The 72,089-nt window shown below is 43.7% G+C and overlaps 1 protein-coding gene, 2 long non-coding RNA genes and 1 other non-coding gene across 5 annotated transcripts; all 4 read right to left on the bottom strand.

Moving 5' to 3' along the window:
• Window positions 1–15,461: 15,461 nt before the first annotated feature.
• On the bottom strand, window positions 15,462–17,447 carry LOC124652654. Its single transcript, XR_006987733.1, has 3 exons — window positions 17,426–17,447; window positions 17,130–17,324; window positions 15,462–15,507 (listed from the first exon to the last, which is right to left on the bottom strand). It is a non-coding gene; the product is annotated as an uncharacterized LOC124652654 (long non-coding RNA).
• Window positions 17,448–20,948: 3,501 nt separating this feature from the next.
• LOC124652699 lies at window positions 20,949–21,996 on the bottom strand. Its single transcript, XR_006987735.1, has 3 exons — window positions 21,975–21,996; window positions 21,679–21,873; window positions 20,949–20,994 (listed from the first exon to the last, which is right to left on the bottom strand). It is a non-coding gene; the product is annotated as an uncharacterized LOC124652699 (long non-coding RNA).
• Window positions 21,997–43,305: 21,309 nt separating this feature from the next.
• On the bottom strand, window positions 43,306–57,102 carry LOC124653120 (alpha-L-arabinofuranosidase 1-like). Of its 2 annotated transcripts, none has more exons than XM_047192179.1 (18): window positions 56,944–57,102; window positions 56,320–56,540; window positions 56,142–56,196; window positions 55,384–55,580; window positions 55,069–55,190; window positions 54,840–54,987; window positions 54,586–54,655; window positions 54,336–54,481; window positions 54,210–54,255; window positions 54,081–54,133; window positions 53,559–53,703; window positions 52,459–52,577; window positions 52,017–52,088; window positions 44,487–44,590; window positions 44,268–44,324; window positions 43,979–44,171; window positions 43,754–43,897; window positions 43,306–43,593 (listed from the first exon to the last, which is right to left on the bottom strand). In XM_047192179.1, the coding sequence occupies exons 2-18, from the start codon at window positions 56,500–56,502 to the stop codon at window positions 43,471–43,473; spliced, it is 1,977 nt and encodes a 658-aa protein (XP_047048135.1). In that variant the 5' UTR covers window positions 56,503–56,540; window positions 56,944–57,102; the 3' UTR covers window positions 43,306–43,470. The 2 variants fall into 2 exon arrangements, with proteins under 2 accessions (XP_047048135.1, XP_047048136.1); XM_047192180.1 differs by having other exon boundaries at window positions 56,320–56,537.
• A 3,892-nt stretch (window positions 57,103–60,994) lies between these two features.
• On the bottom strand, window positions 60,995–61,068 carry TRNAV-CAC. Its single transcript has one exon. It is a non-coding gene; the product is annotated as a tRNA-Val (tRNA).
• Between the last annotated feature and the right edge of the window lie 11,021 nt (window positions 61,069–72,089).

Below are 72,089 nucleotides of genomic sequence, written 5' to 3'. Positions count from 1 at the left end.
TAATGGGGCAAGATGCATTGCATTCAATATCCAAGACAACAAAATCAACGGGGACAAGGTTATTGTTAACCATAATATGAACATTATCAACTCTCCCCAAAGGTTTCTTTTTAGCATTATCAACGAGATTAACATCCGAGATAACAATTTTTCAATGGTGGCAAGTCAAGCATATCATAGACTTTTTTAGGCATAACAGAAATACTTGCACCAAGATCACATAAAGCATTACAATCAAAATCTTTGACCCTCATTTTAATGATGGGCTCCCAACCATCCTCTAGCTTTCTAGGAATAGAAGTTTCAAGTTTTAGTTTCTCTTCTCTAGTTTTATCACAGGCAGTTTCAGCAGTTTTAGCAGTTTCAGGTAATTTTGCGCGCTTTGCACTAGGAGTAGAAACATTGCCAACACCAATTATTTTATCATTGATAGTGGGAGGTGCAGCAACATGTGAATCATTAGCATTACTTGTGGTGGTAATAGTCCAAACTTTAGCTACATTTTTCTCCTTAGCTAGTTTTTCATTTTCTTCTCTATCCCACCTAGCACGCAGTTCAGCCATTAATCTTATATTCTCATTAATTCTAACTTGGATGGCATTTGCTATAGTAACAATTTTATTTTCAATATCCCTATTAGGCATAACTTTCGATTTCAAAAGATCAACATCAGAGGCAAGACTATCAACCTTAGAAGCGAGAATATCAATTTTATTGAGCTTTTCCTCAACAGCATTTGTTAAAGGCAGCTTTGTGTACTAATAAATTCTTTAAGCATAGCTTCAAGTCCAGGGGGTGTATTCCTATTATTGTTGTAAGAATTCCCATAAGAATTAGCATAACCGTTACCATTATTATAAGGATATGGCCTATAGTTATTACTAGAATTGTTCCGATAAGCATTGTTGTTGAAATTATTATTTTTAATGAAGTTTACATCAACATGTTCTTCTTGGGCAACCAATGAAGCTAACGGAACATTATTAGGATCAACATTAGTCCTATCATTCACAAGCATAGACATAATAGCATCAACCTTATCATTCAAGGAAGAGGATTCTTCAACAGAATTTACCTTCTTACCTTGTGGAGCTCTTTCCGTGTGCCATTCAGAGTAATTAATTATCATATTACCAAGGAGCTTTGTTGCTTCACCAAGAGTGATGGACATAAAGGTACCTCCAGCAGCTGAATCCAATAAATTCCGCGAAGAAAAATTTAGTCCTGCATAGAAGGTTTGGATGATCATCCAAGTAGTCGATCCATGGGTTGGGCAATTTTTAACCAAAGATTTCATTCTTTCCCAAGCTTGAGCAACATGTTCATTATCCAATTTTTTAAAATTCATTATGCTACTCCTCAAAGATATAATTTTAGCATGGGGATAATATCTACCAATAAAAGCATCCTTGCATTTAGTCCAGGAATCAATGCTATTCTTAGGCGTAGATAGCAACTAATCTTTAGCTCTTCCTCTTAATGAGAAAGGAAACAATTTTAATTTTATAATGTCACCATCTACATCTTTATACTTTTGCATTTCACACAATTCAACAAAATTATTGAGATGGGTAGCAAGATCATCGAACTAACACCGGAAAATTGCTCTCGCATAACAAGATTCAATAAAGCAGGTTTAATTTCAAAGAATTCTCGCCGTAGTAGCAGGTGTGGAGCAATAGGTGTGCATAGGAAATCATTATTATTTGTGCTAGTGAAGTCACACAACTTAGTATTTTTAGGGGTAGCCATTTTAGCAGTAGTAAATAAAGCAAACTTGATAAAGTAAATGCAAGTAACTAATTTTTTTGTGTTTTTGATATAGCAAACAAGATAGTAAATAATGTAAAGCTAGCAACTAATTTTTTTGTGTTTTGATATAATACAGCAAACAAAGTAGTAAATAAAATAAAGCAAGACAAAAACAAAGTAAAGAGATTGGGCAGTGGAGACTCCCCTTGCAGCGTGTCTTAATCTCCCCGGCAACGGCGCCAGAAAAAGAGCTTGATGGCGTGTAACTCACACGTTCGTTGGGAACCCCAAGAGGAAGGTATGATGCGCACAGCAGCAAGTTTTCCCTCGGAAAGAAACCAAGGTTTATCGAACCAGGAGGAGCCAAGAAGCACGTTGAAGGTTGATGGCGGCGGGATGTAGTGCGGCGCAACACCGGAGATTCCGGCGCCAACGTGGAACCCGCACAACACAACCAAAGTACTTTGCCCCAACAAAACAAGTGAGGTTGTCAATCTCACCGGCTTGCCGTAACAAAGGGTTAACCGTATTGTGTGGAAGATGATTGTTTGCAGAAAACAGTAAAGAACAAGTATTGCAGCAGATTTGTATTTCAGTATAAAAGAATGGACCGGGGTCCACAGTTCACTAGAGGTGTCTCTCCCATAAGATAAAAGCATGTTGGGAACAAATTACAGTCGGTCAATTGACAAATAGAGAGGGCATAACAATGCACATAGATGTCATGATAAATATAGTGAGATTTAATTGGGCATTACGACAAAGTACATAGACCGCCATCCAGCATGCATCTATGCCTAAAAAGTCCACCTTCAGGTTATCATCCGAACCCCTTCCAGTATTAAGTTGCAAAACAACGGACAATTGCATTAAGTATGGTGCGTAATGTAATCAACAACTACATCCTTAGACATAGCATCAATGTTTTATCCCTAGTGGCAACAAGACATCCACAACCTTAGAACTTTCCGTCACGTCCCGGATATCAATGGAGGCATGAACCCACTATCGAGCATAAATACTCCCTCTTGGAGTTAAGAGCAAAAACTTGGCCGAGCCTCTACTAATAACGGAGAGCATGCAAGATCATAAACAACACATAGGTAATAACTTGATAATTAACATAACATAGTATTCTCTATCCATCGGATCCCGACAAACACAACATATAGCATTACAGATAGATGATCTTGATCATGTTAGGTGATACGTCTCCGACGTATCGATAATTTCTTATGTTCTATGCCATATTATTGATGATACCTACATGTTTTATGCACACTTTATGTCATATTCGTGCATTTTCTGGAACTAACCTATTAACAAGATGCCGAAGTGCCAGTTCCTCGTTTTCTTCGTTTTTGGTTTCGTAAATCCTAGTAACGAAATATTCTCGAATTGGACGAAACTAAGACCCGAGGGCCTATTTCGCCACGAACCTTCCGGAAGACCGAAGAGCATACGAAGTGGGCCACGAGGTGGCCGGACCACATGGCGGCGCGGCCAAGGGGGCCCGCGCCGCCCGTGGTGTGGGCCCCTCGTCAGCCCCCGACTCTGCCCTTCCGCCTACTTAAAGCCTCCGTCGCGAAACCCCGATACGAAGAACGAAACCCACGAAACCTTCCGAGCCGCCGCCATCGTGAAGCCAAGATCCGGGGGACAGGAGTCTCTCGTTCCGGCACCCCGCCGGAGCGGGGAAGTGCCCCGGAAGGCTTCTCCATCGACACCGCTGCCATCTCCACCGCCATCTTCATCACCGCTGCTGCTCCCATGAGGAGGGAGTAGTTCTCCATCGAGGCTCGGGGCTGTACCGGTAGCTATGTGGTTCATCTCTCTCCTATGTACTTCAATACAATAATCTCATGAGCTGCCTTACATGATTGAGATTCATATGATGATGCTTGTAATCTAGATGTCACTATGCTAGTCAAGTGAGTTTTACTTATGTGATCTCCGGAGACTCCTTGTCCCACGTGTGTAAAGGTGACAAGTGTGTGCACCGTGTGGGTCTCTTAGGCTATATTTCACGGAATACTTACTCACCGTTATGAATGGCGTAGTGAAGTGCTTATTTATATCTCTTTATGATTGCAATGTGTTTTGTATCACAATTTATCTATGTGCTACTCTAGTGATGTTATTAAAGTAGTTTATTCCTCCCGCACGGTGTAATGGTGACAGTGTGTGCATCCGTGTTAGTACTTGGCATATGCTATGATCATGATCTCTTGTAGATTGTGGAGTTAATTATCATTATGATAGTATTGATGTGATCTATTCCTCCTACATAGCGTGAAGGTGACGAGTGTGCATGCTTGTGTTAGTACTTGGTTTAGTCGTGTTGATCTTTCTTGCACTCTAAGGTTATTTAAATATGAACATTGAATTGTGGAGCTTGTTAACTCCGGCATTGAGGGTTCGTGTAATCCTACGCAATGTGTTCATCATCCAACAAAAGAGTGTAGAGTATGCATTTATCTATTCTGTTATGTGATCAAAGTTGAGAGTGTCCACTAGTGAAAGTCTATTCCCTAGGCCTTGTTCCTAAATATCGCTATCGCTGCTTGTTTACTCGTTTCTATCGCGTTACTACTGCTGCGTTACTACCGCTGCGTTACTACTGCTTGTTTACTCGTCCCGGGCAAAGCACTTTTTCTCGGTGCCGTTGCTACTACTTATTCATACCACCCGTATTTCACTATCTCTTCGCCGAACTAGTGCACCTATTAGGTGTGTTGGGGACACAAGAGACTTCTTGCTTTGTGGTTGCAGGGTTGCATGAGAGGGATATCTTTGACCTCTTCCTCCCCGAGATCGATAAACCTTGGGTGATCCACTTAAGGGAAACTTTCTCGCTGTTCTACAAACCTCTGCTCTTGGAGGCCCAACACTGTCTACAAGAATAGAAGCTCCCGTAGACATCAAGCACTTTTCCGGCGCCGTTGCTCGGGAGGAAAGGTAAAAGGCACTCATACTCCGGTCCCAGTGTAACGATGCTTTTCTCGGCGCCGTCGTGTGTGTGCTCGAAGCTATTTCCTTTAGATCCTGCAATTGCATCTTTTTGTTTCTTGTTTACACTAGTTTGGCATAATGGACAACAATGAGCTTCTTATACTATTTCCTGATTTAAGACATGGATGGTTTGATGTGAAAATTAAAAAACCTATGAAATCTTATTTGCATGCTGGTAGTAATATTAGTATGAACGCTTTGAACACCATTGTTGATAATAATATAGAAAGTTCTAAGCTTGGGGAAGCTGGTTTTCATGATCTTTTTAGTCCCCCAAGCATTGAGGAGAAAATTTTCTTTGATGATACTTTGCCTCCTATTTATGATGATTATAATAGTGGTCTTTTGGTACAACCTACTATGGAGAGTGAATTTTGTTGTGATTATACTATGCCTCCTACACTTGATAAGAATAATAATGATAGCTACTTTGTTGAATTTGCTCCCACTACAACTAATAAAATTGATTATGCCTATGTGGAGAGTAATAATTTTATGCATGAGACTCATGATAAGAATGCTTTATGTGATTGTTATATTGTTGAGTTTGCTCATGTTGCTACTGAAAGTTATTATGAGAGAGGAAAATATGGTTGTAGAATTTTTCATGTTACTAAAATGCCTCTCTATGTGCTGAAATTTTTGAAGCTACACTTGTTTTATCTTCCTATGCTTGTCACTTTGCTCTTCATGAACTTGTTTACTTACAAGATTCCTATGCATAGGAAGCATGTTATACTTAAATGTGTTTTGAATTTGCTTCTTGATGCTCTTTTTTGCTTCAAATACTATCTCTTGCGAGTGCATCATTAAAACTGCTGAGCCCATCTTAATGGCTATAAAGAAAGAACTTCTTGGGAGATAACCCATGTGTTATTTTGCTACAGTATTTTTGTTTTATATTTGAGTCTTGGAAGTTGTTTACTACTGTAGCAACCTCTCCTTATCTTAGTTTTGAGTTTTGTTGTGCCAAGTAAAGTCTTTGATAGTAAAGTAAGTACTAGATTTGGATTACTGCGCAGTTCCAGATTTCTTTGCTGTCACGAATCTGGGTCTACCTCCCTGTAGGTAGCTCAGAAAATTAAGCCAATTTACGTGCATGATCCTCAGATATGTACGCAACTTTCATTAAATTTGAGCATTTTCATTTGAGCAAGTCTGGTGGCCTAATAAAATCCATCTTTACGGACTGTTCTGTTTTGACAGATTCTGTCTTTTATTTCGCATTGCCTCTCTTGCTATGTTGGATTAATTTCTTTGATCCATTAATGTCCAGTAGCTTTATGCAATGTCCAGAAGTGTTAAGAATGATTGTGTCACCTCTGAACATGTGAATTTTTATTGTGCACTAACCCTCTAATGAGTTGTTTCGAGTTTGGTGTGGAGGAAGTTTTCAAGGATCAAGAGAGGAGTATGATGCAATATGATCAAGGAGAGTGAAAGCTCTAAGCTTGGGGATGCCCCGGTGGTTCACCCCTGCATATTCTAAGAAGACTCAAGCGTTTAAGCTTGGGGATGCCCAAGGCATCCCCTTCTTCATCGACAACATTATCAGGTTCCTCCCCGAAACTATATTTTTATTCCGTCACATCTTATGTACTTTGCTTGGAGCGTCGGTTTGTTTTTGTTTTTGTTTTGTTTGAATAAAATGGATCCTAGCATTCACTTTATGGGACAGTAGACACGCTCCGCTGTAGCATATGGACAAGTATGTCCTTAGGCTCTACTCATAGTATTCATGGCGAAGTTTCTTCTTCGTTAAATTGTTATATGGTTGGAATTGGAAAATACTACATGTAGTAATTCTAAAAATGTCTTGGATAATTTGATACTTGGCAATTTTTGTGCTCATGTTTAAGCTCTTGCATCATATACTTTTCACCCATTAATGAAGAAACACTTGGAGCTTGCTAATTTGGTTTGCATATTTGGTTTCTCTAGAGTCTAGATAATATCTAGTATTGAGTTTTGAACAACAAGGAAGACGGTGTAGAGTCTTATAATGTTTACAATATGTATTTTATGTGAGTTTTGTTGCACCGTTCATCCTTGTGTTTGTTTCAAATAACCTTGCTAGCCTAAACCTTGTATCGAGAGGGAATACTTCTCAAGCATCCAAAATACTTGAGCCAACCACTATGCCATTTGTGTCCACCATATCTACCTACTACATGGTAGTTATCCACCATTCCAAAGTAAATTGCTTGAGTGCTACCTTTAAAATTCCATCATTCACCTTTGCAGTATATAGCTCATGGGACAAATAGCTTAAAAACTATTGTGGTATTGAATATGTACTTATGCACTTTATCTCTTATTAAGTTGCTTGTTGTGCGATAACCATGCTTCTGGGGACGCCATCAACTATTCTTTGTTGAATATCATGTGAGATGCATGCTATGCATGTCCGTCTTGTCTGAAGTAAGAGAGATCTACCACCTTCATGGTTGGAGCATGCATATTGTTAAAGAAGAACATTGGGCCGCTAACTAAAGCCATGATCCATGGTGGAAGTTTCAGTTTTGGACATATATCCTCAATCTCATATGAGAATAATAATTGTTGCCACATGATTATGCATTAAAGAGGAGTCCATTATCTGTTGTCCATGTTGTCCCGGTATGGATGTCTAAGTTGAGAATAATCAAAAGCGAGAAATCCAAAATGCGAGCTTTCTCCTTAGACCTTTGTACAGGCGGCATGGAGGTACCCCATTGTGACACTTGGTTAAAACATGTGCATTGCAAAGATCCGGTAGTCCAAGCTAATTAGGACAAGGTGCGGGCACTATTAGTATACTATGCATGAGGCTTGCAACTTGTAAGATATAATTTACATAACTCATATGCTTTATTACTACCGTTGACAAAATTTCATGTTTTCAAAATAAAAGCTCTAGCACAAATATAGCAATCGATGCTTTCCTCTTTGTAGGACCATTCTTTTTACTTTTATGTTGAGTCAGTTCACCTATCTCTCTCCACCTCAAGAAGCAAACACTTGTGTGAACTGTGCATTGATTCCTACATACTTGCATATTGTACTTGTTATATTACTCTATGTTAACAATTATCCATGAGATATACATGTTACAAGTTGAAAGCAACCGCTGAAACTTAATCTTCCTTTGTGTTGTTTCAATACCTTTACTTTGATTTATTGCTTTATGAGTTAACTCTTATGCAAGACTTATTGATGCTTGTCTTGAAGTACTATTCATGAAAAGTCTTTGCTTTATGATTCACTTGTTTACTCATGTCATTACCATTGTTTTGATCGCTGCATCCACTACATATGTTTACAAATAGTATGATCAAGGTTATGATGGCATATCACTTCAGAAATTATCTTTGTTTACTAAGCTTGGGGATGCTTGATACGTCTCCGACGTATCGATAATTTCTTATGTTCTATGCCATATTATTGATGATACCTACATGTTTTATGCACACTTTATGTCATATTCGTGCATTTTCTGGAACTAACCTATTAACAAGATGCCGAAGTGCCAGTTCCTGTTTTCTGCTGTTTTTGGTTTCAGAAATCCTAGTAACGAAATATTCTCGGAATTGGACGAAACTAAGACCCAGGGGCCTATTTCGCCACGAACCTTCCAGAAGACCGAAGAGCATACGAAGTGGGGCCACGAGGTGGCCAGACCACATGGCGGCGCGGCCAAGGGGGGCCCGCGCCGCCCTGTGGTGTGGGCCCCTCGTCAGCCCCCGACTCTGCCCTTCCGCCTACTTAAAGCCTCCGTCGCGAAACCCCTGATACGAAGAACGAAACCCACAGAAACCTTCCAGAGCCGCCGCCATCGTGAAGCCAAGATCTGGGGGACAGGAGTCTCTGTTCCGGCACCCTGCCGGAGCGGGGAAGTGCCCCCGGAAGGCTTCTCCATCGACACCGCTGCCATCTCCACCGCCATCTTCATCACCGCTGCTGCTCCCATGAGGAGGGAGTAGTTCTCCATCGAGGCTCGGGGCTGTACCGGTAGCTATGTGGTTCATCTCTCTCCTATGTACTTCAATACAATAATCTCATGAGCTGCCTTACATGATTGAGATTCATATGATGATGCTTGTAATCTAGATGTCACTATGCTAGTCAAGTGAGTTTTACTTATGTGATCTCCGGAGACTCCTTGTCCCACGTGTGTAAAGGTGACGAGTGTGTGCACCGTGTGGGTCTCTTAGGCTATATTTCACAGAATACTTACTCACTGTTATGAATGGCGTAGTGAAGTGATTATTTATATCTCTTTATGATTGCAATGTGTTTTGTATCACAATTTATCTATGTGCTACTCTAGTGATGTTATTAAAGTATTTTATTCCTCCTGCACGGTGTAATGGTGACAGTGTGTGCATCCGTGTTAGTACTTGGCATATGCTATGATCATGATCTCTTGTAGATTGTGGAGTTAATTATCATTATGATAGTATTGATGTGATCTATTCCTCCTACATAGCGTGAAGGTGACAGTGTGCATGCTGTGTTAGTACTTGGTTCAGTCGTGTTGATCTTTCTTGCACTCTAAGGTTATTTAAATATGAACATTGAATATTGTGGAGCTTGTTAACTCCGGCATTGAGGGTTCGTGTAATCCTACGCAATTAGTGGTGTTCATCATCCAACAAGAGAGTGTAGAGTATGCATTTATCTATTCTCGTTATGTGATCAAAGTTGAGAGTGTCCACTAGTGAAAGTCTAATCCCTAGGCCTTGTTCCTAAATATCGCTATCGCTGCTTGTTTATTGTTTTACTGCGTTACTACTCGCTGCGTTACTACTGCTGCGTTACTACTGCTTGTTTACTGTCCTGGGCAAAGCACTTTTTCTGGTGCCGTTGCTACAACTTATTCATACCACCTGTATTTCACTATCTCTTCGCCGAACTAGTGCACCTATTAGGTGTGTTGGGGACACAAGAGACTTCTTGCTTTGTGGTTGCAGGGTTGCATGAGAGGGATATCTTTGACCTCTTCCTCCCCGAGATCAATAAACCTTGGGTGATCCACTTAAGGGAAACTTGCTGCTGTTCTACAAACCTCTGCTCTTGGAGGCCCAACACTGTCTACAAGAATAGAAGCTCCCGTAGACATCATTAGGCAGCTCACAAGATCCAACAATGAAGCACAATGAGGAGAAGACAACCATCTAGCTACTGCTATGGACCCATAGTCCAGGGGTGAACTACTCACTCATCACTCCGGAGGCGACCATGGCGGTGAAGAGTCCTCCGGGAGATGAATCCCCTCTCCGGCAGGGTGCCGGAGGAGATCTCCGGAATCCCCCGAGATGGGATTGGCGGCGGCGGCGTCTCCGTAAGGTTTTCCGTATCGTGGCTCTCGGTACCGGGAGTTTCGCGACGGAGGCTTTAAGTAGGCGGAAGGGCAACGTGGGGGCCACACGAGGGCCCCACACCACGAGTCGGCGCGGCCGGGGCCTGGGCCGCGCCGCCCTAGTGTGGCGGCGCCTCGTGGCCCCACTTCGACTCCTCTTCGGTCTTCCGGAAGCTTCGTGGCAAAATAGGACCCCGGGCGTTGATTTCGTCCAATTCCGAGAATATTTCGTTACTAGGATTTCGAAACCAAAAACAAGCAGAAAACAAGAATCGGCTCTTCGGCATATTGTTAATAGGTTAGTTCGAGAAAATGCACGAATATGACATAAAGTGTGCATAAAACATGTAGATATCATCAATAATGTAGCATGGAACATAAGAAATTATCGATACGTCGGAGACGTATCACTCGTTCAACCTCGTCTCCTGACAAGTACTCTTTACTCGTACCGTGGTATGTGGCCTCTTATGAACCATTCATATGCTTGCAAGCTAATTAGACGATATTCCACCGAGAGGACCCAGAGTATATCTATCCGTCATCAGGATGGACAAATCCCACTATTGATCCATATGCCTCAACTCATACTTTTCGAATACCTAATCCCACCTTTATAACCACCCATTTACGCAGTGGCGTTTGATGTAATCAAAGTACCCTTCCGTCATAAGTGATTTACATGATCTCATGGTCGAAAGGACTAGGTAACTATGTATCGAAAGCTTATAGCAAATGAACTTAATGACGTGGTCTTATGCTACGTTTAATTTGGTGTGTCCATTACATCATTCACATAATGATATAACATTGTTATTAATAACATCCAATGTTCATGATCATGAAACTATGATCATCTATTAATCAACAAGCTAGTATACAAGAGGCTTACTAGGGACTCCTTGTTGTTTACATAACACACATGTATCAATGTTTCGGTTAATACAATTATAGCATGGTATATAAAAATTTATCATAAACACAAAGATATATAATAACCACTTTATTATTGCCTCTTGGGCATATCTCCAACAGTCTCCCACTTGCACTAGAGTCAATAATCTAGATTACATTGTAAGGTACCTAACACCCATGGCATTCTGGTGTTGGTCATGCTTTTCCCTAGGGAGAGCTTTAGTCAACGGATCTGCCACATTCAGATCAGTGTATACTTTGCAAATCTTTACTTCTCCATCTTCGATGTACTCGCGAATCGAATGAAAGCGCAGCTTGATATGCTTCAGCTTCTTGTGTGACCTTGGTTCTTGTGCATTGGCGATGGCACCCATGTTGTCACAATAGATGACTAGTGGGTCCAATGCACTAGGAACCACACCAAGCTCAACAATGAACCTCTTCATCCATACCGCTTCGATGAAGCCTCCGAAGTCGTTATGTATTCCGATTCTCGTTGAAGACTTCGCCACCGTGCACCGCTTGGAGCTGCACCAGCTCATCGCGAAGCACCATTCAATATAAACACGTACCCAGACTGAGACTTAGAGTCATCAGGATCAGTGTTCCAACTTGCATCGGTGTAACTGGTTACAACAAGCTCTTGGTCACCGCCATAACAAAGAAACATATCCTTAGTTCTTTTCAAGTACTTGAGGATATTCTTGACCGCTGTCCAGTGTTCCATTCCTGGATCACTTTGATATCTGCTAGTCAAACTAACAGCATGTGCTATATCCGGTCTAGTACACAGCAGGGCATACATGATAGAGCCTACTGTCGAGGCATAGGGGATCTGATTCATCCTCTCTCTTTCTTCTGCCGTAGCCGGACCTTGAGTCTTACTCAAGACCTTACCTGGCAACATCGGTAAGAACCCTTTCTTACTTTCATACATTCTAAACTTCTTTAGAATCTTGTCCAGGTATGTACTCTGTGAAAGCCCTATTAGGCGTCTTGATCTATCTCTATAAATCTTGATGCCTAAAATGTACGCTCGCTTCACCAAGGTCCTTCATTGAAAAACACTTATTCAAATAACCTTTTACACTGCTTAATAGTTCTATATCATTCCAAATCAATAGTATGTCATCTACATATAATATCAGGAATGCTACAGAGCTCCCACTCACTTTCTTCTAAATACAGGCCTCTCCATGACACTGTATAAACCCGAAGTCTTTGATCACCTTATCAAAGCGTCGGTTCCAACTCCTGGATGCTTGCTTCAGTCCATAAATGGAACGCTGAAGTTTGCATACCTTTTCAGCATTTTTAGGATCGACAAAACCTTTGGGTTGTACCATATACAACTCTTCCTCAATGTCACCATTAAGGAACGCCGTTTTGACATCCATCTACCAAATCTCATAATCGAAATATGCAGCTATTGCTAACAAAATCCTCACAGACTTTAGCTTCGCTACAGGTGAGAAAGTCTCATCGTAGTCAACACCTTGAATTTGTCGGAAACCCTTTGCGACAAGTCGAGCTTTATAGACAGTAACATTACCATCGGCATCTGTTTTTCTCTTGAAGATCCATTTATTCTCGACAGCCTTTCGGCTATCAGGTAAGTCTACCAAAGTCCATACTTTGTTATCATACATGGATCCCATTTCAGATTTCATGGCTTCTTGCCATTTGTTGGAATCTGGGCTCATCATCGCTTCTTCATAGCAGGGTCCTCATCATTGTTGTCCACAATCATGACATTTAGACAAGGATCATACCAATCAGGAGTGGTACGTTCCCTTGTCGATTTGCGAGGTTCAGTAGCTACCTCGCTCGAAGTTTCATGATCATTATCATTAGCTTCCTCTGTTATTAATGCAGGCGGCACAGGAACATATTCCGGTACTGCGCTACTCTGATCAACGAGAGAAGGTTCAGTAACCTCGTCGAGTTTTTCTTTTCTTCCAGTCACTTCTTTAGTGAGAAACTCTTTCTCAAGAAAGGTTCCGTTCTTAGCAACAAAGATTTTGCCTTCGGATCTGTGATAGAAAGTATACCCAATAGTTTCCTTAGGGTATCCTATGAAGACGCATTTCTCCGCTTTGGGTTCTAGCTTGTCCGGTTGTAACTTTTTTACATAGGCTTCGCAACCCCAAACTTTAAGGACGGTGTCGTTGCAACGGATTTAGATGGTGCCCTATTTAAAGTGAATGCAGCTGTCTCTAATGCATAACCCCAAAACGATAACGACAAATCAGTAAGAGACATCATAGAACGAACCATATCTAAGAGAGTTCGATTACAACATTCGGACACACCATTGCGCTGTGGTGTTCCCGGCGGTGTCAACTGTGAAAGTATTCCGCATTTCTTTAAATGCATTGCATGCCAAACTCATAACTCGGATATTCGCCTCCGCGATCAGAACGTAGAAACTTGATCTTCTTGTTACGTTGATTTTCTACTTCACTTTGGAATTCCTTAAACTTATGGAAAATTTCGGATTTATGTTTCATGTAATAGATATACCCATAAGATCATCTGTGAAGGTTAGAACATAACGATAACCACCGCGCGAGGCTACACTCATTGGTCCGCACACATCGGTATGTATGATTTCCAATAAGTCTGTAGCTCGCTCCACAATACCAGAGAATGGAGTCTTAGTCATTTTTCCCATTAGACATGCTTCACATCTATCAAGTGACTCAAAGTCAAGTGACTCAAGTAGTCCATCGGAATGGAGTTTCTTCATGCGTTTCACTCCAATATGACCAAGACGATAGTGCCACATATAAGTAGAATTATCATTCAACTTAATTCACTTAGCATCAATGTTATGAACATGTGTATCACTACTATCGAGACTTAATAGAAATAAACCATTCTTCTCAGGCGCATGACCATAAAAGATATTATGCATAAAAATAGAACAACCATTATTCCCAGACTTGAATGAATAACCGTCTTGCATTAAACAAGATCCAGATATAATGTTCATGCTCAACGCAGGCACTAAATAACAATTATTGAGGTTTAAAACTAATCCCGCAGGTAGATGTAGAGGGAGCGTGCCGACAGCGATCACATCGACCTTGGATCCATTTGCAATGCGCATCGTCACTTCATCCCTCGCTAGGCTTCGTTTATTCAGTAGTTCCTATTTCGAGTTACAAATGTGAGCAACCGAACCAGTATCAAATACCCAGGCACTAGTACGAGAACCAGTAAGATAGACATCTATAACATGTACATCAAATATACCTTTCTTCTTCTTGACAAGGTGTAGTGACCTCACCCGGTAGGGTGCCGATCCCTGTGCTTTATTGTGCTAGTCCCTGGATCAATCGCTAGCACACACAGTTTAAGATGTAATACCAAGAAACAAAGGTCTTTATTACATCGCATGATCCATATATACATAATGACTTACAATTTGCATAGCACAAGGCTAGCATTACATCGTAGTTTTACAACGAACAAACATATGGCATGGAGTCCTTCATTCTTCATGTGCCACGAAGTGAGCATGTTGAGGATAGACCTGTAACCCTAATCATCGTAACTCACTCGTCTATCAAAATATCTGCAACAGGTAAAGTTACAGCCAAAAACATTTGGTCAATACTTTGAATGTATTGGCAAGATGTCACTATTGGGTGGGATAGAAGACACCTATCAATTATATGCATATTGCAGCATGGTCTTCTTTCGGCTTAACTTTGTATGTATCAAAATGAATTCTGGTTATAGAATCCCTATACATAATACTAGCACACCAAGGGGTACCAATGTAAGGAGGATCTCCTATACATAATGCTAGTCCACCAATGGAGGTACCAATGTAAGGGTAAATTGCCCGTACATAATACTAGTCCACCTACGGCGAGTACCAATGTAAGGGTAAGCTCCCTATACATAATGCTAGTCCGCCTACGGTAGTACCAATGTAAGGGTAAGTTGCCTATACATAATTCTAGTCCACCTACGGCAGCATTACCAATGTAAGGGTAAACTCCCTATACATAATGCTAGCCCGCCTATGGCAGTACCAATGTAAGGAACTCTAGCTCTCTACGATTCCTTAACGAGAAACATGTCCATTCTGTTTGATTTCTAGGCGGCGATCCCCACCATTATTCACCATGCAAACGCTCCCATCATATCAATATGTCTAGGTTTTTTTGTGAACCAAGTTGTTTTCATTATGGAAAACATATCTTTTTACCTCATCTAAAATTGACATGATATCTCAGCCACGTATCTATCCACATAACTAGGAAACTCTACTTACGGTGAAAAAGGGAAATCAAATCATAGCAAGACACATAGCGTATATAATAAAATAATCCTACACATGCACTACTAGTGAAATTCTACAATATATTTAGCAAACAGCAGGACAGTTAAAAAAAAATGACACTTGCCTTGGTGAGAGGACTAGTTGGTACACTCTTCGCGGAAACACTCGTTGCAATCAACACAACCACAATCTACAAACAAATGTTTTCACTCCATAAACACATAGCAACACATATACAATCACAAATAATAATATGAATGCAATATGTGGTTTAAACATGAACAACAAACTTAATATGTTCTCTGGTTTCAACTATATGCACGATGCCATGGTACAATTTTAATGTTGTTTAAACTATTAAAAACATTTTCTATCACTAGAAAAGGTATATACAACTAAACAAATACTACAAATAAAATAAGCAGGGCCACGTTTTTCTTGTTATAATGTTACTGTACAGAGGGTTCTATTTTCTGCTAATCTCAAAAGAAAACACTTAAAAATAATTTGTGAAACTATTTATATAGCGAAAATACTCTATTTGAGTTTCTGCAAAAACTGTGTAAAAATATGATGCAAAAGTGCAATATTATGTGTCTACTGTATTCTACACGTTTTTATGAATCCAGGGACACGAAGTTTGCTAAATTTGGATAAACGAAACTAAAGATATGATTTTTACGAGTTTCTATGTTTCTCTGTCTACTAATAATTCGAAAATACAAACAGATATGACAAGTGGCACCTTCCTATTCGAGGATACCCCTTCGTTTAAGTGATCTACTTATAGCCGTAGGATCAGAATCGTGTGGTTTTTTTTTTAGATTCACAGGGAGACATTCTCCCCGGTTCCATTTCATAACGAAAAGAAACCAATGTCATCAGTCTTACAGAAAATAAAACGCACCCAAAGAAACCCTCGCTACACCGTGTAACCTAAACAAGCAACTTAGTTTAGAACAGGACGACAACACCTCCTCCAGGAGCGACCGAACTGACCACGACCCAGCTCAGCGCATACAAAAGCGCACCCACAAAAGCTACCAACCAGGTCTCTTACACAGCATTAAACAGCTAAACCAGCAAGGAGAACACTAACTGCTGCAACACAAACAGCAAACTCCTGCTCTTTTTTCCTTGGTGTCTTGCTCACAGCACCACATGCACCGAGGCATCCTCTTCTGGATGTTCTTTCAGGAAGTCAAGCGACGCTCTCCCGCCATGTGCCATCTTGGAAGCAGGAGCCCGGAAGTGATCCGGTCGAAAGAGGAGCACTTCGGGGTGGTGCCGACCTCGGTGGAGCTTTGATTCTTCTCATCGGTAACTCCATGAACAAGTCCACCTCCTTCCACACCTGGTCCTTGAAAGGAACTTTCCAATTCCTTAGGTATGACAAGATCACACTCCACACCTGTTTTAGATTCAACCAAGTAAGTCTATTAAACACTAAACTATTCCTAGAATTCCAAATTCCCCAAAGAACAGCAGAGGAAATGAAATTAAACTGCAAAAACTTCTTATTACAAAGCCACCTACTAGCTATATCCAAGTATTTATCAACCCTATATCTAAACACCTCCTCCACCAGACTCCATACTTGTTTTGCCACAAGACAATCAAAAAAGAGATGATGAACACTTTCAAACTCTTTACAGAAAGAACATTCCATAGGTTTTGGAATACCTCTCCTCCTCAGATTATCCCTAGTCATTATTTTATTTTGTGACAACAGCCACAGAAGAATCGTGTGGTTCAAGGAAATGAAGAAGGAAAAACAAAAAAAAAAAAACAAAGGAGCAGCTTCTCACGTACAGGAGATGGGGATTGCTGGAATACAACCGCGCCTCTTCGAGGATGATTCCCCGGCGATGTTGAAGCAGGCAACGGCGCTTGATTTGACAAATATAAATCGGCGAAGACGGGAACGTGGAGATCGACGGGTTCGTCCGGAATCGCTCGCCGGAAACTGCCTCGCGGACGTGCTCACAGACGAAGATGGCACCGTCGCTGTGATGCACCAAAATTCACGAAACAAAGCCTGAGATGTGCGCAAGAAAGAAATAGGAAGTTTGGAAGAAACTAGAGATCAAACCGTGGACTGAGCTCACCGAATTCGACGATATACTGCGGCCGTACCGCGGAGTTGCGAGGCCAAATTCGAGCAGCCTGGAAGCTCTCGGTCTGTGTGGTTTGAGGGGAAATGAAGAGGAGGATGTGGAGCTTAAATAGGAAGAAACGGTGCATCAAATGGTGGCTTAAATCACCGGAAATCAATTTGGGATGGGAAACTGAAAAGGTACACAGTCCTGCGGTGTGTCCGTTCGTTGCTCAAGCTTGATGACGATGATGTGGCAGTGGGGCCCGCACGTTAGAAATAAGAAGAAAAAGAAACCTGCACGAACACCACATAGTGCTGTGCTGCTACTTTGGTGCGCGCCGTACGCGCGTGTGTGTGTGGCCACTTTGTTGATTTGACTTTGGCTGGCCATTTGCCCCGCTTGATTCCTTTCATCTTTTTTTTTTCTTTACCGATTTTCTTATCTTTTTCTGTTTTAGTATTTGGGAAAATATTTTGAAAACCGAATTTGATCAAAAGTGAGTTAAACTAAGTCAGTAAAATACAAATAAAATATCAGCGGATTCCTTATTCAATGTAGAATATTTTGGAACCACTTTTAAATCATTTTGAAAACAAAGAATTCGGCACATAGGCCTATATGGCTTTATTTGCATTACTTCGGGTTTTAGGTTTCTTTAACAAAATTTAAAATTTCATTCAAGTTTTTCCTAGGCAATGCAACGATGCCATGATGCTTATGAATGCAATGCATGCATTTTGATATTTAAAATTTTGGAAAAAGTTTTAAATAACTTTAAAAAGTTTTAATTTCTTGGAAATTTTCAATCAAGTTCAAGCAATCAAGCATTTAATTTATTTTTATTTTACATTCCAAAATTTAGAAAATTTTGGGATGTGACAGACTACCACCCTTAAAAGGAATCTCGTCCCGAGATTCGAGAAGGCTAGAAAGAAAGATGGGTTTAGGATATGTTGGGGTGGCTACCACCCTTAAAAGAAACCTTTTGTAGCTAGACTAGGTCTTGGGTTCATGCTGGGTTCATCCTAGGTATGACTTGGCATTGGGTCGTCTCTTCAAATATCTATAGCTTCTGTCCTCCAATAGGGATTGTTTACATGTAGTGAACAACATAGCTATTCAAGGTGACCTGAGTAGGTTTCCTAATAGTTGGGATTCTAATCTATGTGGGCAGGTGGTTGAACTACTTTTGACAGAAGGGATCACTCTTTGGGTCAATCAGGAAACCAAGGTGAGGGGACTTCACGACATTCCTCATCCCTTGCTTGTTGGGGCCATCGACAATCTCCCCATACTCTTCAACTAGTGGTTGGACCTGCAAACTCACCGTAGCCCTACGATTGGCAACACTTGCCTACTATAAGGGTATAATATTTATCCACCCTAGGGTTTAGACTTATTCGCCGAAATCTTTTTTGTAGGTATGTCTCTCTAGATTCGCAAAGTCAACATTACGAAAGCGAATAATAAGAGTAGTAGGAATGGTGATCAATCCATCCTGCACCCCGATCATTACTTCGCATTTGATTTATTGAATCGCGTATCCTAACACTTGGTCAACCTCACAAGTTTGAAAAAAATATTACATGGAGAATTGAATCAATGTTTCAATCCCCATTATTGAATTATTTTGAAAAAATATTTCTATCGATCCTTAACTATGGTTTTGCGTATCTCACACTATATCCTTCTTCACCTTGATGGGAACCATCATGGTTGGTTTCACTAATGATGTCTTCATGGCGATTTGCCGAGAAAACATTTTCTAGGTTGGGTATAGATGAGAATAGATAGAAAGATTCTAAAGAAGTTTCCTACCCAAACATGCAAACCATGCAATTCATCAAACAACAAACATCTAACAAGCATCAAGCAACATAGCTCAAACACAACCAAACTAGTATGGTCATACCACAATTTGGTATGATCAATACTTATTAGGATATCGCCGGTTCAATAAAAGAAAAGAATGGTGGTCTGGTCTATTTATATTTTGGAAGTTCAAGTATCTATTCTACTCCATCAGTGTATCTTCGTGTGTTGTGCAATGTGCATCGAAGTATTTTTTTCAAGTTGTTCATTGGTCTTCCATGAAACCCTTCTTATGGAGTCGAAGAAAGTCACCTGAAGCAGCAGTCCCTCACTTCAGGCACAAGGTCATCATCTCTACTTCCTTGATGGTCTCATAAGGTATGTCATCTAATGCAAGAGGAAAACATTTTTGAAGATGGAATAGATAGGAGTACTAGAAGTTTACAAAGCACACTTTTTTTTTGAAATTGGATTAGACAAAATTTTCATCCTAGGGTTTTCCTATTTCTAATCCAAACCTAGGGTCACGAACCTACGGTCAACACAATGCTCTGATACCATCTGTAGTGACCTCACCCGCTAGGGTGTCGATCCCTGTGTAACAGTGCTAGTCCCTGGATCAATCGCTAGCACACACAGTTTAAGATGTAATACCAAGAAACAAAGGTCTTTATTACATCGCATGATCCATATATACATAATGACTTACAATTTGCATAGCACAAGGCTAGCATTACATCAGAGTTTTACAACGAACAAACATATGGCATGGAGTCCTTCATTCTTCATGTGCCACGGCAGAGCATGTTGAGGATAGACCCGTAACCCTAATCATCGTAACTCACTCGTCTATCAAAATATCTGCAACAGGTAAAGTTACAGCCAAAAACATTTGGTCAATACTTTGAATGTATTGGCAAGATGTCACTATTGGGTGGGATAGAAGACACCTATCAATTATATGCATATTGCAGCATGGTCTTCTTTCGGCTTAACTTTGTATGTATCAAAATGAATTCTGGTTATAGAATCCCTATACATAATACTAGCACACCAAGGGGTACCAATGTAAGGAGGATCTCCTATACATAATGCTAGTCCACCAATGGAGGTACCAATGTAAGGGTAAATTGCCTGTACATAATACTAGTCCACCTACGGCAAGTACCAATGTAAGGGTAAGCTCCCTATACATAATGCTAGTCCGCCTACGGTAGTACCAATGTAAGGGTAAGTTGCCTATACATAATTCTAGTCCACCTACGGCAGTACCAATGTAAGGGTAAACTCCCTATACATAATGCTAGCCCGCCTATGGCAGTACTCAATGTAAGGAACTCTAGCTCTCTACGATTCCTTAACGAGAAACATGTCCATTCTCGTTTGATTTCTAGGCGGCGATCCCCACCATTATTCACCATGCAAACGCTCCCATCATATCAATATGTCTAGGTTTTTTTAGAACCAAGTTGTTTTCATTATGGAAAACATATCTTTTTACCTCATCTAAAATTGACATGATATCTCAGCCACGTATCTATCCACATAACTAGGAAACTCTACTTACGGTGAAAAAGGGAAATCAAATCATAGCAAGACACATAGCGTATATAATAAAATAATCCTACACATGCACTACTAGTGAAATTCTAGAATATATTTAGCAAACAGCAGGACAGTTAAAAAAAAATGACACTTGCCTTGGTGAGAGGACTAGTTGGTACACTCTTCGCGGAAACACTCGTTGCAATCAACACAACCACAATCTACAAACAAATGTTTTCACTCCATAAACACATAGCAACACATATACAATCACAAATAATAATATGAATGCAATATGTGGTTTAAACATGAACAACAAACTTAATATGTTCTCTGGTTTCAACTATATGCACGATGCCATGGTACAATTTTAATGTTGTTTAAACTATTAAAAACATTTTCTATCACTAGAAAAGGTATATACAACTAAACAAATACTACAAATAAAATAAGCAGGGCCACGTTTTTCTTGTTATAATGTTACTGTACAGAGGGTTCTATTTTCTGCTAATCTCAAAAGAAAACACTTAAAAATAATTTGTGAAACTATTTATATAGCTGAAAATACTCTATTTGAGTTTCTGCAAAAACTGTGTAAAAATATGATGCAAAAGTGCAATATTATGTGTCTACTGTATTCTACACGTTTTTATGAATCCAGGGACACGAAGTTTGCTAAATTTGGATAAACGAAACTAAAGATATGATTTTTACGAGTTTCTATGTTTCTCTGTCTACTAATAATTCGAAAATACAAACAGATATGACAAGTGGCACCTTCCTATTCGAGGATACCCCTTCGTTTAAGTGATCTACTTATAGCCGTAGGATCAGAATCGTGTGGTTCAAGGAAATGAAGAAGGAAAAACAAAAAAAAAAAAACAAAGGAGCAGCTTCTCACGTACAGGAGATGGGGATTGCTGGAATACAACCGCGCCTCTTCGAGGATGATTCCCCGGCGATGTTGAAGCAGGCAACGGCGCTTGATTTGACAAATATAAATCGGCGAAGACGGGAACGTGGAGATCGACGGGTTCGTCCGGAATCGCTCGCCGGAAACTGCCTCGCGGACGTGCTCACAGACGAAGATGGCACCGTCGCTGTGATGCACCAAAATTCACGAAACAAAGCCTGAGATGTGCGCAAGAAAGAAATAGGAAGTTTGGAAGAAACTAGAGATCAAACCGTGGACTGAGCTCACCGAATTCGACGATATACTGCGGCCGTACCGCGGAGTTGCGAGGCCAAATTCGAGCAGCCTGGAAGCTCTCGGTCTGTGTGGTTTGAGGGGAAATGAAGAGGAGGATGTGGAGCTTAAATAGGAAGAAACGGTGCATCAAATGGTGGCTTAAATCACCGGAAATCAATTTGGGATGGGAAACTGAAAAGGTACACAGTCCTGCGGTGTGTCCGTTCGTTGCTCAAGCTTGATGACGATGATGTGGCAGTGGGGCCCGCACGTTAGAAATAAGAAGAAAAAGAAACCTGCACGAACACCACATAGTGCTGTGCTGCTACTTTGGTGCGCGCCGTACGCGCGTGTGTGTGGCCACTTTGTTGATTTGACTTTGGCTGGCCATTTGCCCCGCTTGATTCCTTTCATCTTTTTTTTTTCTTTACCGATTTTCTTATCTTTTTCTGTTTTAGTATTTGGGAAAATATTTTGAAAACCGAATTTGATCAAAAGTGAGTTAAACTAAGTCAGTAAAATACAAATAAAATATCAGCGGATTCCTTATTCAATGTAGAATATTTTGGAACCACTTTTAAATCATTTTGAAAACAAAGAATTCGGCACATAGGCCTATATGGCTTTATTTGCATTACTTCGGGTTTTAGGTTTCTTTAACAAAATTTAAAATTTCATTCAAGTTTTTCCTAGGCAATGCAACGATGCCATGATGCTTATGAATGCAATGCATGCATTTTGATATTTAAAATTTTGGAAAAAGTTTTAAATAACTTTAAAAAGTTTTAATTTCTTGGAAATTTTCAATCAAGTTCAAGCAATCAAGCATTTAATTTATTTTTATTTTACATTCCAAAATTTAGAAAATTTTGGGATGTGACACAAGGCCGCTCTTCAGATCAGCCAAGTACTTGGGGCAATTACGCTTCCAGTGCCCCTTCCCATTGCAGTAATAGCACTCAGTATCAGGTTTAGGGCCACCCTTAGGCTTCTCAAGAGGCGCGGCAGCTTTCTTGCCGCCCTTCTTGACGTTGCCCTTCTTAGGTTTGCCTTGTTTCTTGAAACTGGTGGTCTTGTTGACCATCAACACTTGGTGCTCTTTCTGTATCTCAATCTCAGCAGATTTTAGCATGGAGAAGAGTTCCGGTAACTCCCTGTTCATGTTCTGCATGTTGTAGTTCATCAAGAAGTTCTTGTAACTTGGTGGCAGTGATTGGAGAACACGATGAATACCCAGCTGGTTAGGGATGATTATCCCCAAGTCACTGAGCTTCTTCGCGTGTCCGGACATAGCGAACACGTGCTCACTAACGGGGCTGCCCTCTTCCATCATACAGCCAAAGAACTGTTTCGAGGCCTCATAGCTCTCCACAGCCGCATGAGTTTCAAAGATAACCTTGAGCTCATTGATCATATCACAAGGGTCATGGTGCTCAAAACGCTTTTGGAGCTCTGCCTCTAGGCTGCACAGAATGGCACACTGAACTTGATACTAGCGAGTCACCCGAGTCTCGTAAACATTCTTTTCTTCCTCGGATACTGCAAGGGGTGGTGGGGGACCTAGCGGTGCATCAAGCACATATTGCAGATTTCCGCCATTGAGGAAGATCCTCACATGACGGAACCAGTCGGTGAAGTTGGTACCATTGCTTTTAAGCTTTTCTTTCTCTAGGAACTAGTTAAAATTGATTGATGGGGGCGCCATGATCTACAACATATGTTTGCAATAGTTTAGACTAAGTTTATGACAAATTGAGTTCAAATTTTAATTCAAAAAAATTAAAAACTAGGTGAACTCCCACTCAAAACAATATCCCTCGCATTGTCTTAGTGATCACACGAACCAAATCCACCACACCAAGTCCGATCATCACGAGACAAGATGTAACTTCAATGGCGAACACTCAAAGTGTTCATCATATCAATCATATGACTCATGCTCTACCTTTCGCTATCCCGTGTTCCGAGACCATGTATGTACATGCTAGGCTCGTCAAGGCAACCTTAGTATCCGCGTGTGCAAATCTGGCTTGCACCCATTGTATGCACATGTAGAATCTATCACACCCGATCATCACGTGATGCTTCGAAACGACAAGTCTTAGAAACGGTGCTACTAAGGATGAACACTTTATTATCTTGATATTTAGTGAGAGGGATCATCTTATAATGCTACCGTCGCGATCTAAGCAAAATAAGATGCATAAAAGGATTAACATCACATGCAATTCATATGTGATATGATATGGCCCCTTTGTCTTTGCGCCTTTGATGTTCATCTCCAAAGCACGGACATGATCTCCATCATCAACGGGCATGATCTCCATCATCGTCGGCGTAGCATCAAGGTCAATGGCGACGTCTTCATGATTGTTCTCCCATGTAGCAACTATTACAACTTCTTTGAAATACTACTCAACATGAAATTTAAAGACAACCATAAGGCTCCTGCCGGTTGCCACAATACAATAATGATCATCTCATACATATTCATCATCACATCATGGCCATATCACATCACCAAACCCCTGCAAAAACAAGTTAGACGTCTCTAATTTGGTTTGCATATTTTACGTGGTTTAGGGTTTTCGAGTAAGATCCAATCTACCTACGAACATGAACCACAACGGTGATACTAGTGTAGTCAATAGAAAGAGTAAATTGGATCTTCACTATAGTGGGAGAGGTAGACACCCGCAAAGCCACTTATGCAATACAAGTTGCATGTCAAGCGTGGAGCAAATCTCATGAACGCGGTCATGTAAAGTTAGCCCGAGCCGCTTCATCGCACTATGCCACAAAGATGCAAAGTACACGAACTAAAGACAAAAAAGCATCAACGCCCACAAAACAATTGTGTTCTACTCGTGCAACCAATCTATGCATAGACACGACTCTGATACCACTGATGGGATTCATAGCATAGAAAACAAAAAAATTCCTACCGCAAGAACGAAACACAAGCCAAGATCTAATCTAGAAGACGGTAGCAACGAGGGGATCACGAGACTAACCCTTGAAGATTTCCAAACCCTACGAGATTAGATCTTGTTGTTGCAGAAGATGATCACTTGCCGCTTTCAAAAGCGCGTAGAAGATCTTGACGGTGCCACAATCGGGCAGCACCTCCGTACTCGGTCACACGTACGGTGTTGATGAAGACGACGTCCTCCTCCCCGTTCCAGCGGGCAGCGGAAGTAGTAGATCCTCCTCGGAATCCCGGCAGCACGACGGCGTGGTGGCGGTGGTGGTGGAGAACTCCGGCAGGGCTTCGCCTATGCGCTGCGGGAGTATTATGTTGAGGAGGAGAGGCTAGGGTTTGGGGAGAGGCTAGGGTTTGGGCGCCGGCCACTTGGGGGCTGCGGCCAAGAGGGCTTGGTGTGGCCGCGCCCCTCCCCTTGCTCCTCATTATATATGTGGAAGCCCCCAAGAGTTGTAGTCCAAGTCTTCGAATAAGACCCCAACACCAAAACTTGCCATAGGTGGGAAACCTACTCAAGATGGGAGTCGTACTCAAGGTGGGACTCCCACCTTTCCTTGGAGGGGGGTGATGGCGTGTAACTCACACGTTCGTTGGGAACCCAAGAGGAAGGTATGATGCGCACAGCAGCAAGTTTTCCCTCAGAAAGAAACCAAGGTTTATCGAACCAGGAGGAGCCAAGAAGCACGTTGAAGGTTGATGGCGGCGGGATGTAGTGCGGCGCAACACCGGAGATCCCGGCGCCAACGTGGAACCTGCACAACACAACCAAAGTACTTTGCCCCAACGAAACGAGTGAGGTTGTCAATCTCACCGGCTTGCTGTAACAAAGGATTAACCGTATTGTGTGGAAGATGATTGTTTGCAAGAAAACAAGTAAAAACAAGTATTGCAGCGAGATTTGTATTTCAGTATTAAAGAATGGACCGGGGTCCACGAGTTCACTAGAGGTGTCTCTCCCATAAGATAAAAGCATGTTGGGTGAACAAATTACAGTCGGGCAATTGACAAATAGAGAGGGCATAACAATGCACATACATGTCATGATAAGTACGAGTGAGATTTAATTGGGCATTACGACAAAGTACATAGACCGCCATCCAACCGCATCTATGCCTAAAAAGTCCACCTTCGAGGTTATCATCCGAACCCCTTCCGAGTATTAAGTTGCAAAGCAACAGTACAATTGCATTAAGTATGGTGCGTAATGTAATCAACAACTACATCCTTAGACATAGCATCAATGTTTTATCCCTAGTGGCAACAAGCACAACACAACCTTAGAACTTTACGTCACTGTCCCGGTGTCAATGCGGGCATGAACCCACTATCGAGCATAAATACTCCCTCTTGGAGTTAAGAGCAAAAACTTGGCCGAGCCTCTACTAATAACGGAGAGCATGCAAGATCATAAACAACACATATGTAATAACTTGATAATTAACATAACATGGTATTCTCTATCCATCGGATCCCGACAAACACAACATATAGTATTACGGATAGATGATCTTGATCATGTTAGGCAGCTCACAAGATCCAACAATGAAGCACAATGAGGAGAAGACAACCATCTAGCTACCGCTATGGACCCATAGTCCAGGGGTGAACTACTCACTCATCACTCCGGAGGCGACCATGGCGGTGTAGAGTCCTCCGGGAGATGAATCCCCTCTCCGGCGAGGTGCCGGAGGAGATCTCCGGAATCCCCCGAGATGGGATTGGCGGCGGCGGCGTCTCAGTAAGGTTTTCCGTATCGTGGTTCTTCGCATCAGGGGTTTCGCGACGGAGGCTTTAAGTAGGCGGAAGGGCAACGTGGGGGGCCACACGAGGGCCCCACACCACAGGTCGGCGCAGCCAAGACCTGGGCCGCGCCGCCCTATGGTGGCGGCCCCTCGTGGCCCCACTTCGACTCCTCTTCGATCTTCCGGAAGCTTCGTGGCAAAATAGGAACCTGGGTCTTGATTTCGTCCAATTCCGAGAATATTTCATTACTAGGATTTCTGAAACCAAAAACAAGCAGAAAACACAGAATCGGCTCTTCGGCATCTTGTTAATAGGTTAGTTCCAGAAAATGCACGAATATGACATAAAGTGTGCATAAAACATGTAGGTATCATCAATAATATGGCATGGAACATAAGAAATTATCGATACGTCGGAGACGTATCAGCATCCCCAAGCTTAGTTCTCGCTCGTCCCGAGCAGGTAAAACGATAACAAAGATAATTTCTGAAGTGACATGCCATCATAACCTTGATCATACTATTTGTAAACATATGTAATGAATGCAGCGATCAAAACAATGGTAATGACATGAGTAAACAAGTGAATCATAAAGCAAAGACTTTTCATGAATAGTACTTCAAGACAAGCATCAATAAGTCTTGCATAAGAGTTAACTCATAAAGCAATAAATCGAAGTAAAGGTACTGAAGCAACACAAAGTAAGATTAAGTTTCAGCGGTTGCTTTCAACTTGTAACATGTATATCTCATGGATAATTGTCAACATAGAGTAATATAACAAGTGCAATATGCAAGTATGTAGGAATCAATGCACAGTTCACACAAGTGTTTGCTTCTTGAGGTGGAGAGAGATAGGTGAACCGACTCAACATAAAAGTAAAAAAGAATGGTCCTTCAAAGAGGAAAGCATCGATTGCTATATTTGTGCTAGAGCTTTTATTTTGAAAACATGAAACAATTTTGTCAACGGTAGTAATAAAGCATATGAGTTATGTAAATTATATCTTACAAGTTGCAAGCCTCATGCATAGTATACTAATAGTGCCCGCACCTTGTCCTAATTAGCTTGGACTACCGGATCATTGCAATGCACATGTTTTAACCAAGTGTCACAATGGGGTACCTCCATGCCGCTCTGTACAAAGGTCTAAGGAGAAAGCTCGCATTTTGGATTTCTCGCTTTTGATTATTCTCAACTTAGACATCCATACCGGGACAACATGGACAACAGATAATGGACTCCTCTTTAATGCATAAGCATGTGGCAACAATTATTATTCTCATATGAGATTGAGGATATATGTCCAAAACTGAAACTTCCACCATGAATCATGGCTTTAGTTAGCGGCCCAATGTTCTTCTCTAACAATATGCATGCTCTAACCATTAAGGTGGTAGATCTCTCTTACTTCCGACAAGACGGACATGCATAGCAACTCACATGATATTCAACAAAGAATAGTTGATGGCGTCCCCGAAACATGGTTATCGCACAACAAGCAACTTAATAAGAGATAAAGTGCATAAGTACATATTCAATACCACAATAGTTTTTAAGCTATTTGTCCCATGAGCTATATATTGCAAAGGTGAATGATGGAATTTTAAAGGTAGCACTCAAGCAATTTACTTTGGAATGGTGGATAAATACCATGTAGTAGGTAGGTATGGTGGACACAAATGGCATAGTGGTTGGCTCAAGGATTTTGGATGCATGAGAAGTATTCCCTCTCGATACAAGGTTTAGGCTAGCAAGGTTATTTGAAACAAACACAAGGATGAACGGTGCAGCAAAACTCACATAAAAGACATATTGTAAACATTATAAGACTCTACACCGTCTTCCTTGTTGTTCAAAACTCAATACTAGATGTTATCTAGACTCTAGAGAAACCAAATATGCAAACCAAATTAGCAAGCTCTAAGTGTTTCTTCATTAATGGGTGCAAAGTATATGATGCAAGAGCTTAAACATGAGCACAACAATTGCCAAGTATCAAATTATCCAAGACATTTTAGAGTTACTACATGTAGTATTTTCAATTCCAACCATATAACAATTTAACGAAGAAGAAACTTCGCCATGAATACTATGAGTAGAGCCTAAGGACATACTTGTCCATATGCTACAGCGGAGCGTGTCTCTCTCCCATAAAGTGAATGCTAGGATCCATTTTATTCAAACAAAACAAAAAAAAAAACCGACGCTCCAAGCAAAATGCATAAGATGTGACGGAATAAAAATATAGTTTCAGGGGAGGAACCTGATAGTGTTGTCGATGAAGAAGGGGATGCCTTGGGCATCCCCAAGCTTAGACGCTTGAGTCTTCTTAGAATATGCAGGGGTGAACCACCGGGGCATCCCCAAGCTTAGAGCTTTCACTCTCCTTGATCATATTGCATCATACTCCTCTCTTGATCCTTGAAAACTTCCTCCACACCTAACTCGAAACAACTCATTAGAGGGTTAGTGCACAATAAAAATTAACATGTTCAGAGGTGACACAATCATTCTTAACACTTCTGGACATTGCATAAAGCTACTGGACATTAATGGATCAAAGAAATTCATCCAACATAGCAAAAGAGGCAATGCAAAATAAAAGGCAGAATCTATCAAAACAGAACAGTCCGTAAAGATTAATTTTATTAGGGCACCAGACTTGCTCAAATGAAAATGCCCAAATTGAATGAAAGTTGCGTACATATCTGAGGATCACTCACGTAAATTGGCTTAATTTTCTGAGTTTCCTACAGAGAATTAGACCCAGATTCATGACAGCAAAGAAATCTGTTTCTGCGCAGTAATCCAAATCTAGTATTTACTTTACTATCAAAGACTTTACTTGGCACAACAAAACATAAAACTAAGATAAGGAGAGGTTTCTACAGTAGTAAACAACTTCAAGACTCAAATATAAAACAAAAATACTGTAGTAAAAACATGGGTTGTCTCCCATAAGCGCTTTTCTTTAACGCCTTTCAGCTAGGCGCAGAAAGTGTAGCTCAAGTAACATCAAGAGATGAAGCATCAACATCATAATTTGTTCTAATAATAGAATCATAAGGTAACTTCATTCTCTTTCTAGGGAAGTGTTCCATACCTTTCTTGAGAGGAAATTGATATTTAATATTACCTTCCTTCATATCAATAGTAGCACCAATGGTTCGAAGAAAAGGTCTTCCCAATATAATGGGGCAAGATGCATTGCATTCAATATCCAAGACAACAAAATCAACGGGGACAAGGTTATTGTTAACCATAATATGAACATTATCAACTCTCCCCAAAGGTTTCTTTTTAGCATTATCAGCGAGATTAACATCCGGATAACAGTTTTTCAATGGTGGCAAGTCAAGCATATCAGACTTTTTAGGCATAACGAAATACTTGCACCAAGATCACATAAAGCATTACAATCAAAATCTTTGACCCTCATTTTAATGATGGGCTCCCAACCATCCTCTAGCTTTCTAGGAATAGAAGTTTCAAGTTTTAGTTTCTCTTCTCTAGCTTTTATGAGAGCATTTGTAATATGTTTTGTGAAAGCCAAGTTTACAACGCTAGCATTGGGACTCTTAGCAAGTTTTTGTAAGAACTTTATAACTTCAGAGATGTGGCAATCATCAAAATCTAAATCATTACAATCTAAAGCAATGGGATTATCATCCCCAAGGTTGGAAAAAATTTCAGCAGTTTTATCACGAGCGGTTTCGGCAGCTTTAGCAGTTTCGAGTAATTTTGCGCGCTTTGCACTAGGAGTAGAAACATTGCCAACACCAATTATTTTATTATTGATAGTAGGAGGTGCAGCAACATGTGAATCATTAGCATTGCTAGTGGTGGTAATAGTCCAAACTTTAGCTACAGTTTCCTCTTTAGCTAGTTTTTCATTTTCTTCTCTATCCCACCTAGCACGCAGTTCAGCCATTAATCTTATATTCTCATTAATTCTAACTTGGATGGCATTTGCTGTAGTAACAATTTTATTTTCAATTTCCCTATTAGGCATAACTTTCGATTTCAAAAGATCAACATCAGAGGCAAGACTATCAACTCTAGAAGCGAGAATGTCAATTTTATTGAGCTTTTCCTCAACAGATTTGTTAAAGGCAGTTTGTGTACAAATAAATTCTTTAAGCGTAGCTTCAAGTCCAGGGGGTGTATTCCTATCATTGTTGTAATAATTCCCATAAGAATTAGCATAACCGTTACCATTATTATAAGGATATGGCCTATAGTTATTACTAGAATTGTTCCGATAAGCATTGCTGTTGAAATTATTATTTTTAATGAAGTTTACATCAACATGTTCTTCTTGGGCAACCAATGAAGCTAACGGAACATTATTAGGATCAACATTAGTCCTATCATTCACAAGCATATACATAATAGCATCAACCTTATCATTCAAGGAAGAGGATTCTTCAACAGAATTTACCTTCTTACCTTGTGGAGCTCTTTCCGTGTGCCATTCGGAGTAATTAACCATCATATTATCAAGAATCTTTGTTGCTTCACCAAGAGTGATGGACATAAAGGTACCTCCAGCAGCTGAATCCAATAAATTCCGCGAAGAAAAATTTAGTCCCGCATAGAAGGTTTGGATGATCATCCAAGTAGTCGATCCATGGGTTGGGCAATTTTTAACCAAAGATTTCATTCTTTCCCAAGCTTGAGCAACATTTTCATTATCCAATTGTTTAAAATTCATTATGCTACTCCTCAAAGATATAATTTTAGCAGGGGGATAATATCTACCAATAAAAGCATCCTTGCAATTAGTCCAGGAATCAATACTATTCTTAGGCAGAGTTTGCAACCAATCTTTAACTCTACCTCTTAATGAGAAAGGAAACAATTTTAATTTTATAATGTCACCATCTACATCTTTATACTTTTGCATTTCACACAATTCAACAAAATTATTGAGATGGGCAGCAGCATCATCAGAACTAACACCAGAAAATTGCTCTCGCATAACAAGATTCGAGAAAGCGGGTTTAATTTCAAAGAATTCTGTTGTAGTAGCAGGTGGAGCAATAGGTGTGCATAAGAAATCATTATTATTTGTGCTAGTGAAGTCACACAACTTAGTATTTTCAGGGGTAGCCATTTTAGCAGTAGTAAATAAAGCAAACTAGATAAAGTAAATGCAAGTAACTAATTTTTTTGTGTTTTTGATATAGCAAACAAGACAGTAAATAAAGTAAAGCTAGCAACTAATTTTTTGTGTTTTGATATAATGCAGCAAACAAAGTAGTAAATAAAATAAAGCAAGACAAAAACAAAGTAAAGAGGTTGGGAAGTGGAGACTCCCCTTGCAGCGTGTCTTGATCTCCCCGACAACGGCGCCAGAAAAAGAGCTTGATGGCGTGTAACTCACACGTTCGTTGGGAACCCCAAGAGGAAGGTATGATGCGCACAACGGCAAGTTTTCCCTCAGAAAGAAACCAAGGTTTATCGAACCAGGAGGAGCCAAGAAGCACGTTCAAGGTTGATGGCGGCGGGATGTAGTGCGGCGCAACACCAGAGATCCTGGCGCCAACGTGGAACCTGCACAACACAACCAAAGTACTTTGCCCCAACGAAACGAGTGAGGTTGTCAATCTCACCGGCTTGCTGTAACAAAGGATTAACCGTATTGTGTGGAAGATGATTGTTTGCAAGAAAACAGTAAAAACAAGTATTGCAGCAGATTTGTATTTCAGTATTAAAGAATGGGCCGGGGTCCACAGTTCACTAGAGGTGTCTCTCCCATAAGATAAAAGCATGTTGGGTGAACAAATTACAGTCGGGCAATTGACAAATAGAGAGGGCATAACAATGCACATACATGTCATGATAAGTACAGTGAGATTTAATTGGGCATTACGACAAAGTACATAGACCGCCATCCAACCGCATCTATGCCTAAAAAGTCCACCTTCAGAGTTATCATCCGAACCCCTTCCAAGTATTAAGTTGCAAAGCAACGAGACAATTGCATTAAGTATGGTGCGTAATGTAATCAACAACTACATCCTTAGACATAGCATCAATGTTTTATCCCTAGTGGCAACAACGACAACACAACCTTAGAACTTTCTCATCATCGTCCCGGTGTCAATGCAGGCATGAACCTACTATCGAGCATAAATACTCCCTCTTGGAGTTAAGAGCAAAAACTTGGCCAGAGCCTCTACTAATAACGGAGAGCATGCAAGATCATAAACAACACATATGTAATAACTTGATAATTAACATAACATGGTATTCTCTATCCATCGGATCCCGACAAATACAACATATAGTATTACAGATAGATGATCTTGATCATGTTAGGCAGCTCACAAGATCCAACAATGAAGCACAATGAGGAGAAGACAACCATCTAGCTACTGCTATGCACCCATAGTCCAGGGGTGAACTACTCACTCATCACTCCGGAGGCGACCATGGCGGTGTAGAGTCCTCCGGGAGATGAATCCCCTCTCCGGCAGGGTGCCGGAGGAGATCTCCGTAATCCCCCGAGATGGGATTGGCGGCGGCGGCGTCTCAGTAAGGTTTTCCGTATCGTGTTTCTTCGCATCAGGGGTTTCGCGACGGAGGCTTTAAGTAGGCGGAAGGGCAACGTGGGGGGCCACACGAGGGCCCCACACCACAGGTCGGCGCGGCCAAGACCTGGGTCGCGCCGCCCTATGGTGGCGGCCCCTCGTGGCCCCACTTCGACTCCTCTTCGGTCTTCCGGAAGCTTCGTGGCAAAATAGGACCCTGGGTCTTGATTTCGTCCAATTCCGAGAATATTTCGTTACTAGGATTTCTGAAACCAAAAACAAGCAGAAAACAAAGAATCGGCTCTTCGGCATCTTGTTAATAGGTTAGTTCCAGAAAATGCACGAATATGACATAAAGTGTGCATAAAACATGTAGGTATCATCAATAATATGGCATGGAACATAAGAAATTATCGATACGTCGGAGACGTATCAGGGGGTGGCCGGCCACCTTAGGTGGAGACCACCTGGGACTCCTCCCCCTTAGGGTTGGCCGGCCATGCTAGTGGAGTCCCTCCGGGACTCCACCTTCCATAGTGATTTCTTCCGGACTTTTCTATAACCTTCTAGAACCTTCCATAAATGCACCGGATCATTTTCAAACTTATAAAATGACTTCCTATATATGAATCTTATTCTCCGGACCATTCCGGAACTCCTCGTGATGTCCCGGATCCCATCCGAGACTCCGAACAAAACTTCGAACTCCATTCCATATTCCATATCTACTTAAACGACATCAAACCTTAAGTGTGTCACCCTACGGTTCGCGAACTATGCGGATACGGTTGAGACTTCTCTCCAACCAATAACCAATAGCGGGATCTGGAGATCCATAATGGCTCCCACATATTCAACGATGACTTAGTGATCGAATGAACCATTTACATACGATACCGATTCCCTTTGTCACGCGATATTTTACTTGTCTGAGGTTTGATCATCGGTATCTCTATACCTCGTTCAACCTCGTCTCCTGACAATTACTCTTTAATCGTACCGTGGTATGTGGCCTCTTATGAACCATTCATATGCTTGCAAGCTAATTAGACGACATTCCACCGAGGGGGCCCAGAGTATATCTATCCGTCATAGGGATGGACAAATCCCACTGTTGATCCATATGCCTCAACTCATACTTTCCGAATACCTAATCCCACCTTTATAACCACCCATTTACGCAGTGGCATTTGATGTAATCAAAGTACCTTTCCGGCATAAGTGATTTACATGATCTCATGGTCGAAAGGACTAGGTAACTATGTATCGAAAGCTTATAGCAAATGAACTTAAATGACGTGATCTTATGCTACGCTTAATTGGGTGTGTCCATTACATCATTCACATAATGATATAACATTGTTATTAATAACATCCAATGTTCATGATCATGAAACTATGATCATCTATTAATCAACAAGCTAGTTATACAAGAGGCTTACTAGGGACTCCTTGTTGTTTACATAACACACATGTATCAATGTTTCGGTTAATACAATTATAGCATGGTATATAAACATTTGGCATAAACACAAAGATATATAATAACCACTTTATTATTGCCTCTTGGGCATATCTCCAACAGTTGGGAGCCTCCGTGTTGTGGAGCTCGCGCCAACCTTGTGAAGGAACCACCGCCTCGACCGGTGTCTTAGTGGAGAAGGGGGAGCCCCTTTGTGGAGCTCTCTCGAGGAAGAAGGTGAGGCCTTCCTTCGTGGTGTGGCCGTCTAGCCTTCGTGGCTAGCACCTCCTCAACGTAGACGTACTCCCTTTTGTGGGAGGAACTGCGGGAAACAAACATCGCCTCGCCTCCGCGCCCCCCGGTTGTCCCGCTCCCTAACTTTAATATCTTGTTTGGTTCCTTTGCTTATTGCACTAGCCTAGGATCATACTAGGATCACCTCGAACACCAAAGCTATCACCTTTACTTCCGCATCGCACTAAAATTGAAAAAGGATAAAAATTGCATAGCGACCATTCGCCCCCCCCCCCCCCTCTTGTTCGCTACGATCCATTCAATTGGTATCAGAGCAAGTTTTTTTTGCTCGGGCTTTACCACCTAAGAAATGGCCAAACAAGAGGCGGCCGAGAATGGGTCCCTTCCCGGTGAGCTACCACCTCCACCATCTACCGTCAATAGCACAACGGCTACGTTGGATGACCTCAAGAAATTAGAGTCATCCATCGTTAACCAAATGAAGGCTATGATGATGGAGTTGGTAGCTCCAAAACCAACCCCCACCATAGATCCTAAGGCAAGTGCCGAGGTTCCCCCACCCAAAGCTACTTCATTTCCTCTTATTGGTTTTGTCGCTCAATCGAAGAAAAACCAACAAGAGGAAGGGCTTGGGGAAGCCGGTACTTCTTCAAAAGGGAAGGATGAACCACCGGTTGCAGGACAATTAGGAGGTAATCATGCGGTGCCTCCACCAAGTGATTACACCATAAATGTCCCAATACCTATGCCTCATATTTTGTCTCATGGTTCACCACCGCTACTTGAATCCAATAGCTTTGAAAATTGGCATTTCTTAATGCGTTCTCATGTGTGCAACGCTTCTACCGAGCTTTGGCGTATCATCGAGGAAGGCTATTCACCACGAGACCCAAAGAAATTGACTAGAACAGAACTGGTGGATGACCAACTCAACGCCACCGCCATCAACATGATTCACATGGCTGTAACACCCAAGGACCGTGCTCACATCCGCTCTCTCAAGACCACCAAGGAAGCATGTGATAAACTCGACAAGATCTTCCTCGAAAATGAGAGCATTCAAATCTCTTGCTTCGATGAAGTGAACAACATGGCCGACAATTCGTCATGAATGAAGGAGAATCTCCGGAAGAAATGTACGGTCGCCTCATCGCTCTTGCCGTACAAATGCAAGATCTTGGAGCAACGTTTGTGGATGACCATTGGATCAAAAGAAAGTTCTACAACGCTCTCCTCCCATATGAGGAAGTGAAGTTGACGGCCATCCGCAAAAATGTCTCCTTCCGCGCTATGACATCCGATGAAGTCCTTAGTGAAGTTATTGCTTTGGACATCTCCAAGAAGAATTCAGAGGATCTTGTTGCTCGCTCTCACAACACCCGCAAGCCCAACCTCGCTTTGAAGATGAAGGAGCATGAAGCTAGTGAAAGCGATGAGGATCCCATTGAGTGGGGTCCGGATGATCTCAAGACCAACTATCATGAACACATGGCTCTGCCGCCAAGAGTTTTTGGGATGGGAACAAGACACGAAGCTCAAGGCCAAGAAGATACTCGCCTCGTGAATCTCCAAGAAACTTCTCGAAGAGCCCAAGGGAGGGGAAAAGAGGGAGAACGTGCTACAATTGCGGTGACAAAAGTCACTTCATCGCGGATTGTGTCTATGAGAGAAGGGAAGATAAGGTGGAAGGCTTGTTCGCAAGGACAAGTTTAAATCCCTCTCCAAAGGTTTCTCCAAGTTCTCCTCCAAGCCCGGTGACGCCAAGGTCTCCTTCACCAAGAATCCTAGAGCTTTCATTATCCGTGAGGAGTATTCCTCCGATGAAGGTGAAGAGCATGAAGACAAGGACTCGAACAAGGAAGAGGAGGGAGTGGCCTCCATCGCCATCTCCACTCCCTCCACTTCCCTCCTCGACTCTCCTAATGAGAACCTCGTCACCAACAACTCCCATTTCCTCATGGCAAAGGTATCTTCGGAGGTAGAACCCCTTTCCAAACCTACATCCTCCTTTAATGTTATATCTATTGATGATGCCACTAGTCTCACCATTAAGCGTGAGATTGTGGGTTTGAATGCTTTTCTCATTAACATGCAAAGGGATACCAAGACCCATGTTGAGACCCTCATGGCTCAACTTGGTGCGGCTCAAGACCTTATAGAGGAGAAGGAGAGACTTGAGAGGGAGGCGGCAAATGAGATTGCCTCTCTCACTCAAGCATGTGAGGAGGAGCAAAACTTGCGCATGTCTCTTGAAGCAAGTGTCATTACCCTTGAAGACTCCAACAATGCTATCATCTTCCAACTCACCAAGGATCGAGATTATGCTCTTGGCTTGGTGGGTGAGCTCAAGAAGAAGAAGCTTCTTCTTGAGTATGACCACGAATTATTGCTCGAGGAAGTTGCTACCCTCACCAAGGATTTCAAGTCCTTGGAGAGTAAGTATGTACTTATCTCCGAGATATGTGATGATCCTCAAGAGGAAGCTCCTAAGAAGAAAGTGGATGAAGGCCTGAACTCATGTTGCGACGAGCTTGTTGATCAAGTTGCATCTTTGAATAAGCATAATGCATTGCTCTTGGAGGTCAATGCCCTTCAATAAGAAGCCTTGGATGAGTATTACCACTTGTGCAAGGAAAAGACTTCATGTTGCAATCATGAAGAAGAAATTGCCGCTCTTGAGAAGACCAAGGCCAAGCTACTAAGTTTGAATGGTATGCAAGAAGAGTCCTTAATGGAGTGCCTCCGCATGAGCAAAGAGAAGGTTACTTGTTGTGACCATGAGGAATAAATTGCCTCTTTGAAGAGGAGCAAAGCCAAGCTCATGGAGGTGAACTCAATACAAGAGGAGGCCTTCAAGGAGTACTTTCCTTTGAACAAGGACCGTGCTTGTTGCAATCATGAAGGTGACATTGCCAAGTTGGAGAGCCACAAGCGCCTACTCATAAAGATGAACTCTTTCCAAGAAGAAGCATTGATGGAACATTTCCGGGTGAACAAGGCAAAGGAGGTCCAAGTGTTCGATATCACTCACCCTCACCCGGAGCATGAAGATGAAGTAAATCGCTTGAAGGCCAAGATTAATAGACTCCAAATCCAAGTCCAATACTTGGAGGGAGTTGTTGAAGCTAAAGATGGAGCCAATGAGGGCTCTTGCAATGAAGGAGGAGTGGCTTCCAAGCCAAAGAGGAAGAGAAGAAGGAGGACCAAGAAGAAGAAGAACAAGGAGAACATGAGGATCAATCATGAGGGAGACGATTCTCACTCAAGGAGGGGTGGAGTTTCCGATTCCACCACAAGGGGCTTCGCCGGTTCTAACAACCCTTCTCATGTTATTTTTGTTGATTACTATGTGTAAGGGTATGTTTCCCCTATGTGTGGTTTTGGTAATTAATGAAAACCCCTATGGACTAATATTTTCATTGAGTTTATATGAAGGAATATTCCATATGTACTACTTGTATTCCATGTGTTGGATTCAAGTATGGATGCCATGAAGATAAAGATATACCTTGTGTATTGGCATCAAGATCATCGAGTTGAAGATATATATGTGATATGATCAAGAAGAAGAAATGAAGACAGAGTTCTTATGTGGAACTCAATATTAGCCATGCTATAGCTTATGTGATAAGAAATGAATGATCAAGATCTTGAGAGCTTGATTCCAAGTGAAGAATTCAAGTTATGGATCTAAGTCGGTGTCATGATAGTCTCATAAGTTGAGCTATGGTTGACTAAGATTTAGAGCATGCAAACAAATGAAGAATTCTATATACACCTCAAGATAGTATGATAGAGCATGAGAAGATACAAGGTTGACCAATACAAAGAGTGAAGAATAGATTCAAGTTTGGTCAACACATGAAGCATGTGAAGAATGTGCCACGAGAAGTCATGTGGTATGGTAAGCCGTGGCAATCATGCTTTATGAACTAACCCATCATATATGTTCCCTTGTGTTGTCTATGTGAGTTATGTATCTTTCCATGGGCATGCATCAAAAGTGAGATCTCATATAGCCCATGAGAGGATGATGCCAAGTGGTGATCGTCATCAAGGTTGAGTTGGGCAAGTTCAAGTTGAGCATCTCGGGAGGATCATATGCTTGAAGCTTGCCGTCCATTTGGTGATAATGGACATGTGAAGATGTGCATCAATGGAGCTTTCCCATCATGGTGTATGGGGGAGCATTTGTGAGTCTTCATGAAGCAACGATCAAGTGAGGCATTCCGGCTTGAGTGGAGCTTGAAGAGTTATCATCAAGATCAAGCGTGATGCGCAAGGCAAAGGTATGGCCTTGATAGGTTTTCCTTTTACCGGTCTCAAGGTGGTTGATGGGAGACCGGATTATAGGGTACATAGCCGCACTATCAAGAGGGGCTTTCGGTTGGGTAACTTGATCACATCGTCTTAGGGAGCTCAATCATTTGCATACTTTTCATATCCCTATTGCTTCTTAGTGTTTCTCTGTGAAAGGTTCTTGAGCTTGTTGCTAGCTTTACAATAAGCCCAAGTTCATCGAAAACGGAATCCGCATGCATCTTCTATTGCGTTTTTGAGTTTGGACGTCTTCACCGTTTCTTGACGGTGGGAGACTCCCTCTCTAAAAACCTTGAGGATCTCCCCATCCACCCAACCAATCTTGCCCAAACTTTTTGGAGTGGTGGAGGAGGCCCCGATCTATAGTTCTACCAAGAGAGATTTCACCAATACCAGCTAGTCCTTAGTGGATCTTGGAGTTAGGGTTCCTATTGTGGGATCTTGAAGGAAGTGCTCCTATGGAGGCTAGCTTGGAGTTGTGCTAGCCCCATAGGGTGTTGGGAGCCTCCGTGTTGTGGAGCTCACCCCAACCTTGTGAAGGAACCACCGCCTCGACCGGTGTCTTAGTGGAGAAGGGGGAGCCCCTTTGTGGAGCTCTCTCGAGGAAGAAGGTGAGGCCTTCCTTCGTGGTGTGGCTGTCTAGCCTTCGTGGATAGCACCTCCTCAATGCACACGTACTCCCTTTTGTGGGAAGAACTGCGGAAAACAAACCTCGCATCGTCTCCGCGCCCCCCGGTTGTCCCGCTCCCTAACTTTAATATCTTGCTTGGTTCCTTTGCTTGTTGCACTAGACTAGGATCATACTAGGATCACCTCGAACACCAAAGCTATCACCTTTACTTCCGCATCGCACTAAAATTGAAAAACGATAAAAAATGCATAGCGACCATTCACCCCCTCTTGTTCGCTATGATCCATTCAGAGCGGCGCACTCTGGTCTCCCACGGAGGGTGACGGGATCGTGGGTTCAGGAGAGGGAGCGAGGGTTGTCAAGCCTAAGCAATTGGGCAGTGAAAAAAGGAGATGGTCTCTTGTTTCTAGAAAATCTTTTTTGTCAGGCATTAATCCATCACCAGGCCAGATGTATCATTTTTTGTCTGCTTTTCATTGGTTTTGACGACAACCTTCTTCATAGCCACAATACATGCTCTTAACGAGCGAAAAGCATCTCCAGTCGGGTCCTCCAAAACGTCCCCTAAATCGTGCCGGATCGAGCGTTTGGAGGACGTTTTTTCTTCATGACCCGTTTGGGTGGGTCGCTGACCAGTCGCTCCCCCAAACAAGGCCCTAATTTTTTTTTGTTAAGAGTACTCGAAAACACAACCATTTTATTAAACATAGCTTACAAATAAATATGTTTGCTAAAATTGTTTTCAAATTAAAATACAACAAACAATAAGAAACTGAACAAATATAGTAAGTTGGGCTAGATCAAGGCGCCACCGCATTTGCTGATAATCCTTTGACCCTCCACAGATGCTCAACGAGATCATGTTGAAGTTGCTCGTGAACATTTCTGTCACGGATCTCTGCGTGCATGGCGAGGAAATCAGCAAAATCTGTAGGCACCTCATGATCAACCTCCGCAAGAGGGTCCTGACACTCATAGGGACCAACATGTGTCCTGACCCGATTTTTGCGGCCATCCTCGATGATCATGTTGTGTATGATCACACAAGTCTGCATCACCTCCCACATTTGGTCGTGAAACCAACTTAGAGCAGGGTACCGAACAATAGCAAATTGAGCTTGAAGCACACCAAATACCCGCTCGACATCCTTCCTGTAAGACTCCTATCGCGAAGCAAAGTGGCAATTCTTTTGACCTGATGACACCAAGATTGTTTTGACAGAAATCGCCCATTTTGGATATATACCATCGGCTAGATAATAGCCTTTGGTGTATTGGTGTCCATTGGTCTCATAGTTGCATGGTGGAGCATGACCTTCACTAGTTTGCTGAACACCGGAGACCGCTGCAACACGTTGATATCATTGTGTGATCCCGCCATGCCAAAGAAAGAATATCAAATCCATAGGTCATAATCTGCCACTTCAAGCACCACACTGCAATATCCATAACTCTCTTTGTATATACCTTGCCAAGAAAACGGGCACTTCTTCCATGGCCAGTGTATACAATCGATGCTTCCAAGCATCCCAAGGAATCCTCTCCCTGCATTTTGGGCCATGATCCTTGTAGTCTCTTCTTCTGTTGGCCCTCTCAAGTAGTATTTGCCAAACGCTTCCCACCACAACTCGGCAAAACTTGTACATGCACTCAATGGTAGTAGACTCACTCATGTGAAGGTAGTCATCCTGTGTATTGGCAGGTGCTCCGTATGCAAGCATCCTCATGGCGGCGGTGCACTTCTGAATCGACGAGAACCCCGCCGTGCCAAGAACATCATGCTTTAGCTTGAAGTAGGGGTCGAACTCTCGAACGCCGTGGAGGATATTCATGAACAAACTCTTGCTCATCCTATACCGGTGCCGAAAATTGTCGGCATGTGTTGCAACATATGCGAAGTAGTCGTTGTGCAACATGTTATGCCCCTCCATCCTCTGCCGGGGCTTCGACTTCTTTCTTCCCGCCTTTGATCCTCCGCGGCGCGGCTTCTTCCTCTTCTCCGCGTCGGTGCGAAGCATCGCGATGATTGACAAATGCTCCCGAATGTTGTCATGGAAGGCTTGCTCATCCTCCATCATTTGGACGATTATCTCATCGTCGCTATCCATGTCTGAAGCAAAACAAATGGTTAAAATTCATCCGCGGCAGAGGAGGCAACGAACAACGACCTGTAGAGCCTACCAGGCAAGCCGCCGAACACCTTCTGTGCGCGGAGGAGGGGCGGATTTATCGGCACGTTCTGGGAGACTGGGATGCGTTGGCGAAGTGGCAGCGGCGAAAAGGACGGCGAGGGAGCCAGCCATCACGACGGTGCCCGACTCAGGAAAGATTGGCCGTCGAGACGGCCGGCAAATCGAGCGGCGGCAAGGGGTGGGAGGCGCGACGAGAAATAAAAGGCGGGAACCAACCGTTCTGGATTTGGCCACTGATAGGTGGGCGCGCCCGAAGCGTCCCATGTGGAGCGGGGACAGGCTCTGGGCACTGGACAGCGTATTGAGCCACGCTGGGCGGAAAGGGCTTTGGGACGCGTGACTGGAGCCGAAAATGTTCAATATGCCCTAAAAATCTTTGAGGAACGCGACTGAAGATGCTCTAAGCAAGCACCATGCGCACCAGCTGCTCAATGGCACACACTCACTCATCAGGGTCTCCGTATGATGTGTTAGAAAGAGACACTGTTTTTTTTTTGTTAGGGAGAAACTCAGGAAGACTATCGTTTTTTACATTCTTTTCATCACGCTTTCTGATATGGAGAAGTTGGACGACATCTTTGCTTTGAGGTTTGAGTTTTTGTTGACTTTTTTATGTTGCTGCACATCCAAGTTAACATGTTGCAGTTCGTTTGTCAATTTATTTCACATTAATGTTGATGGACTGTTGCATTGTTGTGGTGCTGCAGTACCTCTTTTATCTCATGGAAACGGACGTCATCTTTCTTTTGATCTGGAACGGACGTTACCTATGGCTGTAGAAGAACCATTGGTCTGGTCGATCAGACAGACAACCTTCAGGATTACGTGGAGCCCCAGGATTAAATTACTACAGTACGTTAAATGCCTACCTATTACTGCTTGGAATAAATGGAATAGATCAAAATGACGAGTATGACAGGTTCATCGTTTTTTAGGGCTTCAAAGTTGAAAACTATTTTCAAATTCCTACAAAATGTTCAGATATATATTTCCTTGAGCACCAAACGTCAAGCTTCCAGATAAATTTGCTCAATTCTATATTTCTTATGTGTACTCAGGATTTTTTTTTTTTATGAGGGCACTTGGTTTACAGGAAACCTATGGCTCTAAAAAGCCTCGGTGGATTAATTGCATGCAATCATATATTTGCAGTTTTGCTAGTTATAGGTAGCCTGATTTTTTTCACGTCAGTTCACTTAAAATGACTTTCAGGAAAAAGAAAGCAAATAACTTGATGTGATTTTCATTTATTATTTCATTCGTGCCATACAATGCAGACAAGATGCAGTGCTTTATCAAGACAAGAGCGCACTGACACCTTTCCGCGCTTGCCTGCTGGTGCTTGCCTATCTTCATATTATTCATCAACGCCGTGCTGTTTCTTCACATCTCCGCTACAAGCTTGGACTGCGCCAGCGCAAGGTCGAACGCAGTGAAAGAGTGAGGAGACAGCGTGACCTGCATCTCCTCCGCGGCGTTGCGCAGCTGGACCGTCACCGGCACAACCTGCATTATTTATCGTAGTAATAGGTAAAGCATTAGTTTCAGATGAGCTGGCAAAACAGTTGCACATTGCGGTCGTGATGCACTTGAACACATAACCATCGACGACATGCTGTACACATTGTTGTGTATTTGATATTATTTGAGCTTAGATGTGTAATACCTTGTTTGGATTAGTGAATGAATTCTCATCCATCACACTGCCAGAAGTGAGAACGGTGGCAGTACATCCGAGCGTATTGACGCTGCCCTCGATCCCAGTTGTCAAGATTGTGAGGCTCACGGCATCTGGCCCAAAGTTCACAATCTGCGAATGCATGTGCTTCTCAGATCAGCACAATAATATTGCAACTCTCCGCATGCAACGATGCAAATTGTTTTTACTTACCTTCACTCTGAGGAAGCTGTTGTCATTATCATGCCATGTGATAGCAGATGCCGCCAGCGAACCAGAGTAGTTTGAACTGACTGTGATCGGATGGATCATAGCGCCGCTTGATTCACGGAAAAGCTTCTGCATCCAGTAACTGGGAGTTCCATATTGCTGCCAGGAATTGAACACAATAGCGTCTGGGTTCCACCTGATTATTTTAGTCGAATGTACTTATTGTAGTGCTAAAATCAATATGAACATGAAAACAATGAAGTTAGTGCAAAGACATCGATTGATAACTAACGTCTGGTCGTTATCGTTCACGAAGAGCGGTGCATAGCTTGCCATCTGAACAATATCACTGCAAAAGAAAAGAAAAAAAAAGCGACCGGTCAGATAACTCAAAAGTAAACATCACTTTGTTGTTATTAGTAGAGTATAAAACTCCATTTAGGTATGATGACTTCATGAGAAAACGTACTAACACCAAATTGCCAAACAAATAATATTGAAGGCGAATTACCTATTCTTCTCCAGTCCAGTAAGGAAAGCAGCCTCTGCCAATGAAGCAAGAAGGCTACCTCTACCTGCATCCTTTCCTGTAACAGCATACTCGCTAACAAAAGCCTGCACTCAAAATCACATTCAGGAAGGTGTTTAGGGTGTCTAAACAGGATTAGGTGATGTTTTTTTTTTTTTTTTTTTTTTTTCGAGAACCCGCAGGAGATCTGCGCGTCATTATATTAAGCATCAGAAGCGGACCAGAAATGTCCAAGTACAATGAGGCGAGAAGACAACAGGGCAAGCACCCATCTCGCCTCAGCAACCACCAGAAGCAAGAAAGAAAAACTAGTCTACTACACCCAAAGGTCCGCCTCTACAAGCCAACCAAGAGGCCCATTCGTCAAGCACCTTCGTAGCCGTGGCCGCCGTTTGCAAGCTACTGCCTTGGAATACACGGTCGTTGCGTTCCAGCCATAACGCACGAAGGACGAGCATGACCAAGGAGTTGAGCTGTTTGCGCTGCGGCTTGGCAACACGGGTAGATGCAAGCAGCCACCAGTCATTGATGCCAACATTGGGCGCAGGGATGATGTTTGGCAAGCCAAGGCGAGTAACGACCCGCGCCCAAACCTCTTGCGCGTAGGAGCAATGCAAGGAAAGATGATCGAGCGTTTCCGGCTCTAACCCGCAAAGAGGGCAAAGGAGATGCGTGGGGAGGCCTCGCCGTAGTCTGCGATCCGCAGTCCAACAGCGTCGCCGTAGGGCAAGCCAAGCATGCAGACGGTGCTTGAGGGGAGCGAATGAATCCCAAATAAGCGGAGCCGCAGCCAAACCCACGGTGCCCTGGAAAAGCATGCCGTAGGCGGAGCGAGAGGAGAAGGCACCATCGCTAGTCCACTTCCACTTGAAAACGTCGGCCTCAGTCGAAGCAGAGCGGGCAGCTGCGCGGACCGCCGACCAGAGACGTAGGTAATCCACCGTCGCATCAACGGAGAGTTCGCCAGCGATGTCCAGGGCCCAGCTGTTGTGGAGGAGCCCCTCCGCAACCGAACGCCGTTTCCGCGCCGCCGGAGGAACCAGCTTGAACAAGGCCGGGGCAATCACCGCAGCGGAAAGCCCCCCGATCCAGGGGTCTTCCCAGAACAGCACGGCCGTGCCATTGCCGAGCTGGATACGAACGGACGCGTTGAAAAGGGCCTGCGCATCGGGTCCAATCTTGATCCCCAAGCCGTGCCAGGGCTTAGAAGGGTCCACCTTGGCAAGCCAAGCCCACTTTGTGCGGAGCGCCACATTCATCCAACGAAGGTTCAGGAGGCCCAGGCCTCCCAAAGCCTTGGGCTGACAAACCAGGCGCCAGGCCACCGTACACGAGCCGCCCTTCGCGTCAGCGCTACCGACCCAGAGGAAGCTACGCCGCAGTTTGTCGACTGCCTTGTAGAACCAAGGGTCCAGGTCAAGCGCAAGCAGCTGGTAAACCACGGAGGCCGACATCACGGCCTGGACGTAGACAAGGCGTCCTTCCTTGGAAAGAAGACGAGCTTTCCAGTGCGGGAGTTTGGCCGCCAACTTGTCGATCGCAGCTTGGAGCTCCGCCTTGGATGGTTTGCCGAGGGAGAGGGGAAGACCCAAGTACTTGCACGGGAGATGCTCGATCGGGCAAGGGAGATGAACTGCCATGGCATCCAACTCCGCGGGCGTGCACTGGATAGGGGCGGCAGAGCTTTTGCGGTAATTCACCAACAGACCCGACGCGGATCCGAAGCAGGCAAGGATTCTCCAGATCGCCGCAAGCTCAGCAGGGTCAGATCTGGCAAAGATCACGACGTCGTCTGCGTACAGAGAGACGCGGTGTCGGAGCCCAAGGTCACCAAGGTTGGTGATGAAGCCAGCCCGCTCAGTGGCTATGAGCATTGCCGAAAGCACGTCCATGGCTATGACGAACAACAAAGGCGAAATAGGGTCGCCTTGTCGCAGGCCCCGCCCGTGGAAGAAAGGGTCACCAGCGAAGCCGTTGACCAGGACACTTGTGGACGCCGTACGGAGAATGAGAGCAATCCACCTGATCCACCGTGGCCCAAATCCGCGCTGCCGCAGCACGCTCAAGAGGAATGGCCAGGAGAGGCTGTCAAAAGCCTTAGCCATGTCAACCTTGAGGAGAAGAGAGGAGACCTTCCTCCTGTGGAGGAGTTTCGCCGATTCCTTAACCAGCAAGAAGTTGTCCTGGATGCAACGGTTCCTAATAAACGCGGTCTGATTAGGGCCCACTAGGTCATGCATCCGGGGTGCCAGGCGACGCGCAAGGACCTTGGTGAACAACCTCGCAAAGCAGTGAACAAGGCTGATGGGCCGAAAATCGTTGAGCTCCACCGCCCCAGCCTTCTTAGGCACCAAAGTGACTAAAGCCTCATTAAGAGCCTCAAAGCCCTGGTCACGGCCGAGCCATACCGCATGCATCGCCGCGACCACGTCACCCTTAACCACAGGCCAGCAGTGTCTGAAGAAATCCCAGGAGAAGCCGTCGGGGCCAGGCGATTTATTGGCCGGCATGGCGCAGATAGCGTCCCAAATCTCGGCCTCTGAAAACTGCACTTCGAGCTCCGACAGATCAAGGGGGGGGAGCGCAATGGCAGCAAGGGAGAGGTCAGAATCCCGCGGGAGGGCAGTCCCAAAAATGCCCAGGAAGTGGGCCGTGGCCAGAGCAAGCTTATCATCCAGGTTCACCGCCGAACGATCACCAGAACGCAGAGAGGTAATGCAGTTCCGTTGCCGCCGGCCCGTCGCCAGGATGCGAAAAAACTGAGCTGAGGCGTCACCTGCCTTGATGCCAGCCACCCTGGCACGCTGCCTAGCAATAGTCCGCTCTAAAGAAGCAAGCCCAAGGAGCTTGAGCTTCAACGATCTCCGCAGCGCGCCTTCAGCCGGTGACAGCGTCCGAGCCTCTTGCGCAACATCGAGACGGAGGATGACCTCGTTCGCCACCAAGATAAGGTCACGGATGGAGCCTGTTTTCCGCCTGCTCCACCCTTCCAACCCACGGCTGGTGCGGCGCAGCTTATGGGCGAGGCGGAGGAGCGGGTTAGCAGGTAGATCACAGAAGCGCCAGCGTTTTCCCACAGGTCCCTGACAGTGTCGGGGAAGCCGTCAAGTTTGAGCCAAAAACGCTCAAACCGAAAGCGCTTCCCCACCTGGGACTGGACTGCCGTGGACATGAAGATCGGGCAGTGATCCGAGAGAGAGGACGAGAGCGCTGTGAGCGTTGCCGCCGGATATAGCTCATCCCACTCGAGGGACACAAACCAACGATCAAGCTTGACGAGCGTGGGAGAGGCTCGTTCGTTACTCCACGTAAATCTCCGGCCCAGCAAGGTGGACTCCTTGAGCTCGAGATCATTAAGGCAGCGCCGGAACATGCCCAAATTGCGACGATTGACAACGGGCGTGTTTTTGTCCCTGGCGTCCACAATGAGGTTGAAGTCGCCGGCTACCGCCCATGGGCCGGCCAGCGTCGCCCGAAGCATCCGCAACTCATCAAGGAACGCCCCCTTAAGGCTGTCGCAGGAAGGGCCATACACCGCGGTGAGCCACCATGTGGCAGAGCCCGGAACGGAGAGCTCGACGGAGACCGAGAAACGGTCACAGCGGCTTTGGAGCACGCTCACATCCTCGCTTTTCCAGGCCACAATCACACCTCCCGCAGAGCCAACAGCCGGCAAGTAAGCAAACCCGTCGAAGCGGGGCCCAAAGGACTGGGAAATGTCAAAGGCGGTTACAAGCTGGAGCTTAGACTCCGACACACACACCACTGATGGCGAAGCATCATCTACCGCTACCCTAATGACGGAGCGTCGAGCGGGGTTATTCATACCCCGCGCGTTCCAAACAGCAATGCCAATGTTCTTGGGATCCATTGGAAACATCCTACAGCAGCAACAACCAGGGGAGGAGCACTAGGCTGCCGCGCCCTCCGCCGAGCCTCCAAACGCAGCTCCGTGGCAGTCCAAGCCAAACAAGGCTGCAATGGCCCCCACCTGTTCCGGGCCGAGCGGCGAGGAGAAGATAGCCGCGTAGTCGTCAAGCTGCGCGGCAGAAAGGCGCTCTCCCTCGCGACAAACTCCAAGCTTCTCCATCAGGATCCGCTGCGCACGCTTGATGGCCGTGGCGGAAGCATTGAGGCCTTTGGCAGCAAGGCGCCGGCTGCGACGCGCGGAAGGCTGCTTGACGGAGAACAGGCGTCGGCGCACCACTTTAGGGTCTGGCAGCGAGAGCAGCGGGTCGTCTAGCCTCCGGCGGAACTGCCGCAAGAGGTCCGTCAGCGTTTGAGCGTCCTCCGCATCAGCAGGCGGTGAGGAAGCAGTGTGCGAGGAAACGGCCTGGACGGGATCCACAGCTGCATGCAGCGGATCAATCTGGGGCGCACCATGAGCATCCGACGGCGGGAGGTCACGGGTTGCAGCTGTAGCAGTAGACCCCACCGGCGCAGAGGGGAGCAGGAGCTCAGGCGTAGCCGCGTGCGCCTCGACAGCGGTGCAAGTGTGGGGCGCCACGCCAGGCCTCACATGCTCCGCAGAAAGCGCATCAAGCGACCAAGAAGGCAAGCTAGGCGATGCCTCCCCCTGCCCAGCAGAGGCCCTACTCCGCGACAGGAAACTCTCAGCCGCCTCGAGCGCCGCACTGTCACCACGGAGACATGCTGAGCTCCAACAGCGCTCAGAGCACGAGGAGGCAGCCGAACCAGACCGTTGACGAATGCAACCGCTCAGCACCACGGGATGCCTAATAGGCGTGCAAGTGTCCACATGCGATGGCAGCAGCATGGGCGAGGTCTGCCCTACCGCAGGGCATGCGGAGCAGTCAACCTGGTCTTCGCGCGGACCGGCGGACGCATGCACGCAACAGGACAACGGCACCGCATCGCAACCCGCGCCTGGACCCCGCAACAACCTAGGGCTGACGTCATCCAAGGGAACCACACCGACGGCGTCGTCGCTGCAGGCAGCGGGGCTAGGGCACCACCGCCCAGCTCCGTCGGCGAGCAGGGCACGCGAGGCGGCGGCCGAACAGGGGGACGGTGCCGCCGCAGGAGCCAGTGTCGCATCAACAACGGAAGCAGCACGGCGCCCGCGACGCCTCCTGGGAGCACGACGACGGCGGCGGCGCCGGCCACGTCTTGCATCAGCGTCGTCCGGGCGAGGCGCGGCCCTGCCACTCACATCCGAGCACGAACCGTCACCGAGGCCTGGATCACGGCCGGAGGAGCCACCAGGGGACGGCGGGCCACCAATGAGCCAACGCACCACCCAGAACCGGATGCGGTACCAAAGGACGCGCGGCGACTCCGAGCGCGGGCGGCGCCGCCCCGAAGAGACTTGGAGCCGCAGCCCTGAGCCCGGCTCCGGGACAGCAAGCCAACGGACGGCCGGAATGGCGGTCACGTCGTGCGTCCACAGAGAAAGCCGGAAACAAGACATGTCGCTGCGGCTGGCGGTTGCCGGATCAACCTCGTCGATGATGCCGCAATCGTGGAGGAGCTTGCAGGCCGTGCGCTCAGTCCAGGCATGGCCCGGGATGCCACGAATCTCAAGGTCCGCCAGAAAAGGCGCTTCACGCTGCACCGCCCCGACCTGCCGCGACCAAGGCTCGAGAAGGAGAGAGCAATGCGGGGAGGACACCACGCCGGTATGGACCAGCAAGTCGCGGATCTCTCGAGAGGCGCAGAGCGCCAAGAAATCCGCCGGCTCGAAAGCGCGCATGGAGAAGTCCAGCGCGGTGAGGCGGAGCTGGGCTTGGATCGCCGCCGCCGCCACCTGAGGAGACACCTCCTCCCTCGCGCCGGACACGGTAACCATCACGGCCCGATCAAGGTCCAGCTCCATCTGCACCATACCCTGAGACGGCAGCAGGTAGCAGAGGTCCGGCCGCGGCTGATCGACCGGCAGCTTCCCACCGTCCGGCGGTAGAACAGACGGGGAGGCAGGGGAGAAAGGAGCGGAGAAACCAACAGCCTCGGAGGAACCAGGCCTGCTGCCACCTGCAGACCCCGTGGAGACCACATCGCGCCAGGTCCGCTCGAACTCCGCCGCACCAGAGCATGCAGGTTGGTGCAGGGCGCCACCGTGCGAGGCGGCGGCCGGGGGAGCCACGGCGTCGCAGGGCCCCGCAACAGGGCGCAAGGGCGGCGGGATTCGGGGAGGCGGAGATGACTCCGGCGAGCTACGAGGCCTCTTGCAGTCCCTGGAGGTGTGCTCCGCACCACCACAGCGCACACAGAAGGTGGCGTTGGTGCACTCCGCCGAGATGTGGCCCTCCAGGCCACAGTTGTAGCAGCGCCCATGGAGCGCGGCAGGGATCCTGCTCGCCGCGCCTTGGGGAGGTCTGGAGGCCGGAAGCGGCCTGTGTGCCTGCCGGGTGCGCTCCTGCGCCCGCCGGAGGTTGCGCGCACGCCTGGATTCAGCAGTCCTCCATTGCCGGTCAGGGCCAGCACCACCAGGCACAGGGACGGCGGCGGCGCGCGGCGCTCCACGGCCGGGCCCAGGGCCAGCACCACCGGACACAGGGACGGCGGCGGCGCGCGGCACTCCACGGCTGGGCCCCGCGCCAGCATCCCATCCCCTCGATCCGATCTGGTGGCCTGCTGGAGCAACAACCACAGACCGGAGAGGGGGCAGCGGGGCACGGGAGCTCACAGAGTCCTCACTGCAGGTGGAACCCGAGAGGGCGACGCGGCCGTCCATGGCAGCAGCCCTCGCCGGAGGCGCGCGGGGTGACGCCCCACGCCTCTCACTCACGCTCACTCTCGCTCACGCTCACTCTCGCTCACGCTCACTCTCGCTCACGCTCACTCTCGCTCAAGAGTCTTAGGTGATGTCAATACCCATGTCATCGCCTATGGTGATGTAAATAAGAGAATGCATAAAACTCCCAAGATGCTTGACAACACATCATCACACAATTGATATTCTCCTTACCCCCCCCCCCCCCCTTGTATCCCTCAACATCCTGAAAATGGAAAATTGTATTCCGTTTTTACAGGAAGTTCGAAAATCAGTATTGAAAGGCAACCATCAGGTGGTGACTGTTGCCACCAGGCCTAATTTGGCCTATGTTCAGTGCTTGATGCTAGTATAGTGGTGGGTTTAATCCTACAAGCCTGGTCTAATTGATTTTGTTGCATATAGGCCCTGGAGCCATCCATACAGCCGGGGGGTCTAGGTTAACAATTTTAGGCGAAGTGGGGACATAGACCTGCACATTAACACATGCATAGAGTGTCACATAATTAATTTAAAGAAGGGGAATCTTTTACAGCTAGCTGCGTTAGCAAGGGGTCACCCAAGTACTATAAGCAAGCCGGGGACATTTTAAGATAAAGACTATCCTAAGAACATCCCTTGAGTTCCGAAAAAAAAGAACATTCCTTGAGAACTGTAAGGAAGTCCTAAATTCATATGAAAGGTATATCATGAAAAACAAGAGCCTTTGCAAGGCTGTTTCACAGGCATCTTCCTGCAAAGTAAAAAAGGTCCACAAAGCAATGAGAATTGAGGCATACCTTGGGCCCACTACGAGAGGTTTTGTCAAATGTGTTCCTCATGGAAAATAGTGCCTTGGAATCGGTATAGACCTAAAAACAAGAAGGATCCTCAGGATCTAAGAAAGAACTTGAACTTGAGTACTTGACCTTGATGGAAAAAACACGAGGTAGAATTATAGATTCTATACAGCAAGAAATGAGGCAAAAAGATCTGGCAGCAAGTAGTGTACTCCCTCCATTTTGTTTTAGTCTACATTTTAGATCAATTTTTGTGTTCCATATTAATCTACATTCTAGCTTTTAGTCAACGAAAACACAGAAAACGAAGCGCTATTTTTCTCTCTATTGGATGTCATTACTTTCAATGTAGCTTTGATTGGTTGAAATAGTACTAATAAATGCATTACTAGTTTGTCTTATTTTTTCTAGAATATTGATTTAAGTGGAACAGAGGGAGTACATGGAAATCATATAAGTCAGCAGGGTGGTCAAGTGGTGTAGAGGAACCATCACAGTTCGAAATCATCTGAATGTCTGGATAAGCCTCTCGTATAGCATTGTAGAACTTGAGGTAGTTTCCTGTTTAATAAATTAGAGAACATCATGTATCTAAAGACAGCTCATATCAGTGCTAAATAATTGTAATCAGTGGCTCTCAATAGTTCAAGTATAATTTATGCCCTACAACAGGAAGTTATGATAGAACAAGACTAGGTTACATGCAAAATCAACAAAAAAAAATTAAGGATGAGTACAGATTGGCCTTAAAATAGGAGAATGTAAATACAAAAAAGGGCTATGTGATCAGCGTTGCAACGGATCACCTCACTGAATCCAAAATTTGGGACACGAGGAATGTGATCATCGCTATCAAGACACTGGCAACAACAGTAGTCTCCCCATGACCTAATGGATGTAAATTCTTCAGCGCAATCAGACTACTAAAAGTCTAAAATGAAAAGGACTTTTTGTTTCTCACTTTAAGGGACTCGTGTCTGATGATATATATGAGTACTGTCCGGCCTGATAAATACTACTCCCTCCGTCGAATAATATAAGATTTTATTAAAACCAATATATGAGTATAATTGTTGTAGTAACATCTTATATTATATGGTGGAGGGAGTAGAATGATAAAAGGGCGATGAGGTAATTATAATTATGTTAAAAATATCTAAGGGAAAAAAGATGGCATCATCAAAAAGTTTGACTTGATATCACCCCCTTTTGCAGTGCGACTGAAAGTTGAGTGCTTGATTATCAAATGCGATTTTTCAGCTTGTATGGATGGGTCAAGCGATTTTGAGTTACATACATGTGGCACGCACATATGTTTTTGCAGTTTTATATATGCACAAATGTGTGTCTCCGAAATCATGTGTAGCCACCTGGCCACCTCCCTGGATTACCTATGTTACTTAGTAAATATATCATGGTCAAGATATACTTACTGTTCACTGACGGTACATTTTAAAATTGTGCACAGCGCTACTTTTGACTTAAGTATAGAAATTCCAGGAAAAATGGCTTGAGTGTGAAATGGATGAGCGGAAAATTTACCAAGGTAATTTTTTTTGCCACAATCTTCGTTTCCAATTGCAACATGTTTGACTGGGAATGGTTCAGGATGCCCCATCGCAGCTCTAACAGAACCCCATGTTGATTCAACACTCCCCCTTGCAAATTCTAGGCTGTCCAATATATCCTGCAGAACAGATGAGAACAGATCCAAAATAATGAACCTAGATTATTAGTTACAAGAAATACCTAAGCCTAAAAATGAAGTAGGAATCTTTTGGTGATTTTATTACTATTAGGAGCTATGAAGAATGCTCTTTGTGCATAATATCATTTATATTTGTGAACGATGTTAACAAGAAAGTAAAGAACTAAGACCAACCTCATCTCTGCTTCAATATTGATCATCTAAAAGAAGATTTTTAATACTTTACGTCACACAAGTAGATTCATTATATATATTTCTCCCCCTAGGTTCTCCAAAATGAGGTTTCTAATCTTTAGATACGCCCATAACAAGAAAATATTTATGATGAACTTGGGAGTTCAAACTCCAGGACTTACTTTGACAAAAGGGGCAATAGCAGTTGTATCAACTTCATCATGGTGGCTGATTCCTGACATTTGAGGGAGAACTTTCCAAATTAAAGAAGGAAACAGTGATCAAAGATATAAAACATCTAATATAATTACCATTGTTGAATACCCAGACTGGGGCAGCACCAAGGTCTTCAGAAAGCTTTAATGTGGATTTCAAAAGTAGTATAAGATCAAGGGTAATAATATAGAAGGAAAGGGTGAAACATTTAAAACTAGTACCTGAAGAAACTCGTAATATCCAAGGCCATCATCTGTCCAGTAATTCCAAACATCTCCGTAGTGTCCAGGCCTCTCTTCCCATGGACCAATAGAATCCCTCCACCTGAATGCGTTTCTTAACCAACTACCTTCAACAAAGCAACCTCCTACAATAGTTACATGTGATCTAATGCATTATTCCAGATATGTTTGATAACATATGTGCAAACATCAAGAATTTAATATTCAATCAGAAAAAGTTTCAACAAACCAGGGAATCTCAAGAACCGGGGCTTTAAATCCATAAGCATGGATATAAGTTCTGTGCGGAAACCGTGTCCCTGTAAAATTAAGTATATCAAACTCTCAGATAAAGCCAAGCCATGCACCAGATGCAAAATGATATACTACAACGATCAAACTCACCTTAAGTTTATAGGTTTTAACAAGATTAAAATTCAGTGTAGCTTTTTCTTTAGATGTACTCTTCTCAATATCAAGATTGACAATGAAAGTATAACTTACCTTGTATGTATCCGAAGGCATGAGTGATACTTGATCAAGCCATACAACTCCCTTCTTGTTAGCTGTTATTTGAAGTCTTGAGGTTCTGTCTGTTCCTTTAGCAACCAAACTCTGGTCCAATTTTATCCAATTTGATGTGCCGGATACTCTGCAGAAGTACAATACTCACCTATTGTAATAGCCAAATATACTTATCATGATGTTCAAATTCGAGGGAAAATATTCTAACCGTATGGCAGCTGAAGCCAGAATCTGTAACCCGTCAGAGTTTGTTAGTGAAACTGTCAGCTCTGTTGTTTCTGGCGACTTAACATGCATAACTAGATTGTAGGTCTTTCCATCTTCTATGTTCTGAAATTGGCATGATGGGTGTGATGGAATTATTTGGAAGGAAACAAATGAAAGGGCGGTACATTACATGCTGTGCCTTTTCTTACAAACACCAGAGGATGGAAGCTAGTTACTTTTAGTTTCATGAAGAAAAAACACAAATTGACAGAAATATAGTATGAGCAATCAACTTATGATCAACATAAACTCGTACCATGCCCCAGAACCCAGGGTTGTAAATGCCGACACCGCCATCTGGGCAGTTGTCACAGAGAACCTCCATTCTTAGAGCAACAGTGTTTCGACTGAAACATGACATACGATCTGTTGCTACAAATACGGATGAATCATCTCCAATTATGGACCACGGGTCAATGTTTGATGGAGTATGGGGCCCTCCAGCTTCAAAACCTGGATCAGTGAAAACTAAAATTATTCTAAACATCAAATACCAACAGCAACTTCAGTGAATGCCTATCCATTTATTCAAAATGCCTTAGATAAACTGTTTGTACATGTAGTTTTATATCTACGTTCAAAAGTAGTGATGACTGGCTTGAAGATGTGGTAGAATAGACTTGGGTTAAACAGGAAGAATATGTCAATAGGGAATTGTGACCTTCAGACAGTAATTAAGAAGGGTAGCTCTTTTAATTTTATTGTATATAATTCTTCATCTAGATATGAAATCCCCTGTTTCATGTTCCAATGGACTAGACAGGATAGGCATCTTGTCACATATCAGTTTTACGCTAGTGCTGTATATTAGTTCAAGATCAATTAGAATTCAGATGGAAGTATACATAAGAAACATGGTACTCGGACATGCTCCAATTGAAATCGTTTAGATTTATCAGAGTATTATAGACACGCAAACAAGAGCATGCTCCAATTGAGTCAGTACCCCATTTGCCACTGATAGGTATTTTGTAACAGTCAATTTTTACCTGTATTAAGAAGAATTAAAATTACCTCTATTGCTAACAAGTTCTGCCCATATTCCACCAGCCCCGGCATGATTGATCTCCTACATTATTAGTCAATTCAGTAGAAGTGAGAACCTGATGGAACATAATTACTACATATGGATCATTCTGCGAATGCATTGAAACTCGAGATTCCTTAAAAAGATTGGCATATCTCTCCTCACCTCAAAAAACATCCCAAACAGCGTGTCAGGGATCTTTCGAGCAAGGTTTGGTGAAGCGTCAACACTGAGGCTTGCCTCCTGGGTGACCTCAAACTCCGATGCCAAACACTTGGTCCCCACGCAGAACAGAAGCAAGAAGCAGAAGATGGCACGAGCGCAACAGGGCGTTTCTTTGGAACCCATGCCTTGGAGTTCTGAACACTAACCGGTCTGTGTTCCTGCTGAATAATAAATAACAAAACATGATATATTATGCGGTGCCAATCACGCTTGCTGGAAATTGGAAGCACAGACTGCTAGGACGTGACACTTTCAGATTATCGAACTGCATAGCGACTAGCAGAACGGGCTACATGTAACCAGAGAACTGCAGGCTACATGTCCGAAACAATATCTGCAACCTAACTAGCCTATATTCATTCCTACGACACGAAGTTCAACAGCTAAAAGGAATTTGCAGACTGTGCACATACATAGTCGCCCAAGAAGCACCGGTGTTAACCAATTCTCTTCAACTAAACATTTGATCAAACAAATCGTCTACGAAACCAAAGAACCCGAGGCCGGACAGCCGAAAACAAGCAGGGTAAAAAGGAAAGATCGCATTTCTAGGAGAGTCCTCACCACACAACACCTTGGGGAATGAGTGAGAGGTGCAGGAAGGATGCGGCCTTAAGTAGCCGGCCGGCGGTGGCTTCGAAGTGAAGCGTCCGGGAGGAGCAACGGCCTCCGCCGCCGTATGACGGAGGCTGGCTGCGGCACTGCGGGTTGCTTGCCGGGGCGTGCTTCGGCGGCGGCGGCGCTCGACGGCTGACACGTGGGGACCCCAGAGCGAGCGGTGGTGCCTATCCGCATCGTTGGCTTTTTAGGGTGTGTTCGGTTCTGGAATTTGGTGGAATGGAACGGAACGGTTCCGCACCCAGCCCTCATTCCAGTGTTCGGTTGGGGCAAAAGAATGGAACCAGGGCATTCCTCAGAAGCGAATATACCTCGAAGATGCGGAACGGAGTGCTTCCACCGAATCGGTCGAATCGGGAGGAATCGCTGCCTATCCGTCACCGCACCGAGCGAAAAGAAAAAAAAAACTCTCTCTCACCGCACAACCCTATCCTCTCTGGCCCGTGCTCGCTTCCTCTCCCCGGGCGCGCGCGCCGCCCTCTCCTCCCCGGCTGCTCATCTCTCTCTCCCCAGCCCGCTCCTCTCCCTCTCCGCGACTCTCTCTCTCCCGCCCGCTCTCTCTCTCGGGTGGCGCGAGCCGCGCGTGTAGCGTGCGCGGCGGCGGTAGGCGGGCGAATCGGCCGGGGTGAAGCGGGGCGCGGCGGCGGTAGGAGGACCGGCCGGTGGTGTAGGCGGGCGGATCGCCGGCGGTGAAGTGGGCACTGCGGCGGTTGGAGCAGATGATCGGTAAGAGCATGTTTTCCCTCTGTATACTGTCCAATATGGAAAAATCGAATTTGTGATATGATTTGCCCCTATATACAATGTTCAAGTTGATTGTAAAATACGCCAAGTCAGGGAATGATCCATTCTCTATTGATGTTGACGATGAAAGTGAGATGCAAACTTCACCAAATGTAGGTGAGTCTTCTGCCAAAGCACCACCAAAAAAGAAGGCTAAGCTTGTGCACATTGAAGATGATCCACTAGTCACCACTTTGAAAGATGGGTTCAAAATGATGGCTGATGCAATTGCAAAATCTGGTGTGGATGATGATGCCATACCTGATAACTTGTGGGATGCTTTGGCTGCACTCAAGGGATTTGATGAGGACCATGTTGCTCACTACTATGCTCATCTTGTTGACAATCCGAAGACTGCAAAAGCTTTCATGACGCTTAAACTTGAAAGCAAGTTGGTTTGGTTGGGTAGGTATGTGCACAAGACCTTTGGAGTGCTCTATAATTTGAAGTGATGATATTCACTTCAAGTGCGTTGATGTAATATGGACTGCAATGAACTCTATTTAGTTGCATGGACCATAATATGTAATATGGACTGTAATGAACTCTATGTAGTTGCTTTTGGATCACTACTATGACATTAAACTTGACATGGTTGAATTTGGACTGTTTCGATGCCTATTATGGTCGTTTGGATCTAATTGTGTACTATATTTGCTGCTATATATGTGTTATGCTTATATGAATATATTGTTATTGCAAACTGTTGAAAATACAAACAAAGTGCTGCCAATTTTTTTGTTACAATATTGTTACATGGGGGAGGTATGTTCACCATAAGCATGAAAGAGGTGAGCTGAACCAAAATCTTGCCATTCCGTTCCGCGTTTTTTCCCGAACCGAACATGGGCACGGAACCATTCCGTTCCTCGTTTTTCCCGAACCGAACACGGGTACGGAACCATTCCGTGCCATTGGAATGGAACCATTCCGTTCCATGCATCATCATTCCACAACCGAACACATCCTTAGCATTGCGCGGCGCATTCGTCGTGGCAACGATCGTCGAACGGCTTTGCAGGTTTGTCTGTGGCCGCATCTCTGTGCCCCCCCACAACTGGGCAAGTGCTCGTCGATACGCTAAAACGTTTCAGTCGCGTATCACCTCCGCTCTGCACCCCGCACCGCTCTCCTCCTCTCCTCCCTTGAGAGTCTCCAAGTTGCTTCCGGCTCCTTCCTCCGCCTTCTTCAGCGGCTTCGCTGGCCGGAGGGGTTGGAGGGATGGAGACCGGCCCTTGTATAGGTTAGTAGCTAGGCTGATTTTGGGCTATATGCCCGTAATTTGGAGCAGAATCTCCAATCTGTTCGGCCAGATCGGTAGATGCCTAGGGATTTCTGTTCGATCTATTCAGTTCCGGCGGCCGAAGGTGGATGAATCGACGGGAGCCACAGTCTCCGTCAATAAAGCCGTTCTTGCTGAGCTCAGCTTGCTGCTGCAAGCACCTGCATCTTCTCTGGTCGGCCGTGGCGGCAGAAGGAGAAGAAAAGGTGCCGCTGCCCTTCTCTGGCCGGCCATGGTGGCGAGGGGAGTAGGGGAGCAGCAGTATGTTGTTCATCGGCATCTTCTAGGAGGAGCGGAAGACCCCTGTGCTGTTCGTGGTGGATGGTGCATGTGTTCTTCGTCTCCGCATCTTCGATAGTGGATCTTCTTCGACAAGTGCTTCCAAGCCAGTGGCAATCTTGCCACGGCTATCCTTGGCCATGGAGGCCAATCTTCAACCTCCGTTCGGAGGCTGCTCTCCGTCATCTGCTGGAGCTCGACGCCTGGATGCTGCCTAGTGGTTCGTCCCCGGAAGCTTCAAGATAGCCAGCGACGACGGTCGCTCGCCGGAAGAGGGCGCTCGAGTGCTCTCGCCCTGCTCCTCGGCGGCAACGCCTTGAGGACGCCGGCGGCTGGTGGCAGAGATGCCCTTGGTCCTGATTGCTTTTCAATTTTCTAGCTAGGGTGTTTCTTGCAAAAGTGCATGCCTTATCTTCAAATACTTGGTTTATTAGGACAAGTGATGTAAAGGGCATGTATGGAAAATGTATCTGCCCCACGTGCTTCGCTAATATATGGTCCACTTATTTGTTAAAAAAAAAAGTATAGATAGAGTAGTATAGCTATCCTCTGCTAAAAAAGAAAAGACAGTATAAGGGTTCTCTATTATACAACCATTTATCTTCCCATAACAACATAATTTTTTACTAAAATTTAAATAATTTTTATTATTACTACAGCTGACAATTAAGATATAATGTGATGTACCATTCATATTTATGTGTTTCTCTAGACTGCTAAGACCTAAGAGTAGATGTGCCTTCAATCAGACAGATAGTAGTATAGGTAGCCTCTGCTCAAAAGAAAAACAAAAAGTATATAGCTAGCTTAAATCAACATCGCCATGTTCCTTGTGTGAATCCATCAACGTTCACAACAGAGAAGGAAAGAACTTTGATAGATGCGCATGCTCGCGTACATCCGTCAAACCGAAGATCATTGTTGCCGGTACAACGGACATACACGCATTGAACCGTGCGTCGAAACGAAACCGAAGAATGGATATGCACAAGAGGATGTGCCTCATGCATGCGGCAGCCGAAGGCCGACGACCTGGGGCTGCCATTTTCTCTTTGTGATGCCTATGCTCGCTTTATTTGAAACGTGTTCTAAACATATTTAAAAATATTTAAAACATAAAAAAATGCCGTGTGTATATCTCCACATTCTATCTGCTCATAAAATAATTTCAGCAAAAACCCGACTTTTTAAGCACAGAAAAAGAGATGCCATCTTGTAGCTGGTGGTCGATCACCTGAAAAAAGAGATGCATAAAAGCGCAGAGTACAGGTTCAGGAACTCTCAGCCATAACAAACAAGAAAAACGACCACTTAATGGTAGTATGTACATGACTATCCATATAGTTCAGTATTAGTAAAACAAGTACATAATTAATTAGCTAGTAATATACAAGATATCTAATAAAACTGGAACAACCAAAAAGCACAGCAGCCTAAACAAGTTTGTGTTGGTTTTACACTTTTACAATGTGCTCTTTTCTTACAGCCTTTTGAAACCACACGCAAAACATACAAAGCACTATCCATTTGACTGCTACTCATGTTTTAACAGATTTTTGCATAATCCATATTTCTGCGTACTAAAAAGGTGCGATTGATCGAATTTTCAAAATAAGTATTAATTTGACTTAATAAGAGAAAAAACAAAAAACTTGTCTGATCCCAGGTTCGAACTGGGGACCTTTAGTGTGTGAGACTAACGTGATAACCAACTACACCAACCAGACATCTTGTTTGTTTTTGTAAACTAACCTTACTTATTCATGAAATAACAGAATGACCAAAACAGAACACCCAAGGTACGCCTTCAGCTGTAAGAAACAGGGATGCATCACGAAGGAACACCCGTGATACGCCTTCAGCTGTAAGAAGCGGGCACGGTCTCTGCGCCATATGTTTGCGTACCTTCGATGGAATTAAAAGGTGTTTGCACCCACAAATCAAAAGCTTATTGTCTAGTGTCAAAGTGACCACTTCATAATAGTTGATTAATTAAGGGGACCAATGACACTTCGGGCCAGATAAGGATCCATCTATAGTATCAAGCAGTATGATTCCATGCAGCGCCAGACAAGGTGTACTGATAGTTGGGATACTGAACGCCAAGGTGTAGTCCAAAGCGAGATGTCGCCCTGGATAAGCTGTTAACAGGGTTGGGTTTGAAGGAGAGGTGAAACCTTACGAACATATGCCTAAAAGGCTGACTTGGACGCATAGTCTTTAATGAGTGATATTGCTTAGCATAATTAAAAGGTAATAGAAATATTTCTAAATTTCAAAACTTTGTGAAGAAAATTATCTGGATTATGTGCTATCCTCGAAGGCAGCCATGGGTGTTGGGGGCAAATATCTTTCCAAACTTCCAGGCAAAGAACTTGGCTGTTATATCCTCTTTCAATCATTTTCACCGAGGAGTTCTAATACTAGCAGTGAGTTTAGAGATTAACTTTTTGAAGAATAAAATGTTTGACATGTAAGCAACCTTGGCCACATATGAGATATGATTAACCTTGTAAGTAGTGAGTTTACATTTGAATTTCACGATAAAGTTCCATTTTTGTTGAAAACAACAAACTGAGGCAAAGAATGGGTTTGTAACAACTGACACGTTACATGCAACGTAGAAGAATCATTTTATTCTTGTTTGTTTCTTTGGTGACTCCTCAAATAATTTGATTATAAGTGCATGTTTCATTTTATTGCATTTTCACGCACTCATATTTCGTTTAGGCACAACCACTAGTAGAAAATGGGCATTTTGTTCAGCTGCCGAGAGCATTAGTTTCCGCGTTTGGAACCGGGATTAATGTGAGCATTAGTCCCAGTACCAACGGATAGAACACCTAGCAGTTTCAGGCAATTTTGCACGCTTTGCACTAGGAGTAGTAACATTGCCAACACCAATTATTTTATCATTGATAGTAGGAGGTGCAGCAACATGTGAGGAATCAACATTACTTGTGGTGGTAATAGTCCAAACTTTAGCTACATTATTCTCTTTAGCTAGTTTTTCATTTTCTTCTCTATCCCACCTAGCACGCAATTCAGCCATTAATCTTATATTCTCATTAATTCTAACTTGGATGGCATTTGCTGTAGTAACAATTTTATTTTCAATATCTCTATTAGGCATAACTTTCGATTTCAAAAGATCAACATCAGAGGCAAGACTATCAACCTTAGAAGCGAGAATATCAATTTTATTGAGCTTTTCCTCAACAGATTTGTTAAAAGCAGTTTGTGTACTAATAAATTCTTTAAGCATAGCTTCAAGTCCAGGGGGTGTGTTCTTATTATTGTTGTAATAATTTCCATAAGAATTAGCATAACCGTTACCATTATTATAAGGATATGGCCTATAGTTATTACTAGAATTGTTCCGATAAGCATTGTTGTTGAAATTATTATTTTTAATGAAGTTTACATCAACATGTTCTTCTTGGGCAACCAATGAAGCTAACGGAACATTATTAGGATCAACATTAGTCCTATCATTCACAAGCATAGACATAATAGCATCAATCTTATCATTCAAGGAAAAGGATTCTTCGACAAAATTTACCTTCTTACCTTGTGGAGCTCTTTTCGTGTGCCATTCAGAGTAATTTATCATATCATCAAGAAGCTTTGTAGCCGCCCCCAAAGTGATGGACATAAAGGTACCTCCAGCAGCTGAATCCAATAAATTCCGCGAAGAAAAATTTAGTCCTGCATAGAAGGTTTGGATGATCATCCAAGTAGTCGATCCATGGGTTGGGCAATTCTTTACCAAAGATTTCATTCTCTCCCATGCTTGAGCAACATGTTCATTATCTAATTGCTTGAAATTCATTATGCTACTTCTCAAAGATATAATTTTAGCAGGGGGATAATATCTACCAATAAAAGCATCCTTGCATTTAGTCCATGAATCAATACTATTCTTAGGCAGAGATAGCAACCAATCTTTAGCTCTTCCTCTTAATGAGAAAGGAAACAATTTTAATTTTATAATGTCACCATCTACATCTTTATACTTTTGCATTTCACACAATTCAACAAAATTATTGAGATGAGCAGCAGCATCATCGTAACTAACACTGAAAAATTGCTCTCGCATAACAAGATTCAGTAAAGCAGGTTTAATTTCAAAGAATTCTGCTGTAGTAGCAGGTGGAGCAATAGGTGTGCATAAGAAATCATTATTGTTTGTGGTTGTGAAGTCACACAACTTAGTATTTTCAGGGGTAGCCATTTTAGCAGTAGTAAATAAAGCAAACTAGATAAAATAAATGCAAGTAAATTTTTTTTGTGTTTTTGATATAGAGTGCAAGACAGTAAATAAAGTAAAGCTAGCAACTAATTTTTTTTGTGTTTTGATATAATGCAGCAAACAAAGTAGTAAATAAAATAAAGCAAGACAAAAACAAAGTAAAGAGATTGGGAAGTGGAGACTCCCCTTGCAGCGTGTCTTGATCTCCCCGGCAACGGCGCCAGAAAACAGTTGCTGGCGTGGAGTTGACGTGGGAGTTAGAAATCTTTGTGGAGTAACTTTTCTTCAGGTCCCCGGCAACGGCGCCAGAAAACAGTCTTGATGCGTGCAGTTGACACACGTCCGTTGGGAACCCCAAGAGGAAGGTGTGATGCAGACAGTAGCAAGTTTTCCCTCGAAAAGAAACCAAGGTTTATCGAACCAGGAGGAGCCAAGAAGCACGTTGAAGGTTGATGGTGGCGGAATGTAATGCGGCGCAACACCAAGGATTCCGGCGCCAACGTGGAACCTGCACAACACAACCAAACTACTTTGCCCCAACGAAACAGTGAGGTTGCCAATCTCACCGGCTTGCTGTAACAAAGGATTAACCGTATTGTGTGGAAGATGATTGTTTGCAGAAAACAGTAAAACAAGTATTGCGATGAGATTGTATGCGATGTAAAGAATAGGACCGGGGTCCACAGTTCACTAGAGGTATCTCTCCCATAAGATAAAAGCATGTTGGGTGAACAAATTACAGTCGGGCAATTGACAAATAGAGAGGTCATAACAATGCACATACATGATATGATAAATATAGTGAGATTTAATTGGGCATTACGACAAAGTACATAGACCTCTATCCAGCATGCATCTATGCCTAAAAAGTCCACCTTCAGGTTATCATCCGAACCCCTTCCAGTATTAATTTGCAAAACAACAGACAATTGCATTAAGTATGGTGCGTAATGTAATCAATAACTACATCCTTAGACATAGCATCAATGTTTTATCCCTAGTGGCAACAGCACATCCACAACCTTAGAACTTTCTGTCACTGTCCCAGAATTAATGGAGGCATGAACCCACTATCGAGCATAAATACTCCCTCTTGGAGTTAAGAGCAAAAACTTGGCCAGAGCCTCTACTAATAACGGAGAGCATGCAAGATCATAAACAACACATATGTAATAACTTGATAATTAACATAACATAGTATTCTCTATCCATCGGGTCCCGACAAACACAACATATAGTATTACAGATAGATGATCTTGATCATGTTAGGCAGCTCACAAGATCCAACAATGAAGCACAATGAGGAGAAGACAACCATCTAGCTACTTCTATGGACCCATAGTCCAGGGGTGAACTACTCACTCATCACTCCGGAGGCGACCATGGCGGTGAAGAGTCCTCCGGGAGATGAATCCCCTCTCCCGGCAGGGTGCCGGAGGTGATCTCCATAATCCCCCGAGATGGGATTGGCGGCGGCGGCGTCTCGCAAGGTTTTCCGTATCGTGGCTCTCGATCCGGGGGTTTCGCGACGAAGGCTATTTGTAGGCGGAAGGGCAGGTAAAGAGGCGGCACGAGGGGCCCACACGACAGGCCGGCGCGGCCAGGGCTCGGGCCGCGCCGCCCTGGTGTCTGGCCACCTCGTGGCCCCACTTCGACTCTCCTTCGGTCTTTTGGAAGCTTCGTGGCAAAATAGGACCCTGGGCGTTGATTTCGTCCAATTCTGAGAATATTTCTTTACTAGGATTTCTGAAACCAAAAACAGCAGAAAACAACAACTGGCTCTTCGGAATCTCGTTAATAGGTTAGTGCCGGAAAATGCATAAATATGACATATAATGTGTATGAAACATGTAGATATCATCAATAATGTAGCATGGAACATAAGAAATTATCGATACGTCGGAGACGTATCACGGACCTCAGCTCGTTGTTTGAGTTTGACTCTCCTAGCACAATCGAAGCTAGTCGAGAGGGGGAGAGTGAACTTTTGAGGACAAAGGAACATGAACCATCCAGAGTTGTTGTTGGTTCAATTCCATCTCCTACGAGTGAAGAGAGATGGACAAAGCCAAATGAGGAAGAAAATCTAAGGGTGTCTACAAGGAGACAAGCTACAAGTGAAGAGAGATGGAGAAAGCCAAACGAGGAAGAGAACTTGAAAGTGTATACACGGAGAAAATCGCAGCATGAGCAGCAGCAACAACAGAGTTCCCACGACAAGTGACACACGAGTGCAGGGGAGCAACATGTGCAACAACAGGCTCCCACGACAAGTGACACACAAGTGCGGGGAGCAACATGCTCCAACAGGTGTTGAAACCGATGAATTGTCCGATGACGCAGGTCCATCTATTACGAGGGATTCAATGGACTTGCCCATTGCCTTAAGAAAAGGAACCCGAGCCGCAGCTAGAAAACCTCCAAATTGGTACCAGGAGGAGCATGACATTGCTAATTATGTATCATATGCATCTCTATCTACGAACTACAGGGCCTTCATCGCATCATTGCAATCTGTGGTGATCCCAAGAGATTGGAAAGAAGCAAAACAAGACCCAAAGTGGTACAAGGCCATGTTGGAGGAAATGAAAGCTCTTGAGAAGAACAATACATGGGATCTTGTTACTCTTCCAGCTGGAAAACGTCCAAGTTACTTGCAAATGGGTGTATTCCGTGAAGCAATCCCCGAAGGGAAAATAGAACGATACAAGGCAAGGTTGGTGGCAAGGGGTTACGAGTCAAACATATGGGATTGACTATGACGAGACCTTTGCGTCTGTTGCAAAGATGAGTACTATAAGAACTCTTATTTCTTGTGCTCGCTAACTTTGGTTGGCCCTTGCATCAGCTGGATGTCAAGAATGCTTTCTTGCATGGAGATCTCCGGGAAGAAGTTTATATGGACATTCCACCTGGCTTTAGTAACTCCAACACCCAGGGGAAGGTGTGCAGATTGAAGAAGTCTTTATATGGTCTCAAGCGAGTCACCAAGGGCATGGTTTGATAGGTTCCGGAGAGCCATGCGCAATATGGGTTACAAGCAATGTAATAGGGATCATACCGTGTTCTATAGGCATTCATGGCGTCGTATTACCATCCTTGCAGTTTATGTGGATGACATTGTTATCACTGGAGACGATAATGATGAAATAAGTCGGCTGAAGATGAGATTGAGCAGAGAATTTGAGGTTAAGGATCTAGGACAACTCAAGTATTTCTTGGGTATTGAGATTGCGAGATCTCCTAAAGGAATAGTTATCTCTCAACGGAAATATGTGTTGGATCTACTCAATGAGACTGGTATGCTTGGGTGTCGGCCTACTTCAACTCCTATTGAGCAAAATCACCAGCTATGTGCTCAGTCAGGAGATCCAGTTAATAGAGAGCGCTACCAACGGCTTGTTGGTCGACTTATCTATTTATGCCATACGAGACCTGATATATCTTATGCCGTGAGTGTCGTGAGCCACTACATGCATGACCCAAGAAGTGGACATCTAGAGGCAGCTTATAGAATTTTACGCTATCTGAAAGGAAGTCCTGGAAAAGGTCTATGGTTGTCACATCCCAAAATTTTCCTAATTTTGGAATGTTAATTTTTTTAAATTAATTTGATTGAATTGTTTGACTTTGATTGAAATTTGGAATGAAAAGAAATTTGATCACTTGTTTGAATTTTCCCAACCTTGTTTTAAATTTTTTTTTTTATATGAGTGGATTAACATGACTATCCAAGTTGCTGAATTTGAGTGACATATACAATCTTCTTCCAACCATACTTGAACTATTAATGAGAGGGAATAAAATGACTTTCTCAATTATGGTGGATTATTATTCTAATGTCTTGATTGGCTTTTAAGTCTTTTATATTTAAATTCGTGGATTCTTATAAATGTTTCTATCGCCTATTTTAAGAGATGATAATATGACTTCATCATGATTAATGTTGGATTTTTCATTATATTTTAAATCTCATTCAAAAATGATTTATTTTGTACTTTGTGTATGTTTGAATTGATTGAGTGATTGAAATTAAAACTCCCCTAAATTAAAAAAAATGCACAAGTAGCAATATAGCCAAAGTGTATAAAATATTTTTGCATATTTTATTTCAGGCGGAAAAGGAATTTCCCTATGTCCAATTTACATGTTTTGGTTTTTAAAATTTAATTGAATAATTATCTGTAGAGTTTTTCCTAAATAAAAGGAAGCAAAAACAAAACAAATGAAAGAAGAGATAGACTCCACGTACCTGAACTGCCAGGCCAACCACGCGACCGTACGCACGAGCGGCACAGGCACCAAGTTGCTCCAGCAATCGGCCCTCTCTGTCCAGTTCTTTTTTTTCGTGAAGGCCCACATGTCATCACCTACCTCCAGCTAGGAGTTGGAACTCAACACGAGTTCATCCTGTATGAGATAAATCCCGGCAAGTCATCTCGATTCGGCCGATTTCGTTGCCCCTACTCCACGAAAACTTCTCTATATACTTCGCTGCAGCAACCTCTCTCGGTTTTTCGAAAAATCACGAACTCTAAACCACCCGAGAGCTCAAACCGATCTCGCCGGAGAGCCGCCGCTGCGAACTGGAGTCGACGTTCCATGACCTCCGTGCCTCCTCTTTTCTGTCTAGATCGTCGACCGTATCCTCCTAACTTTTTCCCATCTGCAGAATCACAAGAACACGTACACGAGGCCGCCGGAGTTTCGCCGGAGCTTCATCGAAGATGGAGGAATTCAGCTAGAACTGCCGCTGTTCGGGATGAGGAGGATCGCTGACAGGACGTGAACGAGATCAGCAGTCGAGCCGCACTTGGTAGAGCCCGGAGGCCACCACACGGGCGTCGCCATCCACACCCGACCACCACGTACGTCTCCTTCGTCCCTGCAGAGCACCACAACTGGTAACACCCGGCTCCCAGCTTTTCGTAGGATATACCGTGTACAGTATCGGTATTGTATTTTTCTACCCACGCATATGCCATTGATCGATCGATCAGATTACAGAGTAGAGCTAGCTCCCTCTCCGATCAAAACTTTAGAATTTTATATCTTCAAATCTAGAGTTCCGTTTTAGATTTTATTTCTTCCGTTGAATTCGTAATTAAAAACTCTATACAATGGCGTTAACTTTTATAATTATAGATTTTATCAAATCTGTAAGATTAAAATTTGTTTTCAAATATTGTTTTGGCTACCTTTAAATCTGTGAGAGTTTCCTTAGATTGAATCTCCTACATTAGGTTTTCTTTTTACCAAATCAAGTTGGCCGAATAGCATCGCGCAACCATCAGAGCTGCGGCCGTCATGACATCAACTAAAGGTTGAAGACTTCCAAGAATGCCACGGCAGCAGGAGTCGTCAGATCGGAATCCAATGGAGCACGTTCGTCGTGATGAGTTCTAAATCGTGAAAACGCTAAATCTTTGAAAATTCATAATTAAATAATCGTAACTCCGTTTTAGTCGATTCTTTTTGCGTTAGTGTCATAATTTTAATATCTACACTTTGGCATTTGAATTTAGAATTTATGAATAACTAATCTGCATGATTGAAGTTTTGAAGTTTTAAACTAAATGTGAACATATCTGGAGTCATATAAATTCTATCAAATTAATTCCTGTTGCCAATTGATCCTTTTGAATATATCTAATATTTGTAACAAACATAGTTACTCTAGCACGAAATAAATATATAATTTAAAATTATTTTGCATTTTCTTTGTTTTACATGATTATGTGTTTTATTTGGCTCTTTATTTGCAATGGTTGTTTATTGCGTGTAATTTTTCTATGCGTTAGATTTATTCGGAGTGCGAGAGAAATTTCACAAGGAAGAAATCATCGTCAAATATTACTAAGGCAAGTTACACCTTTGTTCAAATTTTTGTCCCAAGTTTTCTATGCATGTCATTTTCCTTCAAATGAATAGTATGCATGTGTAGGATGTTTTGGTAGATTTTACTTGGTAAATATTCTACAAGTTTGCGTGCTATTTTGTAGAATGCCATGAGTAGAAATATTACTTAGAAATATTTCCACTTGATATGATGGCCATAGGAATCCCTAAATTTTGCTAAGTGCTATGCTTATGCTACGTAAATATCAAAAGGGGTTCGAAACAAGGAAATTTTCTAAGTACTTGAGCTCGTTTATGAGCGCAACTTTTCTCCCAAAAGTCTCCTTCAAAATAAAACTAAGTTTTCTTCTGGGCGGAATGGTTTTGTCGGGACAACGAGTGGAGATTGGTGGAGGACTGCCGCCCAGGACCAAAGAAGTCTGCCATGTTCCAGATGTTAGAAGCTTCCAGTGCAACCACAATACAATATGGGCTCTGTCTTGGCTAAGTACTTAGTGGGAAACCTCGCCTGGGTACCGCCATTGGGAGGAATTTTGGGCACGGGCGGATCCGGAAGGTAGAGGGGCTGCTAAGGAAAAGCTTCGTCGTGACCTCGTCCTGGCCTTAATGAAGATGGAGAATTTTGGCGAAAAGGCTTGGTTGTGAATTGTGGGTAAAGAGCGCAACCTCTCGAGAGTGTTAACTCGATCGATCAGCCGTGCCCATGGTAAAAGGACAATTTGAGCATCTAAAGGATGGAGCCTCTGAAGGATTTCCTCTCTCTTTTCAAATGAGTTTTCAAAACCCTATGGCGTGTGTAATATCGTTCATAGGTGGGTTTTTGGGGCCTTGGTGTGTAATATCCAAGTGCTCGGGACTTGGTGTGTAATATCCAAGTGTTTGGGACTTGGTGTGTCATATCCAAGTGTTAGGTTGATTTGGACACTTGGTGTGTAATATCCATGTGCTCCACTCGGCCAATATTATTTATCAAAATTTTGCAAAGTAGGGTAAAAGATTTTCTCTTTAACTTTGTAAAAATTGGCTTTACGCAAATAAAACTCAAGCCTCCTCTTGTATGCCTTGCATGTAGATATAAGCCTTTTCTCTTCTCGGTGTAATTTGCCATACATTCAAAGTATTGACCACTCTCGTGGCCGCAACCTTTCATGTTGCAGGTTATTCGACGACTTGTGAGAATGCGTAGGTCGCGATTCTACACTCAACGAGCCTGTGGCATTGATGGGACTTCCAAGATGTTATTTCGTTTTCCGTTGTATTGAGCTAGCCTCTGGCTATGCAAGTTGTAATTATTTGTACTGGATTATTCGAATCGTGTAATAAAGACTTGTGTTTTACATGATAATTCATCGACCGTGAGTGCTAGCTAATGATCCAGGGACTAGCATGTTTAATCACAGGGACTTTGGATCCTACCAGATCCGGGTCGTTACGGATGGTATCGAGCACATGTTGATCGTAGGACGTGACCTTAGCCATGGAAAACCTTAGAACTAATAATTTCTAAGTAATTTATAAAATACTCTATTACTTCTTATCTTCTGTCTTAAAAGTTTGAAATGTTTTATATTCTCTTGTCTTTTCAATATCTTAGTTGACCATTACCCATTTCACCAAAAGGCTTCCCAAGACGACATTTATGAAGCATCAACACTACATCAATACTACAAGGTCTTCACCAAAGGCGTTTCAAAATCGAATGTTCATTAAAGATGTTTCAAAGATTGAAGGTGTCGAAGACTACGAAGATCTTGAAGGATAATGAAGAGTATTAAGACTTTCAAAGTCTCTGAAGATCTTGAACATTCTAAGTGACCTATTAGGGACCAAAACTTGATATACTACGCTACAATCGTAAGATGCGATGATTTACGGTATGTTTGTTTTATGGTTTTGTTGACAACAACGAATAAAACTTTTATCCAAATAAGATTTTTTTTGGGGTATCCATGTATCTTTCTCTTTTCTAAGTCTATTCTCCCCTGTCATAAACCCTTTGAGGCCGAAATGAAGAAGGACTACAAAACAACGGACAAAAAAATGATCTTCTATGCTATTTAAAACTCAGAGAAGGGCACTCAACATGGCGTTCTAAGAAGCAAGCCTTTGAAGTCCAACAAGAAGCAATCATCACATCAAGGGAGCTTTGAAGAAGTTAAAAAGATAGAGCTACCAACATAAGACGAGGCTCCAAAGCGAAACCATATAATTTTTGCAACACCGAGGAATAGTCTTTTAAGGATGGTAGCAACCTAGTCTGTCTCAAACCCTTTCTTTCTTTCTAGCCTTCTCAAATCTCGAGGACGAGATTTCTTTTAAGGGTGGTAGTCTGTCACATCCCAAAATTTACCTAATTTTGGAATGTTAATTTTTTTAAATTAATTTGATTGAATTGTTTGACTTTGATTGAAATTTGGAATGAAAAGAAATTTGATCACTTGTTTGAATTTTCCCAACCTTGTTTTAATTATTTTTGTTTATATGAGTGGATTAACATGACTATCCAAGTTGCTGAATTTGAGTGACATATACAATCTTCTTCCAACCATACTTGAACTATTAATGAGAGGGAATAAAATGACTTTCTCAATTATGGTGGATTATTATTCTAATGTCTTGATTGGCTTTTAAGTATTT

This window comes from Lolium rigidum, chromosome 5 (assembly GCF_022539505.1).
Source record: "Lolium rigidum isolate FL_2022 chromosome 5, APGP_CSIRO_Lrig_0.1, whole genome shotgun sequence".
Taxonomy (NCBI): domain Eukaryota; kingdom Viridiplantae; phylum Streptophyta; class Magnoliopsida; order Poales; family Poaceae; genus Lolium; species Lolium rigidum.
This window is presented reverse-complemented; position numbering and strand designations above follow the sequence as displayed.

Bases quoted from the DNA above. Each gene is read 5' to 3' on its own strand.
- LOC124653120 (XM_047192179.1), bottom strand. From the start codon at position 56,502: ATGGGTTCCAAAGAAACGCCCTGTTGCGCTCGTGCCATCTTCTGCTTC. The intron at 55,191-55,383 runs GTACGAGTTTAT...TGCCAATTTCAG, and splicing joins ACCCTGGGTTCTGGGGCATG to AACATAGAAGATGGAAAGAC. The intron at 54,656-54,839 runs GTAAGTTATACT...TTAATTTTACAG, and splicing joins TGCCTTCGGATACATACAAG to GGACACGGTTTCCGCACAGA.